This window comes from Pseudorca crassidens, chromosome 5 (genome assembly GCF_039906515.1).
Source record: "Pseudorca crassidens isolate mPseCra1 chromosome 5, mPseCra1.hap1, whole genome shotgun sequence".
Taxonomy (NCBI): Eukaryota; Metazoa; Chordata; class Mammalia; order Artiodactyla; family Delphinidae; genus Pseudorca; species Pseudorca crassidens.
The window spans coordinates 109997042-110069130 of record NC_090300.1 but is presented as its reverse complement, the minus strand read 5'-3'; the positions used below and the strand labels follow the sequence as shown (position 1 = coordinate 110069130).

The 72089-nt window shown below is 35.2% G+C and overlaps 1 long non-coding RNA gene and 1 pseudogene across 1 annotated transcript; one reads left to right on the top strand and one right to left on the bottom strand.

Annotated features, from left to right (window-relative positions):
• Nucleotides 1-40067: 40067 nt before the first annotated feature.
• On the bottom strand, nucleotides 40068-60543 carry LOC137224313 (eukaryotic translation initiation factor 3 subunit E pseudogene; annotated as a pseudogene).
• Nucleotides 60544-67687: 7144 nt separating this feature from the next.
• On the top strand, nucleotides 67688-70212 carry LOC137225315 (uncharacterized). Its single transcript, XR_010943774.1, has 3 exons — nucleotides 67688-67809; nucleotides 68685-68806; nucleotides 70048-70212. It is a non-coding gene; the product is annotated as an uncharacterized lncRNA (long non-coding RNA).
• Nucleotides 70213-72089: the final 1877 nt, after the last annotated feature.

Genomic DNA, 72089 nt, shown 5'->3' with positions numbered 1-72089 from the left:
AAAGAGTCATGTACCACAGTGTTCATTGCAGCTCTATTTACAATAGCCAGGACATGGAAGCAACCTAAGTGTCCATCGACAGATGAGTGGATAGAGAAGATTTGGCACATATATACAGTGGAATATCACTCAGCCATAAAAAGAAATTGAGTTATTTGTAGTGAGGTGGATGGACCTAGTGTCTGTCATATAGAGTGAAGTCAGAAAGAGAAAAACAAATACTATATGCTAATGCATATATATGTAATCTAAAAAAAAAAAAAAAAAGTTGTTCTGAAGAACCTAGGGGTGGAACAGGAAAAAGACACAGACGTAGAAAATGAACTTGAGGACAAGGGGAGAGAGAAGGATACACTGGGACGAAGTGAAAGAGTGGCATGGGCTTATATGTACTACCAAATATAAAATAGATAGCTAGTGGGAAGCAGCTGCATAGCACAGGTGATCAGCTTGGTGCTTTTTGACCACCTAGGGTGGTGGGATAGAGGGGTTGGGAGGGAGATGCAAGAGGGAGGAGATATGGGGATATATGTACATGTATAGCTGATTCACTTTGTTATAAAGCAGAAACTAACGCACAATTTAAAGCAATTATACTCCAATAAAGATGTTAACAAAAAAATAAAAATAAAACTATGTGTTTTATTTTTCTGTGAAGATAAAAAACAAAACCAGAAACAAAACATGACTGTAAAAGAGATGAGGGAGGAGTGACTTGAGTTAATCATGCTAATATATTTCGATAGTGACTTTTATAAAAAGATCTTTGCAGCCTTTTTATTCATCTTAAATCAAAAGTGAGTGTGAGTGTGAATATATATATTTGAAGAGATTCAGTCTAATAGTTGCAGTCCTACAGCTCTCTCCTTTAATACAAATTGCAATTTTGTAGCTCTTTAGCAGTGTAAATATTTTTTTTTCAATACTGCTATTAATATTCTCCAAATATTTAGTAATGTGTTTCTGCAATATTTAAAAAATTGTTATTTGGAGATATATCTATATTTAAACTTTTACTGTGATGAAGTTAATCTACAATATATTGTTTAGTTAGGGCTTACAATGTTAATAGAATGGATAAAATGGAATCTGAAGAAATATAATTGTTAACAAGGAAGCAGAGAATTCTGTAAAATTTTAGATAATTGACAGAATCAAATGGCTGGTTCAAGTAATCTGGCATGCCAAACCATCATTCCTGGAATCTAATCTCAAGTTTAATTATTTCAAGAGTAAGTCTTTATATTTTAAAAATCAATGTGTTTACTCCTCAGCTCTAGGGTCTAGTGGTGTAGAGAAAAGCTTTTATAATTTAGCAAAAATAGGTGTAGACCGGGTTAAGTTAATAAAATATTCCAAAGAGTATGACTGCAAAGTAAAAAATGTTAGTAAGATCTTTTTAGGATCAAATTTATTTTTAATTATTCCAGATATGAATACTAAATCATAGATTTGAGACAGTAAAATGTAAACTCACCAATCTTATTCGCATAGTGTTCTTTGCTAAGTGACAAAAATATGAGTAGCAATTTCTAGATCTTAAAAGACCTAACAGTGAAAAGAAAAAAATCTTCACAGCAGTTTTCCTTTATATTATCTATATCTTAAAAAAAATAGGAATAAAAAAATATTAGGAATTATACATTCAGAGTACAGACCCTAAACTTTGAGTAATGATCACTTCTTGGTAATCTCATCTATGTTTATTTCAGTAAAGCAATCATAAAAGAAAATTTGGTGTTTTTGTGGCAAGCATCTCAAAATCCATCCACATTTTCCTGAAGTCAAGAAGAAAATGTGACTAGGAGAAAACCCACTCTGAGCAAATAAGTTTTCTGAATCTTTAATTTGATGGTAGCTATGTCTGGTGTGTTAGATAATTTATATGCTAACACCAAACATTCCCAAGCTTTCAAGTATTTCAGAATGTTGAAACAATCCACTTTATTTTCTCCTGCAACCCACTCTCCCCCTAATGCTGACTTTAAGATTTTGAAATCCTGTCCTTTCTTCTGAGCATCTGGCATAAATCTCCATCAGACACGAAGAAGGAGGGGCAAATTCTGTGGTCTGCATGAGAACAGCCCGACAGCTGCCAGTTGAATCCCTTGACGTTGCAAAAATTCCTTCAAGGAGGGAATCCCACTTAACATGCAAACAGTAAATCCTGATACATTTGGTTTCTTTCCATTTTAGTGATATTAATTAGAATGAAACAAAACAGTATTCATTTTTAATCTTTTTTTTGAAAAACATTTAAAATTCTAGAAAAGAAATTTTGTTATGTCAGCATCTAGATGACTCAGATTTACATAGTAAGTTTAAAATTATATTGCACATTTACAGAATGTCACCATCTGACATCTTGATAAGTGTGACAATACTATACTGCAATAGTTTGGTAAAAAAAACTTTGAGGACTTGAATGTAGGATAAGGATAGGAAAAAAGAAGAGGTGCCGTGGGTGGACCTAGATAATTTTTATGCTTTTATATTTGTGCTTTTATTTTTTTCTTGAAGTATCCCATAGCTTTCACCAGATAATCCTCACCCCAGGGGGCACTGGTCTGGTCCATCCTTGTGATTCTGGGTAGAACCACATTTACTAGAAACCTTCTAAGCTTTGCTCCCCAAAGTTGTAGCTGTTTGTCCTTCATGACACATTCCCTGACTCCAGTCTTCTTTTGGGAATGCCTTCTCCCAACTCACAAGCCTTGGAGCCAAAGAGATAGTACTAAATGGAGACTTCCAGAGAGAAAGTAAAATACCGTTCCCCATTTATTCTTCTGGCATTCACTCCAAAACCATGGCGGAATTAGTTTACTCCCCTCTGCGGTCAGTACCCCTGGGTACATTGGCCATCATCCAAATTAGAGCTGAGCCTGCTCTGAAATCACTGTCTGTGTCTTAGCTGGGAAAAAAAAACTTAGAAGAATTGACCATTTCTAGCTCCCTCTTTGTGTTTTTAATCTTTAAGGGAAATTGTAATTATGTGTCAATTTAACCCAAGACATCAGAGACAATCTTGGGACAATTAGAATCTCATTAAAATCACTATCGGGTACAACCCTTTATTTACAAGCCTCATTTTTTTAAATTGCTGTATGAGTTTAATTTTATTTTCTCAAGATACATCAAGTGAGTTTAGGAGTGAAGAATAAAATGGATAAATAAATAGGTAGGTAGATATAATATGCTAAATAGAAAATAAAGAGCAAAACACATCATTCATATATGAAAACGTAGAATCAAATTAGCGAACAATGTAACCACATGTAAAGATATTCCTTCGAAAAACAAATTAGTGTTTTCATAAATGTAGATTAGCAAAAGTAATCTGTATGTAATATTTTAAATTAGGTTATTTGGTTGCTTGTTCAATGGAAATAAATGGGTCTGTGTGGGCCTAGAACATATGTAGAAAAACTTAGTGTGAAAAATAAGAGGTTATATATTGCCTAATATCATGAATAATTTTGAAGTCAATTAAAGCATTCCAGTAGGTTTGTTTTTCTTAAAAATGAACACATGAGGAAGTTACCAACAATGCCATAAACTTGTTTGAAGCAGCAACTGAACTGTAGCTACATTCTCCAATAGTTGCCACCAGTTGGAATACAAGCCTCATTCTTACTTTACATTCTTTGCAGCCTGTCTCAGAGTAATAATAGCTAACACACATATTTACCGTCATTGGGTGCTTTTCTAAGTGCTTTACAAATATTAATTCATTGTGTTAAGCACTCTGGACACCTTCTCAGATTTCTCTGATGGCCTCCCTCCCACAAAGTCCTCCCTTTGCTAGGTCTCTTCTCTACTTTCAGAGTCAGATGAACCTCTCCACAGGTTTCCTTGAGAAAATACCAAGGGCTGGATGACAACCTCAAATTGCATGAGAACCAGCTCTACATTGAGGTAAAAACTTTGACTGATGGGAACAACAGATAATGAGTCATGAGGATAACTCCTTTCTCTTTCTCCCTCCTTTCTCTTTCCTGTGGCTGTTCCTCATTATATCTCTTCCAGGTAATTCCCATGTACATAATAAACATGTCTACCAAGAGACCTGCTTTATCTCTAGGTGGCTTGCTGTGAAATAGAACCCAGATTGATAAACATTATATAGCATAATTTTACCTACTTTGTTAACAACTGTTTCCTTTTTCTCTCACTCTTACCACCCTAGGATGGAAACACAAAAATAAAAGGTTATCCTCTTAAATCTTCCCTCCTGCTCCATTATCTAGAAGGCCTAGACTAAGGTGATCATTTAATTTTCATAAAAATCCTGTGAGGTAAGTACTATGAGTTTGCCCATTGTACAGATAAGAAAACTGAAGCATAATGGGATTTTAAGTAACTGATGCAAGTTAGCACATCTAGTAAAGAGCAGGCCAGGATAAAAATACAGGCAGTTTGGGTCCAGAGCGCATGCTCTTAAATCAATGCTGTATGATGTTGTCTGGATCGAGAATGCAGCTTGGAGCCAAATCTGTATGTCAACTTCATCTCCATAAACACAAAGAATTATTAGTAAAATTTAAAAAAAAATTGGAGATAGTTGTCTTGGATCCTGGAAAATGCCACAGAAGAGATGAGAATTGACAATCCTACCGTGTCAGTTAGATCTGCTATCTAATTGAAATATCTTTGCCAAAGGGTGTCTGCTAGCTCACTGCTTCTGTTTATATATAGCAGGGTAGAGGGTTTTTTAGTACTATCAGTTCCAGAATATTCTAGAATTACCAGAAAGCCCCGCCAGTAAGTATACTCTGGATTACCATACTATTCTTTTAAATAAACTTCTGGGAGAAATCCTAAAGTATATCTCTTCCTCTGTATATCCCTCATGTAATAACATTTCTATTTAATCTTAATTAATAAATCCAGCCATAATTTAAGACTAAGCATTTATTAGTGACTGTTCCCATCAACTTTTGGTTATATATCTTTTTATATAGAAACTTCCCTTTTCAAAGTCAAACCTAATGAATCCTCAAATTAATGTAGCAGTTCAGACTTCTACCAGCCAAACCTAAAAAGCAGTTGTAATAAAATTATAAAACAGGACACTCAATACCTGGCTGGGAAAATATAAAATTAATATTTGCTGACTGTGGTTTAGAACTTGAAATGTTAACATAAAAAAGTGGGGAAATCTAAACATTTGTTCCTAGTAAAATTTTTTCACCTATATACAATAATAAATCTGACAGCCTACTTGTTATTGCAGAATGGACTATGGTTTGCTTCAAGTACATACAAACCATTCCATTCATTCCAAAAAATCAATTATAGTTCTTCCAGGAAATTGTGGGGGAGTTTCAAAATCCAGCTGAATTCTTTGGAAGTTCAAACCCCAAACTCCATGTTCTTCATGCCCATAAACTAAATATTATTTTTTGAATCCTTAATCCTATACATCCCACATTCACATCGTCAGATTTTACCATTTCCTCCTTTACCACATTTTCTCAGCTTTAACATTTCTTTTCCACTCTCAGAGCTGGGACACACTCATTTTCAGGTTGTGATTCAACCAGTATGGTCTGGACTCTGTGATTGCTATATTGCATCCCACAGATTTAGGGAGGAGCATTTCCCTAAGTTACTCTGTGAATTGAACCCCCTGCCCCAAGCTGTGATACAGTTCATAGTCCCTCACAATCCCAGTTCTCCATTTGATCGAGAATATCTCTTCACATACAGCTGGATTCAAATTTTTAAGTCACTTCCATGTGTTCTCCTTCCCATGTACAACCATTAACACTATTCTTCTGTTGATCTTCACAACCTGTCACACCAAGCTTTCAATTAAGTGTGAAGTCCATAGACAGAGTGATGTTGAATTCATTTGTATATTTCTCTTTTGGGTATTATGTTGGGTTTTCTCTAGGTATATTTGACTTTTTTTATCCATCCAACCAAATCTCAATAAGCATAATGTAATAGTCATTATTCTCCAAAGTAAGATATATATATACATACACACTCATATATAACCTATTGTATCCTGCGTATGTGTGTGTATATATATATATATATATACACACCATGTGTGTTTATATCCTATGTATGTATATTTATATATGTATGATACATACACACATGCACACACACAAAGAGATTTATTTATTATAAAGAACTGGCTCGATTATGGAGACTGGTGAGTCCAAAAACTGCATTGTAGACTACCCAGAAGAGCCAATGATGCAGATGAAGTTCAAGGCAGTGTGGCAGTTTTCTGGAGAGTTCCCCTTGCTCAGGGAGGTTGTAGTCTTTTTTTTTAAACTCAGACTTTCAGCTGATTAGGTGAGGCCCACCTGCAGTATGGAGAGCAATCTGCTTACCCCAAATTCACCAATGTAAATGTTAATATCATCCAAAAACACCCTCCAAGTTGATACATAAAATTAACAATCCCACACAATAACTGTCCCTATTATTGCACTTATATTTTTTCCCCAGGTCACAATAGCCAGCACCCACGTTCTGTTTAACAGTAGATAGTTTACAACTTAGGTGACAAGCTCACATTATATGTTGCTGATGTCTTAGAAATAAATTAGGCTGGCAAAGATAATTTTGCATGGCATAAATAAAAATATAATGGGTAATAAAAATAGATTTTTATGAGCTTTGTTTTTATGCTATATCCTTAGAAATTATTAGGACTCACAAATAGGTTACAAAAGCAAATTTTAATTTCCAAGCTCTATATCACATTTAAAAAATAACTTTTTGGTAACTTGCAATATAAGGTAGAGACAAAGCTCACACTGAAGTCAGACTGCTTGGGATTTAAATCCTGGTTCTTTCCATTAGAAGCTGTGTTACTTTAGGTAAGGCACTTAATCTCTCTGTTCCTCAATTTACTCACTTATACAATAATATTAATAGAATCTTCTTTATAGTCTGTGCTATTGTCTAAATGTTTATGTCCCCTCAAAATTCATGGTTGAAACCCTAAACCCCAACATCTGATATTTGGAAGTGGGGCATTTGGGAAGTGATTAGGGTAAGATTAGGTCCTGAGGATGAGACCCTCACAATGAGATTAATGTCCTTTCTTGATGAGACAGATCTCTTTCTTGGTTTTCCATGTGAGGAAACCAGGAAGAAGACTTTCACCAGAACTTGACCATATTGACACCCTGGCCTTGGACTCAGCCTCCAGAACTGTGAGAAATAAATATTTGTTATTTAACCTACCCAGGCTATCTTATTGTTATAACAGCCCAAACTAACTAAGATTGGCCACTCAGAAAATTAAATGTAAAATCCTTATAAGGATACTTGGCTCTTATTAAGTGTTATGCATATTTGTTAAACTGAAAAAAAAAGGAAAGAAAATAATTGTCCTGCATTAAGCAGAGGTTTTCTCCCCTGCTATGAATTGACTCTGGAGAAGTACAAAATCAGCATGACTATCTTAGCTAATAAAATCTTCACATTCACTTAAACACTTTATGGAAGTCAAAACAATGATCTTTAAAGTGTTTGCATGAGATATTTTCTTAGGTGTTTAGATTTGTTTGTGTGAGAAGGTTAATACTAGCTCACTCTAGTGGAGAAATAAGTTGTCTGTGTCTTTAAGACACTCTAATCACAAGCAGATGAGCAGACAGTTTAATCTTTTTGGTAAGGAAAGGGCAAGTTTGGTGAAGTAGGCCGGTGAGGTATTTGGCATTGTAGACACTAAATAATTTATTAACCAGTTTTCCTTTTCCAGTTTTCATTCACTGGATGTCATGATACATAAACCCATGTGCATGGAAAATATCCCTGAGAGAGAGGTGGCAGAAAAGTTGGGTAATGTCTTCTTTTGCTGTATTTGTTACAGTATAAATTAGAATATCCAATCTCTAATCTATTAAAGAACATACTTGCCATTTTTTATGCTCTAGGGCAGATAATAAATCATGCCATGATCAAATATTAATACTAATAATTATATCAGGCTGCCCTAAGGACTTTGAGATGTTTCCAAAGTTTGAAAATTTTTTTTCTAGATTTCTAATATCAAATGTAATCTCTAAACAGCTCCTACAGAAAAATCATATCTACTGTGCTGGGTCAAAAGACAAGAGAGCACATATCAACCTCCTTAGACTTAGGTGAGCAAGCACAAGTTGACTGACCGAGGAGATTTATATGGCTTCTGTACCGCAGTTGCATTCAATCTCTGCTTGATCAGCAATAGATGCTGATGTCTGTTTCTAATTGCTGACTGACTCTCCAGCTCTTGTACTATAAAAGATTGGGTCACAATGACCCAGAAGAGTAAAAACCTGACAGTGAGGTAGCTCAGCATTTCCACACAAATGTATCCTCTCATGTTTATGGCAGACTTGGGGTCTGAGTCCATACCAAGTAGAGCATACAGGGGTGTCTCAACACACAGAAATAGGAAAAAAGATCATGAGAGCATAGCATTAACTGTAGTGGGGAAAATATGTAAAGAAGCTATGCTCCCATGCCCACTCGAGTCAAATATAAGAGATTGCTCTAACCCCCAGCATGCTCCTAGCCAAACATCACATGTTCACAGAAACGTGAGGATAGTTCGAGAAACAGAGAACGGAAATGATCCTACTCTTTCCTTACTATTGAGAGAAATTTTCAACACAATTTTCACATTGATTTATAATAGTTTAATATATATTTGATATTACTCTTTTAACCTATGTGTTGCAAGTGTAGGCTTACAGAATTTCTACCTTGTGTTGGGGACATTAAGATGTTAAATGTATTTTCATTTTATGTTTAATTTGTGGTTAAGAGGCTTTCTCTACACCAAGATTGCAGATTATATACCCAGGATTTTGCAGATACATGATTTCATACTGTACATTTAAATCTATTACTTATTTTGTGTAAGTAGTGAAGAAATGTCCATACTTATTTTTAACACCGTTTATGTAATGATCCAATTAGTCTTTACTAATTTTAAATGACATTTATGACACTAAATTTCCATTATACTTGAGTCTAATCTAGTCCATTTAGATCTATGACCTATTGATCTATGTCCATACTATGTTTTAATTTATGAAACATTATAGTACAATTACTGTTAGTAAAGTATGTCTTTATATTTTTCTATTATTTCCCTGTTTCCTTATGTTTATCCCTACAGATGTCCTTTAGAGTCATTTTTTTCATGTTAAAAAAATACATTAAGAATTTGACCAGGATTGATTGCATAGCACTAATAGATTAACTTAGGAAAGTTGACAAATTTCAGTATTTTCCTATTCTAGAACAAAATATATTTTCTCTGTCTAGTAATCTTCTGTTCTATAATAGGTTTCAGAGTTTTAATTGTATTTATTCTATATTGTTCTATCGTGCTTTGTGTTGGAAATATTCCTAGGTTTCCCTTTACCTTTTTTGTAAAATTTTTATTGTGTTTATAGATAGGAAAGCTACTAAATTTATTTCTGGAAACATTTAAGTGAATTTCTTAATAATAAAAAGAATCTTCATAGATTTATTAAAAAAACCTCTGTATACTATAGATACTTTATTTACTCTTTGAATAATGCCTGAGGAGCATATACAAAAAGAGTTCTCAGACTCACTGAGATATTTCCAAATTCCTTCAGCACTTAGAGGTCCATAGGTTTGTGAGCAACTGGATCATATGACTATTTAAATTCATTCTTCCTGGATGAGTCTGTATTTCACATTGACATGAGTCTTTCTTTTTTAATAAAGACCATTAAAACACAATTTATGTCATAGAATTTGAGAGCTATTGAGAGCTACAGACATTATGAAGTCCAATCCATTACATATTTCACATACATCAATATATTGAAGTCTTTAAAAATATTTGTCTTTTTCCATTTTTTTTTAAATGAAATACAATCATCATCATTCCATTGTTCCAATTACTGGGCTTCAGTTGATTGTGTTAAAACATGCTCAGTTGAGCAGGTGGCCAGGGACCAACTAGAGTAGTGGCCCTTATTTTACAGAAACTATAAAACTGATACCAACTGATACTGTTGGTGCCTGCAAGGCAGTTCGTTTCTTCAACAGTAAATCTGAGTCTCTGGGTTCTCTAAGGTTGGGCAGAGCCTGGGAGAACTGTTTATCAATGTCAAGGAAAAGATTACTTGGAGAGGCCTGGATAACAGACTGACCATCCATGATTCAGCAAATTTCCTCTACCAAGCTTCCTAGTAGCAAAAGTCATAAATCCATCTTGTTTAGGAAATATATGGATCATTATTTTTTATATCTGTCAAACCATGAATAGGTCAATCCCTATAGGTTCATAGTCAAGAAACTAGTCAGATACTAAAGATGAGAACTAATCCCTAGGCAACTGGTCAGAAACTAGGAGAGAAGACTCATGTTTTTGATAGACTCCTTAACAGGATATATTATTCAAGTACATTAAAAAAAATAGGCATATATGTCAAAACATCAGCTGAAGAAGACTAAACTTCCTTGCAGAAGTTCCTTTTAACTGACAAAGTTTTATTTTCTCTTGTCAGCTGTTTGAATGGCAAAAGTCTACTAAGGTAGTTTTCTCTTATTCTTGTCTATTCTTGCAGAATAGCTTTCTCTTAAAGACTTGTTTAACCTACAATGAGAATCACCTAGGGTTAAAGTTAACTATGTTTTTCATGTTATTAATGAAGTATGGTGAAGCTACTGTTAGCACCATCTACTCAGTCACTCAAGCTCCCCAGTTCCCCTTAAAAGTGGATTTCTAATCACTTCAGTCATTTTCTGTTGGCCAAAATAATAAAGCAAAAATCTGCATATACTAGGCTCTCCATTATCTGGCGACTGCCTTATTCTAGCCCAACACCTGCCTGAGGTGTGGCAGTTGTGTTGACTGAGTGACAGGGAAAAAAACATGGATATTTCAAGGGACAGAATTAAATCAAGTTCAAAAACTCAGATGAAGTATAAGAAGGCTACAAACTGATTACTTATGAAGGCCATATCAAAGGCTTATTTTACATATACAGGTGAGTGGACGAAACCAAGCATGAAGACAGTGATCAGGAATCTTTGGCTTTATGTCCAACCTTATTTCTAACCATTCCTCCCTACGTACTTCATCATGCTATTTTATGACTTTACGTCTTTGTTGAGGTAGCACCTCCTAGGAAGGCTTTTGCCATCTGGCCAGCACGGTGAACTCCTACTGACCTTTTACAACTGAGCTCTGATTAAGCCTTCACTAACTCTTCCACTACTTCTCTGCCCCCAAAACCTGACAATCACTTTCTTTCTTTTTCTTCCCCCATGACTTATTTATTTTTTAAACATTTTTATTGGAGTATAATTGCTTTACAATATTGTGTTAGTTTCTGCTGTATAACAAAGTGAATCAGCGTATACATATATCCCCATACCTCCTCTCTCTTGCATCTCCCTCCCACCCTTCCTATCCCACCCCTCTAGGTGGTCACAAAGCACCTAGCTGATCTCCCTGTGCTATGCAGCTGCTTCCCATTAGCTATCTATTTTACATTTGGTAGTGTCTATATGTCAATGCTACTCTCTCACTTCATCCCAATTTACCCTTCCCCCTCCCAGAGTCCTCAAGCCCATTCTCTATGTCTGTGTCCTTTTTCCTGTCCTGCCCCTAGGTTGGTTGTGACAATCACTTTCTGCCACCACTTTAGCTGATACTTACAGGCAGGGCATAGAGATTGAGGAATGACTCTAAGAACCTAGAGATCATGAAAATAAGATTTGCCTAAAAGATTTAAACTTCAACATTAATGTGTAATGAATTGCTACAGAAATATATACAGTCACAACAAGGAGTCAGAATAATCTCTGGGCTATGGAAATTCCACATTAATAGAATTGTTGATACTAGTTCAGAGTGAGAATAGTGAGGAATTTGAGTGAAAAGGCATGTGATTCGCTCCCTGCCAAATTTTTCAGTGAATGAGGAGGATTAAACTAGGAATCAGGAAGAGAGTAGACAAAGGAGAGGCAAAAGATAACTGAACATAACACCGTGAATCTTAAGAAAAACATTTTATTTATAAAAGCTTGGTACTAATCATCATGGAACTGCAACCGAGAGAAAAAAATGACAAAATCCTACTTTCTGACCATCAGGAAAGTGAGTTCAAAATTGAAAGATGCAGACAGTGGTATCTTCAAGGAAGAGCTATATTTCAGCTAAGAACAATGTAGGAAAAGTAGCTGGCATATAATTTGTGACTCATGGTTAAATTTAGTCCTAATGGTTTCTTAGACATGACTGAATACTGAGCCAATAAACACCCTGCTTTGGATGGAGTTTGCCAAGCAATAGAGTCCTATGCAAAATATCCTGCTAGAACTACAGCAGCATCTTGTCCACCAGGCTTTGTGGAAAGGGACAAAATATACTCATACAGATGAGGGTCCAACAGCAATAGTCCCTTACTGTGATACTCTGCTCACAAAGCAATATCCTAATAATTTGGCTTTTAATACAGATTGCCTAAAGGGAGAGAATATGCTTGGAAAATAAATATGAATGTCTAATTTTCCTATAATTGTATTTCTTAACATAAATTAATGAATTTATATATATATATGTATATATATTGGTTTTATACATCAGTGTTTTGTGATCATGGTCAGAATAAATTGGAAACCCTATAGGATCATTTCTGGTACACTGAATATATCACTCTTCAGGCATGGCCAGCTTATGAGCTAACTCTAGATTTACTTCTATTACTGAAAATAATTCCATTAACACTAAATAGATCTATACACTAACAGAGGGAATCTATTAGAGAAATACCTCTGTTACCCTGAAAATAAATTATATTTTTTTGTGCGTGTCTTGCCTACCAATCTGTGAGATTTGGAGGACAGAAATCGTGTCTTATTCTCTTTTAAATCCAGAGCATCTAGTGCAGTATCTGGTATGTGTCAGGCAAAAATTTAATAGTTTATGAAAGAAATTAAACAGTGCTCTATAGACTGAATGTGTGTGTCCTCCCAAAATTCATACTTGAAACCTAATCCCCAACGTGATGCTGTTTGGAGGTGGGGCCTTGGGGAAGTGATTAGGTCACTAGGGCAGAGCTCTTATTAGTGAGAGTGCTGTTATAAAAGAGGCCTCAAAGAGATCCCTAACCCCTTATGCCATGTGAGATTACATTGAAAGAATGGCTGTCTAGACACCAGACACCAAAACTGCCAGCACATTATTTTGTACTTTTCAGCCTCCAGAACTGGGAAAATAAATGTGTTGTTTATAAGCTACCTAGTTTATGGTATTTTGTTACAGCAGCCCGTAAAAACTAAAGTAAAGTGTTATTCAACTGGTGGCATTGCAGGAAAAAAATGCCCCTTTCCACTGAACAAGGTTATATAGTATCCATAGAATCTAACAATTGCTTTCTTGAAACTCTATGTAGAAGGTTGTACTGCCTAACAGGTCTCTGTGGCCGATTGAACTAAGTGGCTGACATATGCAAATTGGAACCATGATGCAGATCTATGTGGTTGGTCATTTCATCAGTCCTACGTGGGATGGGCTATTTAGATTTGTGACCACAGGTCAGACAGCTTAACTTCTTGCCCCTACAAACATGTGGTACAGGTGGGCATCATGGAACATCTCCCCAGTTCTTTCAGTGAATGTCAGAAAGTTTTTCATTTTAATTGAATGGCAGATTTAATACAGATGTGGTTTAAACTGTCTACCATAAGTAATATATGTTTAGAACAGAATAATTAACACATGAATGATTTTGATAACTTGAGCTGCAAACACTAAACATTTTCTACAGAGTTTCAGGGACTTTTCACCTGTATTACAGCAAATGAACAGTTTCCAGGACAAGATTTTCTTTCAAATCAAAACATCTTCTCCCACCCTCCCCCCCCCCGACTCTAAGTAGTCTATAGAAAGTAAATGCTGTCGTTGTTGTTTTTTTAATCTACAGGCTTTGAATTTTTCATAATTCTTACTTCCATTGATTATCTTAACAAATACTTTCTTAATAAGATGGAAACAAATGCAAAAGCCTCTGTAAGACAGGAAATTGGGCAGAGGACTAAGATATAAAGGCACAGAAACCAAGGACTGAGGGATCCACTCCGCAAAGCCAATCAACAGAATGGTCAGGAGAAGAGTTGAGTTGATAAATCTAAGGCTGAAAACATGAAGATCCAAATATGAGAAAAATTAACGAGGGGTGTGTGTTGGCAGGGGCGGGGTGACAAGGAAGAAATTGTGAGAAACACACAAAATCAGAGCCTAAGAGAAAAACAAATACCATATGCTAACACATATATATATATGGAATCTAAAGATAAAAAATGGTTCTGAAGAACCTAGGGGCAGGACAGGAATAAAAACACAGATGTAGAGAATGGACTTGAGGACACAGGGAGGGAGAGGGGTAAGCTGGGACAAAGTGACAGAGTGGCATGTACATATATATACTACCAAATGTAAAATAGATAGCTAGTGGGAAACAGCCACATAGCACAGGGAGATCAGCTAGGTGCTTTGTGACCACCGAGAGGGGTGGGATAGGGAGGGTGGGAGGGAGATGCAAGAGGGAGGAGATATGGGGATATATGTATATGCATAGCTGATTCACTTTGTTATACAGCAGAAACTAACACAAATTGTAAAGCAATTATACTCTAATAAAGTTGTTTAAAAAAAAATCAGAGCCTATTGGCCAATCTAACGTCAAAACTCGTCAATCAGGTAAGAATTATGAGTCCCACACACTTTATGCCCAATCTTGAGCTAGTATGAAATGATAAATTTTAGAGAAAAAAAAATATCATTCCTACCTTCAGAAAACATATTTTCTAGTTTGGTTCTCAGCCTAAGTGGTCAAAATTAAGGTTTTATGTGGCCAAAACAGTCACTAATCAGTGAAATAATAAAAGCAATGACCTGATGAGCTCAAAGCAGGGATAAAAATGTGTATGGATTGCAGATCAATGTCTGAAGTCAAGAGGGTACAGACCCCTAAGTATAACTACAAAGGATTAACACAGAAAAAAGCCTGCCAAAGCAAAAGAACTGATCTTTACATCCTGTTTTGCAAGTTAATCTCTTTGCCATCAGCCAACTCATTTGCCCAAAGTTCTCAGAGAAATAATAAACAGTGGAATTGGCGATCTTAACATGAGCAGATTCTGATTTTGCTGAAATTGTTTTGAGGTTTTTTAATATCATCAAATCACCATCAAAAGACGTTTCTGCCCCCTCCCCTTCTGGTGGGACTATCCTGTAGACAGAATCCTAAAAAAGATGAATTACTCCTATTAGATAAATGAAAATTTGTCAGTGATTTATTAAATAAGAATTGCGCTCTCTTGCCTTAAAACATAAATTTTAGTCTTTGTTATCTTTTTGCTTCACTGTAAATTTCTGTATATTTTCCTCTCTGTAATATCCTAAGTTTGATTTATCCAATATCCTCAAAAACTCATATGAAAGACAAATGAGTTGATGCTGGGCATAGCTCATAAAACATGTTTGGAGAATAATTTTTGATATATAGGAAACCTTTCTGGTCAATTTTGCAGCTGGTTTTCAAAGGTCATTTTTTTCCACCAAAATTCAGTTAGTCATATAAAGTGTGAGTTAGTCATGTCTATCCAATTGGCAACATATCCTGATCCAGTAGCATGTGGAACTGGTGATAGGTATGTCAAAAATAGCAAATATACCTTCAGTTTCTTCTTGCCCATTCCACTTCATGAAGTTCAATTAACCAAAGAAGAATTTGGTCTTCTAGACAAAATTTCAGTGACTACTGAAGTAAAATTCAGTAAGGTTTGTTTGGGAGAATAATCAACGTTTATTTGTACCTTAAGATAGAGTTTGCATTGTCCTTTTCATTCGTTTTTTTTTAAATCATAAATGGATGAAAACTCACTGTAAAATTTTTTTTAAATCCCAAAACTCAGAATATATGACTATCTTTTTAGATACTTTTAAAATGCCTTTTAAACAGAGTTGTGTTTGCCAAGGGGTGGGGGGAGGGGAGGGATGGACTGGGATTAGCAGATGCAAACTATTATATTTAGAATGGATAAACAAGGTTCTACTGTACAGCACAGGGAACTATATTGAATACCCTATGATAAACCATAATGGAAAAGAATATAAAAAAGAATATATATATATATCTGAATTACTTTGCTGTACAGCAGAAACTAATACATTGTAAATTGACTATACTTCAATAAAAAATAAAATGGCTTTTAATCATTTTTCTTATATAATAACTTTCACATTTTATACTCAGGCAGATATTCTCAGGAATACTATAAAATCTCTTAAGTGTCATTTATTATTTTCTAACATTTTGAGATCAAAAACATTCAAAAGAGAAAAAGATAAGTAGGCTTGTAAAAATTTTATCTAAAAAATGTTCTTTTTGGTAAAGCTTGACTGATATTGGTATTTTATAATAAAAACAGTGTTTCATGCTACTCACTGAATAGTATTACCCTCCAGTACAGATCTAAAGAAGCTATAACTATAAAAAAAATAGTAAGAAGGTCTTTATGATAGGGAAAATGCAGAGAACTTTTTTTTCTAATAGGTCAAGCTACTTAAGAAAGTAAAAACAAAGACAGTTTCTTGTTCATGGTTCCACTAACAGTTTTACGTAGGCTGAAAACTGGCCTCTCATCCTGTGACTGCGAGTCTGCTTTTGTTTTTTCTGCCCTCCCTGCCCCTATCCTGCTGAAAACAAACATGGCTTGAGAAAATGCCTAGACACAGTGATCTTATTGTGCCAGTCTTACTGCAGTTAGATGATTGAGAAGCACAACATGCTCCACAGATATGGAAACCATGTAATTCTGAGCTTCTTCCAGGAAAGAATGAGCTTTGATAGGCTGGAACTAAAGCTTTTCTAAAGGTGTAAAATAACCATGAATTTCCTATTACTATGGACAACTATTTCAGATATTCACAGCCAATTTAAGCATGGTGTTTAACAGCTGTTCATAGTTTTCCTGGCTTTGAGAACATATACCTTCTAATAAGAGAGAGGGGTACATTCCCCACTCTCTTTTTTTTTTTAAGTTATAACCATGTTATTTTTGCTTAACATCTGGTTCACTAGTTTGCTTGATTTCATGAAGTTTGAAAATGTATATGGCCCATTTACAGAGGACATGTAGAAGTACCACATGATTTTACAAGTTTCAATTTTGCCTCAGAAATGCATTTTATATTTTTAAAATTTCTACGTATTTAACACAAATTTATATTATATGCAAAGTTTGAGAAGCCTTACAATTTTACCTAATTCTAAGGACAATAATTTTAACTATATGAATAACTATGCCCAGAGATGCAACCCATATAAAGTACTCACCCATTTTCATTACATTCATTAATAGAATTTTAGTTCAGAGAGAAAATTGAATACAATGGAAATAGAAAGCATTTTTACATACCCTATTAAACAGTCTATTTTTTCTTTGAATACATAGCAGTTTGAATATTTACCTGGAAGCTTTCTATGTCTTTTGACCGCAAGGGAACTTTTATTTATAATAAGCATACTAAATTCTTGTATTAATTCAGATCTGTGAAATTGGCTTCAATCTGAGAAATGTCAATGTCATAGATAACAAAAGCCTAGTACATAATACTCTATACATATTGCTCAATAATGTAAATAGGAGGTGATGATGATGACGGCATGTGTAGTGAAATTTGGGTGCTAGTTATAAATTTAATGTGAATTTCTGGAAATGTGAATCATGCAGTACTAGCAATTTTTCCCCCCTCAAGAATATTAATCTTTCAAAGTGGAAATGAATTGCCTTGGTTTTGGGGGACAATTTGTACCCATGGCTACTTTATACTGGAAAAATACTTGTGGACTTAAATAGATGACTGAATCTATTTGTGTACCCTGCAAATCATTTTATAATCGGCACTTCAGTTAATCACTCTTTACATTCAATTGAGGGAAAATTAAGAGAATTAAGGCACTGTATGTACTTTAGATAATTTTTTACTTGGGAGGCTTTTTACTAGTTTGCTTTGAGAACTCAAATTGATAAAGTTCAAATGTTATTTCATTTGCTTGGATGATCATATTTCAACATCATAACCAAGGAGTATTATTATTTTATAAAATACACATAATTAAAAACTACATGATGTAACAAAATGTGAAATGCAAAGCTAGATTCACTATATGTACATTTTCAATCCATTTTCAAAAGTTGATTTCTTTTGTTTTTTTAAGGGAAATGCTCTAGTGAATGAAAGATTGTCTTTAAAATATTCTAACAGTGATCGTTGATAGAAAGAATAAAATATTAAGAAATGCTTTGATACTTTAATTTCAAAAATCAATGTTTTTACTAATATTGAAATGTATATTTTACAGAAAAATGTTAACTCATGTCAGCGTTATTAAATCTCCCTTGTACTTCTCCAAAAATAATTTATCTGATACAAAATTTGGCATTGAGGAATCTGAATTTTAACCCACCTTAAATCCAGTGTTGAACCCAATAAATGGAATTCAACCATACTTTTTAGAATTACATATATTTTTAATTGTATTAAGGATTAATATATTTTCTCATTTTGATATGTAAAATTTCTCATAACTCAAATTAAATATAAAATTATAAAACTATTTAAAACTAAGAAAAAGGATGTTTATTTCTTCAAATAATATTTGGATTCATTTATCTTAAAAAGTATCAAATTCATAAATAATAAACTATCCTACACCTTTAATAAATTATTACTAAACCTGAATATACAAGAGTTTTATGTTTTTTTCTCTGATAAATAAAATCACTCCTTTACAAAGCAATAAATCCATAAATCCAAACATGAATCAACAGTGTACAATATTACCTTCCCACATCAATCATAATAATAACTAATATAAATAACAATATTAGTTATTACTTATAATAATAAAATAATGTTAATAATAACTAAGCAAGTCATAGATGATAAAATTTAAATGAAAATACTGTTTTACTGAGATATTTATCCTAAGTAGTCAGCTGGGCTCTTTCTCACTGTTTTAGGTAATTTGTATATGGTTGCATAATATAAAGTCATATATTATCAAAATCGCAAATTGCCGCAGGTTTTGGAAACTTGAAGCAACTTGCTGGTAAAGCCATATAGTAGAGAAACATCTATTTTCATGGCAAAAATGGTCTCTGAAGAGGGATTATTAGCAAAAAAGAAAGAAAAAAACTATGGAAGTGAAAGAACTTTTGTATCTCCTTTTTAAAAAATGCTGTTATTGTGAAAAATTATAATATGTCTTTCACTGTGCTCCGTGGATCATATCACAGGGGAGGAAAAAGGCTTAATAGCATGAAAAGAAAATTTCAAAATCTGCACTTTGACAAGAGCATGCATTTAGAGTAGGCCACAGATTGGCACATAAGACCACTTTTAACAAAATGAGTCAGTTGAGATCACAACATTTATTTGTTGAAATCAGTGTTGTTTTGAAAATCAGTGGTACTTTTACAATCCACTTAGAAAAAAAAATTGGTCTAATTTCTTAGTCCTGTTTTTATCCCTTTTTAAAAAAGCCATACTGTTAATTCCATTTATTAGTCTACTTTAGGAATGTGGACAAATAGAAGATAGCAGTGATAAAGATAGGGCAAAGGAACCCAAAATTCTGTGCCTTGTTCAGCCTTATCTTCAATAAACCCGTATGAGTTATTCTCATTTTCCAGGAATTCCTGACAATCTTAATCTCATTTTACCATCATCCAAATTGGCCACATAGGCAAAAATGGCCCAATCCTCGTTCCAGTGAGTCTAGTGAAGACATGGCAAAAGTTGTAAGAAAGCTTAATTGATTCTTACTTTGACAATCATTGATAAATTCAAAATTTAAAAAGGCGATCACTCCAATAAAACAAAAATGAAATTCTACAAGGATACATCTATTTACAAACTGATAAAACAGCTTGGCCAATGGAGATGATTAAAAAGCAAACAAAAATTTAAAACAACATCTACAAAAAAGTGGTCCTTTGAAAGGTTTATCTGGCAAGTGAGTTGACCAATGACAGACAATTGATCAATTTAGGATAAATCGCAATGTGGTGGGAAAAACTTAGCCTTTGAATCAGACATGGTTTAAAACTTGGATTCTAAACTTGTCATCATTTTAGTTCCTCTGAGTAAGATAACCTTTATTTCAGCCTTGGAATCTTCATAAATAAATAAATGATACATCTTTCATAGGACTATTGTAATAATTAAACAATATAGGGATTGGCATAATGGGGGACAGTGTCTAGAGAACCTTGTGAAATTTGTACACAAGTGTTACGGGCTGAACTGTGTCCCCCCAAATTCATATGTTGAAGTTCTAACTCGCAGTTCCTTAGCATAGGACTGCGTTTGCAGATAGGGCCTCTAAAGAGGAGATAAAGTTAAAATGGGGCTTTTAGGGTGGGTCCTAATCCAATATGAATTGTGTCCTTATAGGAAGAGGCAATTTGGACACTCAAAAGAGATGCCAGGGATGTCTGCACACAGAGGAAAGAGCATGTGAGGACACGGCCAGATGGTGGCCACCTGAAGCCAAGGAGAAAAGCCTCAGGAGAAGCTGACACCTCAGTATTAGACTTCCAGCCGCAGAACTGTGGGAAAATAAATTTCTGTTGTCTGGTATTTTGTTGTGACAGTCCTGGCAAACCAATACAATACACATACAGAGAAAAAGAAATGTAGCCCAATGTAGGTATATGTCCATTGCTGTATGTCATAGTTTCTAGGAACATGACTCAGGAAATGTTCCAAAAACTTTATGTATGTTCTTTTATTTAATCCTCAAAATAGCAATAATGAGTTAAGTGCTATTTTAATGTCTATTTTACAAAGAGGAGACTGAGTCACAGCTTTCAATAATCTAAGGTCACAGAGTTTGCCTAAAACCAGAGCCTAACCTCATAACCACTATGCTCATAACAAACATTCAGTTCTATGGGTGTGTATACAAATTGTACATCATTATTCATTAAAGAACATGAAGCCCTGAGCCCTTGTTAAGAAAGAAGGAAAAGTCATATAGACTTTAATCCGTATTTGGACATGTATGAGTACTTGTTATCAGTTCTATTTTCATAAGAACTTTTCAGTGATCGTTTTCATGAAGAATGTAGATGACACATGTGGTTTTTAAAACACAAAGAGTTCTTTTTAGCATAGCCTAGACTATAATATTAGAGTCCTTTAGCCCCATCAGCTCCAAGTATCCACTGGATAATTCCATGAGCACAAATAAAAAGTAGATACAACTCAGAAGGAAATAAAAGCTGACTATATTGTCTGACCCTTAGTTAAAATGCTTAGATTTTTAACTTGAAAAAAATGTATTTCATTTTGCAATAGTAATTTGGTGGAAGGATTTGAATAGATCAAATATCTGAATTATATATCAATTTAACAGAAACTTAGTTTGATCATTTGAATTATTGTTAATCAACTATTGGTATGGAGAGGCCCTAGGGGATATAAAATAAGAAATTGATACAAATGTTGAGCATCAATTACTCATAAAAAAATTCACCTAATAAAATTAAAATAGCATTTTAAGTTATGAAAAATACTTATTACAGGTGCCAGACACTTTCTTAGATCTGACATAGCAATTAAAAAGGCAGAATTCCAGGCTTCCCTGGTGGCGCAGTGGTTGAGAATCTGCCTGCCAATGCAGGGGACACAGGTTCGAGCCCTGGTCTGGGAAAATCCCACATGCCATGGAGCAACTAGCCCCGTGAGCCACAATTACTAAGCCTGCATGTCTGGAGCCTGTGCTCTGCAACAAGAGAGGCCGCGATAGTGAGAGGCCCCTGCACCACGATGAAGAGTGGCCCCCACTTGCCGCAACTAGAGAAAGCCCTCGCACAGAAACGAAGAGCCAACACAGCCATAAATAAATAAATAAATAAATAAAATTTAAAAATAAAAAGGCAAAATTCCTTTTCTCTATTTTTCATGAATATGAGAAAATGTTCACTAAAATTTATTTAATATCATTACTTTTCATTGAAATGCCTTTTTTCTTTTTAGTAGAGCAAAAAGAAACTTTACTTGATGACCCTATAAACATAATCATAAATTCCAATTATTTAGTTCTGCTAAAGCAGTATTTTCATTAATTTACTTATCAAGTCTTTTTGTTTATGTGTCTTAAAATCTAGAATGGTTGTACTTTCAATATTTTCTCTAGCGATAAGAGTTGAACATAACCATTATGGAAAATTTAAATAAATAAAACAAATAATCGTATTTGTAATCCCTCCACCACTATAGGTCACTACTATTCAGATATTGATGTATTACATTTTTCATTTGTTATTTGTTTATATGTGTTTGTGCCTGAAAATTTGATTCATGTATGCATTTATTCTTTAATTTAGCAAATATGTATTGAACAACCACTCTGTGCCAGAGCAACAGAATATACCATCCATGACTCTGTATTCTGAAATGGAAAGTTTGTTGATGGAGAGAAGGCTGAGAATCCAGATCTGGACATGCTAAGTTTGAGATGTGCATTAAACACTCAAATGGAAAAGTTGACCAGGCAGTTGGATGTAGAGTTGTGCAGTTCAAAAGACAAGTCTGGTCCAGATATATAACATTTGGGAGTAGAAGGCATTTAAAACCATAAGGCCAGATAAAGCAACAAACACATTATAACGGGTAGAGAAGAGACCAAGGACAGATCCCTGAAGCATTTAAGAGGGTGAGGAGAAAAGAAGAACCAGGAAATGTGACAGAGAAGGTGCAACCAGTGAGGGAGGAGGGAGAGCAAGGGAATGAGGTGTCTAGAAGCCAAATAAAAGAAGTTTAATAGGGGCTTCCCTGGTGGCGCAGTGGTTGGTAGTCCGCCTGCTGATGCAGGGGACACATGCCGCGGAGCGGCTGGGCCCGTGAGCCATGGCCGCTGAGCCTGCGCGTCCGGAGCCTGTGCTCCGCAACGGGAGAGGCCACCAAAAAAAAAAAAAAAAGTTTAATATAGTAGGAGAGAGTTTTGGCTCTGATAGTGCTCCTAGGGCAAGTATGAGAATAAGTAAGAAGTGACTGTTGGATTTAAGGTGAGGAGGACATAGGTGATCTTGATGAGAACAGTTTCCATGGAGTATTATGGAGGAAAACGTGGCCCCAGTGGAATGAAGGGAGAATGTGAGAAGAATTAGAGTGAGTGTGTATAGGGCACTCTTTCCTGGAGTTCTGCTGAAAGGAGAGTTAAAAAAAGAAGAAGAAAAAAAAAAGTGAGTGGTACTCCAGGAGAAGGTGGGAAAGGGTTCAAAATAAGTTTTTCTTTTAAAATGAGAAAAATAATATATGGTTTGAATAGTAATTGAAGTTAGCTAAAGGGAAGCAAAAATGTGGTGTAAGAAAGAGGGGGGAATTGTGATGCTCATGAGAAAGAAAGGAAATGGGACATCCTTTAGTCAGATCTATGAAAAAATGAGTTCTGGAAATAGGCAGAAGGGCAGAATATGTGAGGGCAGGTGAGGTTAGTCATGATTAGTGACAGTCTGCAATGATCCCTTTTGACGACTGAGGAAATGGAGTAGGGATGGGAGGGGATAGGTCTGGAAGGATCAAGGCTAATGTTCATGAATTTCAGGTGAGAACAATCAGGGTGGTTATTTTCTCTGCTCATGTTCATCTGATTGGGCACAGGAAAAGAGTAGGAGAAATTGTGGATTTAGGTGGTTATTGGCTAGACCATGAAGTGGCAAAGAAAGCAAAAAAAAAAAAAAAAAAGATTTTTATCCGATTGTTCTCATTTTACATTAAGTCATAAGCCTTTTCTGTGTTATCAAATATCATTGTAAACGTTTTAATGTCTGTAAATTGTTGGGCTGCACCCCACAGACCTGTAAGCCCATCCTCGAGATGGGAGACAGCGACAGAGACATCAACGGTTTATTGGGTAGGGAATCCTACCTGTCTGAAGCAAAAGGTCCTACAGCAACAGCCCATCATGTATGGCAGGCAGGCAGGACGGCAGGACGGCAGGACGGCAGGACGGCAGGACGGCAGGACGGCAGGCAGGACACGATAGCAAGCTTACTCGGGGGAGAAAGAGGCTACCATTTATAGAGGGAATTGACCTCAGGTTGAGCTCATCAGTTACCTGAGAAACCAGTGGCTGGGGCAGGGGGCAAGCATGTTGGCAGTTACTGATTAAGGCCAATGATTAAGAGGATTGGATAGTCATGTGAGTAGGGTGTAAGTGAAGCAGGGTCTGGTGGAGCAGAAGATGTACAGAGAGCAAGAGAACAGCCATCTTGAGTGGCCTGACCATCCATAAATAAATACATGAACAATAGGTTTAAATATTTCCCTATTGTTGGAGTGTTTTAAATGTTTTGACTTATTATGTATACTATTTCAATAATTATTGAATTTGAGGATCAAAATTGAGAACCAATTGAAAGAAGAAAGGTATCTAAAATCACAAAAGAAATTGCAAAGGAATTGCAAAGGAATAAATTATTTTAGTGAAGAAGCTATTGCTATAAAGCAATTCATTCCACAAAATTCAGTGGCTTCAAAAACAGCAGCTAATTTTTCACTCATACGTCTGCAATTCAGGTAGAGCTTGATGGGAATATCTTTTCCTGCTTCAACATCCATCATACAAAGCAACTTTGACTGGAAAAATTACTTCCAAAGTGGTACCATTTACTTGGCTTTTGCTGCTGACTGTTGGCTAGCGGCAGAGCTGAAGATATTTGAAAGATTATAATATATCTTAGAAATCAATATTTCATGATGGATATAAATTCAGATTTGACTGGAAGAGTTTTCGTATATTCCATTTGTCCAAAAAAAGCCTTTTAAAAACTTAATTCTACTTTTCTTGGACAATTATTTTTTTGCCTCAGTTGTGTTGGAATTTCTTTCCTATCTCTTTTTAGTATACTTTGCTCTTCTTTGTATGACCTATTAATATGAATACTTATTTATTTTCATTCTCTATTTATAAATATGAAAATTTTCAAAACTATGCTTGTACCTCTGAATAGAGTTTTGGACATATACAGCTTACCATATTGTTGGCTGCTAAATAATCAGTCATCATAATTTGCTATTTTATACAGTACTTTCTAGCAGAGATTTGCTTTGCTTTGTTCCTTTTCTGTGTTTATTTTCAACTTGAGGTGTTTTTTTTTAACATCTAACTTTGATGATTTAATTAAAAATGGAAACTAAAACTTCTTCTTTGAGAAATACACTGACATTTTATTTGTGATGTGATCAAAGTTCACATTTTTTGAAGAATTTTTCATGAACCCTTTATATGAAGGTGTATTCTCAATTTTTAGTTGCTAGGTTTAATGTTTCCCCTTCAATTTAACCTAGTGATTACTCAAATATTTTCTTTTATTCTAAGTGTATTACACCAATTACTTCATTGGCTAAAGTTTTTAATATGTAACAAAATCTTTACAACAGACTGATGGTTGAGAACTGATATATAACAACAACTCTTGTAGAAATGCAATATTTTCATTCCAATTAATAATCTGTTACTGGGCTTCCCTGGAGGCACAGTGGTTGAGAGTCCGCCTGCCGTTGCAGGGGACACGGGTTCGTGCCCCGATCCGGGAAGATCCCACATGCCGCGGAGCGGCTGGGCCCGTGAGCCATGGCTGCTGAGCCTGCGCATCTGGAGCCTGTGCTCCGCAATGGGAGAGGCCACAACAGTGAGAGGACCGCGTACCACAAAAAACAAAACAGTACCACACACACAAAAAAATAATAATCTGTTACTATACAATTAGTATTTGGGAAAATATAATTCGAAAAATCCATTCACTGTAAAGCCGTACAAACAACTTAAAAGACCATTTTATGATTTCTTTATTATTGTGGAATAGAAAAGATATCAATCTCTTACACCTAGAATCACTCTATGCCCTAATCCTAAATTATATATTGCTTCTGGGTGTTAGAAAATTTTATATATGAATTTGATTTATCTCTCCCTGTTAAAAATACTTAGGAAATACTCTTTGAATGTATGAAGACCTAAAATGACAGTTCTTTTATTCACAGGATGCCTCTTCCTACACATGCAGCATCTAACGTTTAATGGTATCTCTTTTGATAAAGCACACTTTCAATATTCATGATTTTATGATTTCATCAATTGTACAAATCATTTTATCCACCTGGATATAAAGTATAAAAACACTATATTAATCATGTCATTAATAGCACTGCAGTCTGAACATGTTTTTTGAAATCACATATCCTGTCTTTTGACTCTCATTTTGCAGAATAGACCTCAGGATATATTTTTACACTGTTATTGTAATTTTCATTAGAAGAGTATTATTTAGTTCTGTTAATACTTTAGCACAGGAACTATTAATTAAGTAATCATGTTTCCTAAGTTTCTTATTGATAAGTTAAAAAAATTAAATGACATATCTGTATGAATTATTACCAAAGTCACAACTATTTGACCTTCATCATTTGGAAACTAAGGAAATGACTCAGGCTATTTCTCTGGATCACGAGAATGCTTTCTCTGTGAACTTCATTAACATAGGTATTTTTCTGTCTTCTGGTTTGGAATTACACTTGTCACAACTCATTTTCAGTGTGAATTAAATGTTTCCTAGGTAATATAAATAGATATATTCTTGCAGGCAGGGCTCACTAATAGCTAACTATTCTTACCGACCGGCCTCCGTGGTAGAATTCGTGAGGTTTGTAGGTATATTTTAATGTCATTTCAACAAATGAACCTCTGTGACCAAGAATAAGCCTAGATTGTAGAAGTGGTTTACTGGGCTGCCAGAACTATTGGAAAAGTGAAATAGATCTTTTTTGTTTGTTTGTTTGTTTTTTAACAAATCATGTTTATATTTTAAGTTTACTATTATTATTTGTAACTTCATTTTTTTCTTTTTATTATAGCTCTAAATATTATTTTCATCTTCAGTCTTCAGCAGGTTACTTTTTCCCCTCAAATGTAACTATGTACTATATCAGAGAGTGAATCATTTTTATTGCCATAAAGCACTATATTTAATTCCCCCAAGTAAAGTCATATAGTAAAGACGAGTTTTATTACATTCTCTATTCTACAATTTAAAATACTAGTACTTTGTTAATAGTACTGCTGTAGTATTTGTCAGTTTTTAAAGACCCAATGTCCATGTGGGAAACTTTAATGTTAACCTTATATTCCTTCCAAAGAAATCTACATATCTTGACAATTACACAAACACACACATGATATCTCTGCAACTGAAAATGTAATCTAAATATGTGTCAGCACGTACTGTTATGAGTTAGATCTGTGACAGCAGATTCTTGACTAGAATCCTGTGTTCTCCATTTAGTACCTGTTTATCCTTTTGTAAGCTACTAAATTTTTCCAATTTTTGAAATTCTTACCTGTTCAATGGGGTTTTTACCCAGGAACACTGTGAAGATTTAGGGACATAACATACAAAAAGGATGAGGTCCTAGTACTATGTAAGCAATTGCTTTATATTAACTATTTATTGTGGTATTTTTTCATATCAATGTACTTTTAAACGGAAGATAAGGATATATGCATATATATGTCTTTGTAAAAAAAAAAAAAAGTTACCACAATTTAAGCAGTATCATGATGAATATCACAAGGAAATCTAAACAGGCTCTAGGTATTTCAAGAAGAGAAGATCATTTTTAAGTGACGCTTTCTGAAAGGACTCCATGAATGAATAACATCCTTCCCAGTCACTGAAACAGATTCACAAGTTTATTTTGTTATTAAAATAAAATATATGGATAACTGATTGGCTGACCAAAGTGTACTTTCAATAACACTAGAATTAGTACATATTTTTGAATTAAGAATGGATTTAATTCAATGTATATAAGCTTTATAATTTAATTCTCTATTATCTCTGAGTCCTTCAGGTGTGTTTGAGATGCAAAGTACAATTTTTTTTAAAGTCACAGGTTAAAAAGTATGTGAAATACTTTAGGAAACATTTCAATTGGTTGCTGCACAGATAATAACCTTCAGCATGTGGTCGTGAATTAAATGCAAAATAACATCAGGAGCCCTGCTTCAAGAAATAATTAGGCCTTCTGCAGAGCCATTCAGTAAAATTACATTATTGTGTTCAACTGAGAGGAGCTGTGTAGAATCGTTTTTGTAAAATATAATTGCAGGGACAGCTGGCCTGAAAAAGGACGAATCTTAATAATACACGTTGCTGAGGTTGTTGGTTGTTTATTGCCCATTATGAGAGTGGTTGATGAGAAGAACAGTCATCTGTTGCATGGGAAAGAGAGATGAATTCAGGAAAATGATGATGTAGCTTCTCATGCAGTTTAACTGAATTTTAAAGTGAAATGTATTGTTAGCCATGCAAGCAACATGCTTGGAGGATTTGTGCTCCTTGCTCCCACTCCTGAAGCTTCAAATCTTCTCTGTGGCCTTTCTCAGTTGGCTTCTTCTTTTATTTTCTTAACTTTCCTCTTGTAATGTAAACATGGGAAAGAGAAAGTGGTGGAAGAACAAAGGAAAAGCATACAAAATAGCTCCACCCCTTCTGCATAAAGCTTTAATAGGGAAATGGTACCACACTGAGATTTTTTGAATAGATTGATAATAGCATGTTCATTTAAACCAAATGGGGAGCCACTGTATGTTTTGCCATTTTAAAGTCAATTTCACTTTTACTTAAAGGCCTTCTAGACTTTTTTTCCACCCTTTGTCAAATAGGATGATTGATTTTATCAACATAGTGTTTCAATGCCATTATAAACTTACATGTGCTAAAATAAATGTCTTGACACCCTCAGGATCATGAATTATACAGATTATCACATGAAGTGTGGAGGCTAGTATTTCACATACAATTTACTGTCATGTGAATTAAATCAAGGGAAGAAAAAGAAAAAATTTGGGTTGATTATCAACTCCACAGAGAGCTATAAGATTTAATATGACATTCAAAAGCAAGTTAATTTTTAAATGGCTTTTGATTATACAAGTGAATATTAAGTAAATATTTGAGGTAATTATCCCTTAAAACCAAAACATTAATAAATGCATTTTATTAGTCTTTATTGAGAACTGAATATTTCTATATTGAAATGAATATGTCTATATTAGACAATGTCATAATACCTTTCTCTTTTAAAATATTGGGGTGACATAGTTTTATTTCTAAAAACAAAGTTCGTAATTTTCAGGTAAAATATCTAAAGACAAAGTTTTAATTCTTCAGCGAATATTTATTGAGGCACTGTGTGAGAGTCACTGTTCTATGCAGTAAACAAAACACAGTACACTCAGGGAAGTGATATGCAAAAGTGAAGGTGGACATTTGTAATGTCAGCAGTGATAAATGTAACAAGAAAATTAAGCAGAGTAAGGAGATTAGTAAAGCATGTACACACAGGTTGGTCAGGGAAGTCCTCTCTGAAGAGGTGACATTTAAGCAGGGCCCCATCTTTGATTCTGGTGGGGTTTTTTTTTGCAGAATTATTTAATATTTTTATTATTCTGAAATTGAGGGGAAGCCAAAGCTGCCAGAAAATTGTAAGATATACACGGAGGAATTCTGTTCTATCACAGGAAACCAAGTCAGATGACTTGGATATATGTATAGATGAGATTCACAGAATGTTTTTATTAACTTCACTTATACAGAAACTATGATTTAAATGAAGCAGTGGGAGATATTAGGAACCGGTTTTTGAGTTATTATATCTTATGATCTTATGGATCAAGAATTCAGGAAGAGCTCAGCTGGGCTATTCTGTCCTGTGTGGTTTCGACTAAGGCCACCTTGGTGTTCAGCAGAAGACAGGCTCATCTGGAAAGTCTAAGGTGTCTTCATTCACACATCTGGAGCCTTGGTATGGATGACTAAAAGGCTGAGGTTGGCCAGGGGCTGCCAAGGAGGGTGACTATACGTGCCAGTTAGCATGGCAGGCTCAGGGTGGTCGGGATTCTTGTGTGGTGGCTCAGGGTTACTCAAGAGAATGTTCCACGAAACAGTAGGTAGATGTTTCTAGCCTCCTAAGATCTAGACCCAGCACCTGCCCACAGCATCATTGTGGCTGTATGTTATCGATCAAAGTGGTCACAGTACACACACAGATTCCTAGGCTCCAATTCTTCATGGAAGCAGAGTCAAAGAGTTTGTGGCTACCTTTAATCTGCCATAATATCCGTTTTAAAAATGACAAAATTTACTCAAAAACAGTGATAATAAGCAAACGAACCTAAAGTGATTGGATAGCTCTATAGATTTGTTGCATTTGGTGTGGGTGTATGTTTGTGTGTAGAGTATTTGAACCAAACCTAAAATGATATTGGTGTCATAAGAATATGGCATTTTCCCAGTTGTATACTCTAGAACCCATAAATTAAAATCCGGTCAGAGAAACATTATTTAATTATATATTGAGTATAGTGTCATGAATCTATGAAATACAGCAAAAATTAATACACTATTGGTGTTTGTCTTATAAAAGGGGATTTATAGATGGTTTATTTTCACCTCAATGCTGATTTTAGGATCTTTCAACTCTTATATAAAAGATACAATGACCACTCATTGTGACATACTGATCTTTATTTTTAAATTCCCACTGAAAAAAATTGTAAGTATGATGCCCATATTTGACTTAAAGGCTGTGTCGTATCTGCTTGAGAATTAATTTGCAAACCATTGTTTTGGTAGCCCTGAGCTGTCAATCCAGTTAGTATGGTCTCTGCTTCTGATGTCTTCTTTGATAGATAATTCTAAGTTCCAAGCAAATCACTCAACCAATTTTACCTACAGTAGCAATAAAATCATCCTAGTATTTTCCCTAACTGTGGTACATTTTTTTATTCACGTTCGTTCACTAGGTCTACTTTAATAGGACAGATAAGGTCACTTAGAATATCTGCTATAGCCATGGAAGTACTTAATTTAGGGATTAAGGATTTATAATAATTGGGACCTAATGGTAGTTATGAGTTAATATTTTTAAATTAATATTTTCTATGTAAAAATGCTTTATCTAAGATATTTAAATAGCCAAACTTTTACTGTGATATTGTTATATCTTTGTTAAATTAACATTTGTTAAGTGGAGCACAGGGTACTGAATGGTGAGTTATGGTTCAACTACAGACCACAAGAAAGTTGAACTAGAGAAGATTATTACTCACAGGTCCTGGGGGAAGTACATGGCACTCTCCAGAAGTTACATGGATTTCTCCAGATATATACCCAGGAGTAGGATTGCAGGATTATATGCTATTGCAGCACTATTTACAACAGCCAAGACATGGAAGCAACCTAAATGTCCATTGGCAGCTGAATGAATAAACATGTGGTATATATACAAAATGGAATACTACTCAGCCATAAAAAAGGATGAAATAATACCATTTGCAGTAATATGGATGGACCTAGAGATTATCATACTAAGTGAAGTAAGTTAGAGAGAGAAAGACAAATATATGATGCAGCTTATATGTAAAATCTAAAAAAAATGATACAAATGAACTTATATACAAAACAGAAATAGACCAACAGACATAGAAAACAAATTTATGCTTAGAAAGGGGAAAGTAGAGGGTGGGAAGGATAAATTAGGAGCTTGAGATGAACATGAACACACTACTATATATAAAATAGGTAAACAGTGACCTACTGTATAGCACAGGGAACTATACGCAATATCTTGTAATAATGTATAAGGGAAAAGAATCTGAAAAATAATATATATATATGTGTGTGTGTATATATATATATATATATATATATATATATATATAACTGAATCAGTTTGCTGTACATCGGAAACTAACACACCATTGTAAATCAACTATACTTCCATTTAAAAAAATTAAATTAAAAAAAGTTACATAGAGAGATCAAGACAGAGTGCAGGCAGAGAAAGAGGCAGGCTCTGGAGCACATGCTTTTATTAGGGTTCCTGGGAGAAGTGCTTTGGTGTTCCCAGGCTAAGGCAAGATTAGTTAATTCAATTCAAAAGCGTGGGGTTTTGGTAAGCTCTACAGGGGTCTTATCTAAAGGGAGCATACGGAGAAGGCAGTGAGAGGTGGGAAAGATTGTTGATCAAAAGAGCTGTTGGGGAAGTATTATCAGAAACTTAATTTGCTTGTGACTCTGCGGACTGCTATTTGGGGCACTTTCATGAGGGGCTAGTGTCAGTTTAATACCCCCATAGTCTACTTAACAAAACAAAATGGATGCAGAGGCAACAATACCATGGGGTAGCTTAGCTAAACTCTCAACATATATATTAAATAACAAAATGTAAAATTCTAGAACAGTGTTGGCTCCACTATAACAGTTTTCTGAATTATCTAAATTCTGGTCTGTTTGGACAGAAAGATTTATATTTTTCCTGAAATCACTTGAGGTTTAGCAGGGATTCCTATTTCTTTATATTTAGGAAAATCTGAAGATAGCTACGTGTGCTATTCTGAATGCAACACACTTGCTTTTGACATTTTCTTTCATTTTTTTCCATGTGAAGTCCCTCTGACACTAGGTGTGACTAGAGCCTATATTAATAGGATCTTTTAAGACAACTTCTCATAACTTATTTTTAAGGTAAAGAACCTGGAAGACATGTCTGCATGAGTTGGAAAACAAAAGTTCCACTTGCATTTTTGCTCATTAAACATACAAAAATTATTCAGAAACTGACCCAAGACTCATGCCAGTTGGAATAAATTAAAAAGGAAATGACTTTCTTTCTCCTTGTGCTGGCCTTATGGAACAGTCTCATTTACTCTTCAAAACATGTTATAAAGTTTGATCTTGACCGGGAAGTTGAGAGAACGTAATCACAGTCTGTTCTCTTTGAACTGGCTGGGTCTGCCAGCCAACTTCTCTTCTGGCATTCCCAGACTCAAATTAGTCTTGTGATTAATTAATAACCACTTTAATTCCTTTCTTGAAAGCATGATAAAAAATATCATATCCCAACATTTAAATGCTTGGCATTTAATGTCATATAATCACCTGAAGGTGAAAATAATATCTGCCTGGCTTGATTTCACAGTTACAGGAATATCTGGGTCTAGATATTTGGGAATATTTGAAAGCCTAATGAAATTTTTGGGTTTTATTTTTTTTCAAAGTTATTCTCTTTTTTTCTGGGCTTTGGCATTAGGTAAGTCTATCTAGAGATGATTTGATAAGTGATTTTTATAGGAAGCACTCATAGCTTTGAGCAATTTATAGGAAACATTCATAGCACTGAGTGTTCTTTTAGATTTACCCATTTTATTTTCTAGAACCCAAAGGTAATTTTTTATAGTGGTGGATCCATGAGCATTAAAAAATAAGTGTTAATTCTTATTGAGTTGTTACTCTAAGTGCTTCTTTGTGTATTAACTCATTTAATCTTCATGATACCCCTATGAGGAAGATACTTTTTTGAAGGGGAATAAGGAGTCATCCCCAAATATAGATGGGGATTCTGACCCAGAGAAGGTCACAAAGCCAGTAAATGGTAGAATCAGGATTTGAAGTCAGCCTGTTCAGCTTGCCTGGTCCTTATCTGCAATATTGTTCTTCCTCTCTATATTAGATTTAGGAAGAACTATCTGTAAAGATTCAGTGGCCTTAGGATAACTCATAATAGAACCAACATATTCAAAATTGCTTGATATGAGTCATTATGTAATTTTCAAGTTTTCAGGTCTATGAACTTTGTTTATGCTAAACTCAATACCTTAGAGCATGTAGGAATATATAATCATAACCTCTTTTGGCAATGGACACTCCTATTCATAATTTCCCATGTACAATATATGAGAATCATTTGGACAGAAATATATGTATATATATGCATATAATAGGAAAATGTTATTATGATTATTATATTTTAAAATATAATTTTCCTTTTAAGTTTACCTTGTTTGGAGGAGTTTCTAGAAGGAAAAAAGAAAATGAGTCAAATTACATTTTAGAATTTCTTTTTCCTAAATTAATGTTTTACCCTCAGTGACCTCATGAAGATATTCCAGAAAGGCTGGGGTCGGGGGACATCTTTAAAAGTTAGAAATATTTCATGTATTTTGGTGTTCAACACCATGGACTTTCAAGTGACTGAAGCATTGCTAAGAAAAAGTAAAAATCTGATGTCAAAACAGTAATTGCTTTTTTTTTTTTTTTTTTTGCGATACGCGGGCCTCTCACCGCCGCGGCTTCTCCCGCCACGGAGCACAGGCTCCGGACGCGCAGGCCCAGCGGCCACGGCCCACGGGCCCAGCCGCTCCGCGGCACGCGGGATCCTCCCGGACCGGGGCACGAACCCGCGTCCCCCCAATTGGCAGGCGGACCCCCAACCACTGCGCCACCAGGGAAGCCCTGCTTTTTCTATATTTGCAACTGATAATAGAACTTAAGAGAATTTTGATCTTATGGATATGTCAAACACATAGTATTAGATATATAGCCAAATTTACTTCAGGAGATTTTCAAGATGATTTTAAAATCATCTTAAAATTAGTTTTTATATTATAGACCATGGAAATATTTCTTAAATATAACGACAGAAATAGCAAGATAACATTTTTCAAATTGGCTGTTTCTTAAAATTTGTTAAACAAAGACTTTCTTGTGGAATTAAAAAAAAAAATTAACACATCAGCAAAATATGCTAGCTAACTTTTAGCATGTGTGAGATGACTAGCACATTTTACTTAAATTGCTATTACACAGTGTGGTGTTTCTGCTCTGACTACCTAAGGTTTGGACTTATTAAAGTATAAATTCAAGAAATTTTTATTTGAAAGAATAATAACTAGGTCCCCAAATAGGTCCTCCTTATGATCTCCTCAGAAGTGAACAGTTTTTTTCTTTTTTTCCAGGTTGTTTAGCTTTAGCATGTGGTCAGTGAATCAATAAATATAGAAGTTATAACTTCTATGGCTATTGTAAAACATTCGATGCTTGGTGTGGATATAAAAGAGCAGGAGATTTTGAGACTTTATCTTGCCAATGTTTTGTGAGAACATCAGAATGTCCCTGAGGCGGGGACCATATGTTTTTCATCTTGAGTCTAGCACATTTTCTGACACATAGTAGGCAGTTGAAAGTATTTGTTGAATGGAAAAATGACTGAATGGCTGAATGTACTAAACTGTTCCTGCTTAACATTTACAGGTTATTTTTAAAACTGTTAGAGTGAGGAATATACTCATTGAAAACAGCAGAAAATATTTTCTTTTCACAAATCTCCAAGGATTTTTAATAGGTATGTTAGTTCCCCAGTGTGCCAAAAGTTTTAGTCACTGTTCTCTTTTTAATACAAGCATCAAGGAAGTCTTTGGTTAAATCTCAAAAAACTTAAATTTGTTTTTCCAATTGTTCTCTTTGCAGAAATGTTAATTTACATGTTGAATTTTCCATTGTTTACATATCATTAACAGCTTTTATGCATGATGACTGACAGTTACAAGCAATTTTTCTTAAAACAGTTCTACCTATTGAATATCATGTAACCATTATTTTATTTTACATAAACTTCTCAACAACTCTAAGATGTAGGTATTATAATTATCATTCCTATTAACTTAGGCCTAGAGTTATTAAAGAATCTGACCTAGTTTGTTCCACTATTAACGGGGCCAAACTTGTCAGATTTGAAATTGTTACTATGGTCTTTGACAAGGCTATTTTTGCTGGCATTGTAGTATGTGTATGTATGTACCATATTCATTGCTTTAATGTATTTTTTTAAATAATTGGTTCCTAAGTTATGTATAATCAATTTAGAGCCCTTGCTTTAGCAAATTCATTCCTTTACCTTTAAGTCTAGAATCAAAAGTACATGGCTGGAAATGTTAATTTTTCAGAGTATTTTATACAAATAACATAACTTATTTTTTATATTTGAAAATCTATCATATTTTCTTTTAGGTTTCCACATTCTTAAGCATATATGTCCAGAGATATAAAAGTTTGAGGAATAAAAACAAATTTTACTTTGAAGCATCAGATTTGTTTTTCATATGTTAGTCTTTGATTTGTTTTGTTTTCCTGATTCCCCAAAATGCTTACATAGTCCTGCCTGGATACAGACAGTTGTTTATGATATTCTAGTATTTTTCAGGCAAAGAAAAGTTTCTTTTTTTTTTTTTTCATACTTTTCTTTTACTAATGTAAGTCAATATACCACTAAAAACTGTACAAGAAATACTGAATTAAGGAACAAATCGAAACCATTATTGTTTAGAGATGAGTAGAAAACACGTGTATTTAAATCACCAAAAAAAGTGCTCATATTACTTCTTCAATTGGGACAATTCAGATATGACTAGTGATGGAGCAGACTCTCTGAGAGCCGTAATTTTATTCCCATTATGTCATTTGGATGCTCTTAGCTGCTTATGTAGCAGAGAGCCACATCATGACCATAGAACAGACTGTTTCTTATCAAAAGCAGCAGCACTATAACGTATTCTCCATAAAAAGAGAGGCAAAGTACTGCCATGTTTGCATTCTCATTATTTTTATAGCTGCTTCTATTTTCAAAGTTGAATATTCATCAGGGTGATTATTATATCCAATGCAACAGAAATAACTGTACAAATCAAAAGTTATTTTTATTGTTGTAGAAATGTAACAACTGATTTAGGAGCTTAATATAAAACTCCAATTCTATTATAGTACTCTTATATCCATATTTTTGCTTTAGACTGTCTAGATGGACAAATAAATTGACCACTTTAATCAATATGTCACATTTATAAGTCAATAAAATTCACAAATTTATATGGATGGATTTCCCTGATTGTTTATGCAGATAATCAATCCTTTAGTCTATCTACATATTTATGAAGTAAATTAGAGAATAAATGAATGAACTAAGCCTACTTCAGCTGTTTGTGAGAAAAGCCAAATCAATGAGGCAGTGAGACCATAGTGAGAGACCATGGATGCCCATTTGAATATTATAGGTCCTAAGAGAGAAAATCTTTTCCTTATTTTAATTATTGATGTTCATTGGCATAATTTGAAAATTATTGGTTTAGGAGTCAGAGGCCTGATTGCTGGTTGGGTCTGCCATACAATACTGTGTGACCTGTTGTCATTTATTTAACCACATTAGATCCCAATTTCATCATGGAGACCATCACAACTTTATTTGACTCATAACTTTGTGGTGACTATCAAAAGATATAAGATACTCTGCAAAAAATAAAAACATTGTAAAAACTGCAAAGAGCCTTAATAATAGATTTTTCTTATTAACATAAAATCAAAAATTATCTGGAATTTGCCTCATTTAGATGGAACCCTAAACCCCAGTAGCCTGTTTCTTTTTAAACCTTCGTAATTTTCCATGTCTACCCCAAGAATAGCAAATAGGAATTTTCCTTGAGGAGTTTACAGATCATAGTGATTAACAAGGCAAGTGAGCATCTGTCATTAGATCAGATGACTAAACTAAAACCATTATTTCAGATTGCCTTAAGTCTCATGTACTCAAACCAGCAGCAGTAGTCTTGTGTGTATGTGTGTTATGTGCACGAGCTTCTTTGGGCTTGTGTGAATTTTTGCCTTTATAATAAATATATATTATCCTTTCAACAAAATATATAAAATTTCAACTTCTGAATAATCCACTACATGTTGGAACTATTCTTAGCCAGTACTCTACGTCTTAGAGGAAACCTCTCACACAAAGAAAATAGATTTATGTTTCCCACAGGACAGCAGAGCTGGAAGACATTATACAGAAGAAACAACTAGTTTGTTCAAAAGGACCAGTATTGAAAAGACACACATTTTATGTTATCATGTAGAAATGATGAATGATACTTCTTGTAGATGGTATCAGATAACGATAAGAGGAAGTATATCTGACAGCTACAATATTGAGCCCAATTAGACAAATGGGACAGCAGTACCTAATGGACAGCACACATCTGTTGTTACAATGTGAAGTACTCCATGGAATTTGAGAATTACCCAAGAAAGTGTAGGGAAATTTCACACAATCTGACTTTGTCTCTAGTTGATATTTCAGTTGCAGGGACACCATAAACCTGTTTTGATGCTGGAGTAACAACACTCCACCAAAAAAATCTAAGTATCATAAAACGAATGTTGTGATTACTAGAAAGAAAGAAAATGTTGTATATTCAAGACAGAAATAACTTTGTTTTCCAAGTAGTTAACGAAAAGAATATATACTATTTCTTTTGTTGCAAAAGTAGATTCAGTCTTGAAATATAAAAATAAAATTCATCGATACAAATGGCAAGGAACTAATTTATGATGACCTCATAGATATGTACTCTTTATTAAGAAACTAAAAAATGACAGTGTTTAAGTTGTGCTGGGCTTCAGCAGCTGTGATTGTATTATTATAATCAGCTATCTAATTATGTTGGAATGGTGCAAATTTTTTTATGTTTAATAGCTCAGTGGTCAAGATACCCAAAACTAGCACAATTAGAGATTTGAAAATGAAAGTAACTTAGTCTAAAACTTTTTAGAACAATATACATATATTTTTGTAAACTAATGTAAAACTGATTTTAGTATTAATCTGTTGTTCAGTTTCAACTACACCTATTTGGAGAGTTGTGACTACTTTCCTATTTGGAGAATTGTGACTAAATTAATTACCCTTTCTTTAATCAGCACGTTTAACCCAAGAAACTTCATTTACAGTGTCTAGTTTTAAAATAAACCACAATGCAATGAACAAATACGATAACTGAGTACTGAACCTATATTCTAAAACCTCTGATGTATTTTTTTCTCTGATGTTAGGAACAATGAAGTAAAACTTAAGAAATATATGTAAGAAATATACAAGAAGATTTTGCAGTATTTTCTTCTATAAAATTGGCAAACAGTGTTTACTGTGAAGCCAATAAGGGCATTTGGTATGATCTCCATCATACCACTTTTTTTTCCAGCATGCTTTCAAGTTTCCCTAAGTTACACATGCTATTTGGGAAAGAGAAACATAGGCAAATTTAGTAGCATAATTGGAAATGAATGGGTCATCACGTGTGGTTGTAATATAAAATATTTTAGGAGTAAAGCAAGTAAAGCATAATGGTTTAGATCTGTTGCTCTCAAACTTTAGTGCACATCAGAATCACTCAGTAGTGACTCCTGAGTGGGCCCAAGGATTTTTATTTCTAACAAGTGACAAGGTGATGTTAATACTTTTGAATCAGGGAGCATACTTTGAGAACTACTAGTTTAGAGGTCCATGAGTTGCTAATTTTACTTCTGAATTAAAGTTAGTTACAGAATGTAAAAAATTTTATTGCTTATAATTAGTAGAACAAGATGTTCAATTTTAGCCTAATGTTAAAATCCTATGAGTGAAAGGATAATTGAATATAAACTTAAAGGGTATATTGAGAACAGATTTATTACAATGGAGTCTGCAGTTCATATGACTGTATAACAGAGTGCCTGCTCAGAGCCCTAAAGATGAAAGCACTGTTGATATTGGCATAAGACCAAGACACTCCTAAGAGCAATAACTAAAGCAACAATCAGTGCTTGTTGATATGTTATAGTAACATATCAACAATACACCCCAAATGGAGACTAGAGGAGCAAAGCAACACCATGTGACAAAGTTAAAGGAGATGCTGTGTAAGAAGAGACAAAAGAAAGGTTTTTGAAGTCTCTATTTGAAGAGTGACTACAAATGGTCATGAATTGGTACATAGATCAAGGGTATCCAGCTGAAGTGGATAGGGGGAGTTAAAAGTCCACCTCCAATCCTTGCACCCAGATACCTGACATTGAGGTAGGGGTGCAGTTTTAACTGCACAAAATCATCATTTGTCCAAATGGTACATCTTTTTCTATTTCATCTCCCTACTTCAAGAGTCTATGTTTTATTTTATTATTTTTTATTTTATTTTTTAATGAAGCACAGCCAATTTTATTCAAAGTCTCCAAAATTTATATTTAACATGTTAATTGTTTCTATAATGTTTCATCTTTGTAAAATGGTTTTATTTCACCTTTCTTTTATAGATTTTTCATTTTTTCTGTACAGTTCTTCAGTAGAAGCCAGAGTCCTGAGTTATACAGTTAGGAACCTCTGACCTACTATTCTGGTTTTCTTCTCAATATTCATGGCCAACACCTGGCTTTTAAATGAAAAGCTTTTGGTCTTTTCAATCACTTGCTGAAAGGGTGAGACTGCATTGTTACCCATAAGCACATGACATAATTTAGAATCAATCTTGGCATCCAGTCTTGTATTTCTAATCAAATTTACAACCCACCTTTCAGCTTCTTCTGGAGACATGTTCAGTTTATCTGCCAACATGTTAATGCTGATACACTGATGGATGGACAAAAAGTCTTAAATATGAAGAGACAGACATTTTTAATGAAGTCCTCAAGACAAGCCACCAAGAAAAAATCATTCACTAGCACTGATTCACATTCCCTCAGCTTTTTCTGAGCCCCATCAAAGTGAAAGTTAACATATAAGCATTCAACAAACTCTGTAATTGGATCTTTACATGTGTAAGACTCCTGTTGAATAACTTGGACCAGATATTTTAGCACCTGTGGCGTTTTCAAACATCTTTCTTTGTTATGACTGTTGTGGTCAAACAGTGGAGAATATGTGGACACATCGTCTGAATTGCATTAAGATACTGAGGATGATAAAGGAAGAGATCGATAACATTATCACGCCCTTGGGGTTATTGAAGAAAACAAACAGAGACTAATGAATGAGCCGTGTTCGCTGCTGAAGAGACTGAAGTGGAGAACTCACAGAATTGTATCTATGGTCTCTTTTAGCCATGTAAGGTCTTCCATGGCTGCATCCCAATTCTGCATTAAGATTTCAGAAACCAGTTTTCCCCAGAATGAACTCAAAGCATTTCTATCCGTTGCTGGAACCAACACTCTAAAGAAGTAAAGATATTCAGCAGCTCAAGAGTAATTTCCACATTTATATAGGAATTTTGCATACGAAGAGTGTCTCTAAACATTCCTGCCTAAAACCATGCTTGTCTGCCGGGTAGTCAAATCGCATCTGACCATCCCTGTCTGACTGCATTTGCTTTGTAGTTTCTGGATCTTCAAACATCTTCACAATTGGTTCTGTTTCTGCCTGAAGCTGTTTCAGTTGTACAGCAACAGTGGTTCTTTTTTCTCTCAAAGCATGAGGAATATCATCAGAACAAAGGTTTTGGTATACATACATAGCAAAGGCTACCGTGTTGTTATCACTAAGAAGATCCAATTTCCCTTGTAATGATTGTTTTTCATTATATATCTCCTTTACAGAAAGAAACTCAAGCAATGAAAAGACTAGATGCCGATCCAAAAAGTGTGCAATGTGAATAGTCAAGTCCTACTCCACCTTCTTGCCAAGGAAAAGTAAAGTGTAGGAGTCTATGTTTTAAATTTAAACCCAGTAAGCCAAGGAATTTAGGACAATTTGTTAGTTCCTGAAATATGGAAAGAAAGCAACCACAATTAATGCTGGTGCTGTAGTATTGGGTTGGCCAAAAAGTTCCTTCAGATTTTAAGTTAAAAATAAGACACATTTTTCATTTTCACTAAGAACTTTATTGAACAACTTATTCACCCTTTTGTTCCACTACCTTCTGCTATTTTCCAGGCAACTTCATAATTCCATCTCCCCAAAACTTTTTATTTTTTTGAGCAAAGAACTGTTCCAGGTGCCTTTTATAGTCATCCAGGGAATTGAATTTTTTTCCATTAAGAGAATTTTGTAAAGACCGAAATCAATGGAAATCTGAAAGTGCAATATCTGGTGAATACAGCAGATGAATCAGAACTTCCCAGCCAAACTGTAACAGTTTTTGCCTGGTCTTCAAAGAAACATGTAGTCCTGTGCTATCCTGATGGAAGATTATGCATTTTCTTTTGACTACTTCCGGACGTGTTTTGTCGAGTGCTGCTTTCAGTCAGTCTAACTGGGAGCAGTACTTGCTGGAATTAATCGTTTGGTTTTCCAGAAGGAGCTCATAATAGAGGACTCCCTTCCAACCCCACCATATACACAACATCACTTTCTTTGGATGAAGACGGCCTTTGGTGTGGTTGGTGGTGGTTCACTTCATTGCCCCACAATCTCTTCCGTTCCACATTATTGTGCACTATCCACTTCTCATCACCCATCACAATTTGTTTTAAAAACAGAATGTTTTCCTTACGTGTAAGTGGAGAATTGTATGCGGAAATATAGTCAAGAGTTTTTTTGCTTAACTTATGTGGAACCCAAACATCAAAGTGATTAACATAATCAAGCTGGTGCAAATGATTTTCAGCTCTTGATTTGGATATTTTGAGTATGTCGGCTATCTCCCACGTGTATAAGGTTGATTGCTCTCAGTTATTGTCTCGATTTGATCACTATCAAACTTCAACTGGTCTACCCGACCGTGGAGCATCATCCAGTGAGATATCTCCAGCACAAAACTTCACAAACCACTTTTGACATGTTCAATCAGTCACAGCACCTTCACCATACACTGCATAAATCTTTTTTTTGCGTTTCAGTTGCATTCTTACCTTTCTTGAAATAATAAAGCATAATATTCTGAAAATGTTGCTTTTTTCTTCCATCTTCAATATTAAAATGGCTACACAAAAATTCACCAATTTTGATAAGTTTTTTTTTAATGCACGCTGATATGATAGCTGTCACAATACAATCTAACAAAATTGTTTCTAATGAAGTTAGACAACTAAGCACTACTAGAGCCATCTTATGGAAAAAACAAATGAACTTTATGCCCAACCCAATAACTTTATGGTTACATGAACTTAACTAAGTGGTCTAACTCCTCTAGGCTACAGTTCCCTAAAACATGAATTGAAGTTGTTGGAATGAGTAATCTCAAATGCTCTTTCATCTCTGAAGTCTAATAATCCTATGTTTAAAATAAAGTAAGAGAGCATATGAATAAAAAAGATCATGAGCATTGACACCAGGCAGATCTGGGTTCAAACCCACATTCAGAAAACTTCCTTGCTGAATGGCTTTGGATGCATCATTTAATCTCTCTGAGATTCAGTTGACTTATCTGCAAAATAGGGAAAACAATTCTTGCTTCATAAGAACAAGTAAAACTAAAGAATAATGAGTTCCAATATAAATATTCAATATTTTCTTAAAATCATTGAAGAAAAAAATTCTCCCATTATATTTCTGTCCTTGGTAAGATGAAAAATCACATAGAATGAAAAATCACACCTACCCCCATATCAAATCTCCCCTCTCCCAATACTGCAAGGTTTAAATACAATAGTTATTTAAAAAAAAAAAAAAAGATTGGAAAGAAGGAAGGAAGAGGTAGAAAGACATGGAGAAAAGAAAAGAGAAAGGGCTGTGGGGAAAAAAAGAAATATATTTTTTAATTCCAGAAGAGAACTCTTTCTCCTTAACCCAAAATGATTAAGTTAAATCATGACAGTACAGAGATATATAGAACATATGGAAAGTTACATACTACAAAAATTAAATTGTCAACAGCTATATATAAAAGGTATGACTACAAAAGGAATAAACATAAGCACTATAAGAAATATTTAACAGGTAAATACTACTTAAAATAGTTTTGGAAGTCCTAGCCAGAGCAAGTAGGCAAGAAAAATAAAGGCATCTAAATTGGAAAGGAAGAAGTAAAACTGTCACTCTTTGCATATGACATAATATTATATGTAGAAAACCCTAAAGTCTCTACAAAAAAACTGTTAAAACTAATAAATGAATTCAGTAAAGTTGGAGGATACAAAATCAATATAAAAAATCTACTGTATTTCTATGCACTAACAACAAACTCTCAGAAAGAGAAATTAAGAAAATCATTCCCTTTATAATTGCATCAAAAAGAATAAAATAAAAAAATATAAAAAAATAAAAAGAATAAAATACTCAGGGATAAATTTAACCAAGGTGAAAAACCTGTATTCTGAAAACTATAAGACACAGATTAAAGAAATTAAAGAAGGCACAAATAAATGGAAATATATTCCATGCTCATGTATTGGAAGAATTAATATTGTTAAAATGTGCATACTACACAAAGCAATATACAGACTCAGTGAAATCCCTATCAAAATTCCAATGGCATTTTTTCCACAGAAATAAAAGATCCTAAAATCTGTGTGGAACCACGAAAGACCCCAAGTAGACAAAGCAATCTTGAGAAAGAAGAACAAAGCTGGAGGCATCATACTCCCTGACTTCAAACTATATCATCACACACTCCCTGACTTCAAACTATATTGCAAAGCTATAGTCATCGAAACAATATGGAACTGGCCTAAAAAAAGAGACATAGATCAATAGAACAAATAGGTAGTTCTCAAATAAACTCAATGTATATGGTCAATTAATTTATGACAAAGGAGCCAAGAATATACAATGAGGAAAGGACAGGCTCATCAATAAATTGTGTTGGAAAAACTGGACAGCAACATGCAACAGAATGAAACTGGACCACTGTGTTACACCATACACAAAAATTAACTCAAATGGATTAAAGACTTGAATATGAGACCTGAAACCAGAAAAGTCCTAGAAGAAAACATAGGAGGTAATTTCCTTGGCATAGTTTTTGTGATTTTTTTTTTTTTTTTTTTGGATTTGAAACCAAAAGCAAGGGCAACAAAAACAATAACAAAAGTGGGACTACATTAAACTAAAAAACTTCTATACTGCAAAGGAAATCATCAACAAAATGAAAAGACAACCTACTAAATGGGAGAAAATATTTTCAAATCATATATCTAATGAGGGGTTAATATCCAAAATATACGAAGAACTCATACAACTCATTAGCAAAAACAATTCAATTTAAAACTGGGCACAGGGCCTGAATAGACATTTGTCCAAAGAAGACATACAGATGGCCTACATGTACATGAAAATGTGCTCAGTGTCATTAATCATCAGGAAATGCAAATTGAAACCACAATATCACCTCACACCTGTTAGAATAGTATTATCAAAACGACAAAAGGTAAAAAATGCTAGCGAGGATGTGGAGAAAAAGGAACACTTATATACTGTTTGTGCGAATGTAAATTGGTGCAGCCACTATAGAGTATGTAAGTCCCTCAAAAAATTAAAAATACAACTAACATATGATCCCGCAATTCCACTTCTGGGTATTTACCTAAAGAAAGCAGAAACACTAACTCAAAAAGATATATGCACCCTCATGTTCATTGCAGCATTAGGTACAATAACCAAGATACAGAAACAACCTAATTGTCCATCAATGAATGAAAGGATAAAGAAGATGTGGTGCATATTTGTATACACTGGACTATTATTCAGCAAAAAAAAAAAAGAATAAAATCTTTCCATTTGTGACAATATAGGTTCACCCTGAGCATATTATACTAAGTGAAATAAGTCAGACAAAAAATGACAAATACTGTATGGTCTCACTTATATGTGGAATCGAAAATAAAAAATAAAAAGAAGCTCATGGATACAGAGAACAGCAGATTGGTGGTTGCAAATGGATGAAAGGAGTCAAAAGGTACAAACTTCCACTTATGAAATAAATAAGCCATAGGGATGTAATGCACAGCATGGTGACTATAGTTAATAATACTATCTTGCATATTTGAAAGTTAAGAGAGTAGATCTTAAAAGTTCTCATCACAAGAAAAAAAATTATGAAGCTGTGTATGATAACAGATCCTTCCTAGATTTACTGTAGTGATTATTTCTCAATATGTACAAATATCAAATCATTATGCTATGTGCCTGAAACTAATATCATGTTGTATATCAATTATCTCTTTATAAAATAAATTGTCAACAGCTGTATATGAAAAATATGACCACAAAAAATGTATGGAAGCACTATGAGAAATATTTAACAAGTACCTATAAAAGAGAAGATCAGTTATTAAGATGGAAAATTCTCAAGAGTGTTTTTAAAGGATGGTAAGTGGTATACTATTTTCTAGAAATGCTGGAAACATTGTTGCCATAGAGGCTCCAACCAAATTTTGTTTGAATCTTGATTCCAACACTGTGCTCCAGTAATGTGACTTTGGGCCACAGCCTTGATACCAACACCTATCAAATGTAGATTATACTACCTACTTGTCTAATGAATCTGTTGCTTACTAGCCTGGTGGTCACATAACAAAATCAATTTAAATGCTCCCAGTCAGTTTCTGATCTATTTCTAAGTTTTATCTCTTCTGCGAATTAAATGAGATAATGCATTTAAAGTACTTGCACATAGTAGTCATTCAATAAATAATTAATATAAAGATTAGCATAAAAGTTCCAGTAACATGCAGTTAAAGATATATACATGTGGATACCATCGTTTCAATTATTTTAACACCCTAGGATTTTTAGCTCTGTCAAATGAATCTAAAATATTTATGGTTTCTTCAAAAACTGATAAAGGTTAAATGAAGATGAATTAATTTTCTAAAGATTCTATTACTTTTCATGGGACAAAGGAAAAACATGGCTACCTTAAGTTTCACATTTTCCATGGAAGTCAAGTCATAGCACTACCATATCTGAATGTTGGTCAATGTATCCAAATATCTAAACATAATAACACAAGCAGTACTTGCCTAAAACACAAATAAGTCCACTATTTATGTGTAGGCTCTGAACATTGGTTTTTAGAAATCTCAAGAATATGATAATATCTCAAAAAATATCCTTTTATCTTCTTAGTATCTGAAATTCCAAAATTTAGTGCTTCTTTAAGTTTAAAGCTATGATCCCTCTTATATTCAAATACTCCTGAGAAACATCCTTTTTAATGTAATTATTGGTCCTTCATACTTATTCTCATCTATAATCATGATTTTTGACCAATTGCTTCCCCTGACACAGCCAGCCTCATAGTCTAGGTGACTTTTCCACTCCTCTTTGGCTGTGTACTTACAGTCCAACATAAGCCCATTTGAAATGATTAAACAGCAGTGATACTGCTCACGCTTCGAACTAAATGTCTTTATTTTTATGTTTTATTATATTTTATAAGTAAATACGTAGGTATATTTTACAGATCTTAAAAAATGCAAGTCAAAGAAAATCAGTATCATATTTCACTCAGAGATATCCTATGCAAATAGCATCAAAGAACTCATACCCTGCTGTTTTCATATATCAGAAGTATTTTCCCTGATGATTAAGTATTTTTATAAGTAACTGTTCTAATGAATGTATAATATGCATTCACACACTTGTGCTATAATTGTTTTCAACAACCCTGATTGCTAATGCTAATTTTTCTGCATGACAATAAATATATTTATAAATAAACACGTGAGAACCTACGTATTACTTTAGCTTCCTAAGAGGGGAATTCCTGATCCAAAGTTAATAAATCATCTACTTTTGCTAAGTACTTTATTTGCTTTCCTGAAAGATCATAGAAGTTAACTTTAAATAAGATCACTGTCTAAATCCTTCCAGTAACACTTAATTTTAGTTTAATGGAAAAATAACAAATTCATGTTCATTGCAGAAAATTTAGAAGATACAGGGAAAAATAAAAAGTTCTGAGAAATTTTACCATTTACAATGAATAGTTGTTCTTGTTTTCACCAGAGCTTTTCCGTGCATATTACACACATATTTTTTAAAGGACAATACAGAATATACAGTTCTGAGCTCTACTTTCTTTTTCTCTTTACATGGTATCATAAGCATTTTCTAATGTTCAATTATCTTGTTTTCTTCTTTATCCCAGTAGTCACCACTGTCTACACTGTTACCTTAATCAGAAACTCAGAGCAATCACTCCAGACACAACTTTCTCTCCTTTTCCAACATCAACAGCTTAAGCCCTCACATATCCTCTCCTAGAATAACTCATGTGAGCTTCAACTTCCCTCCAACCATATTTCACTGTTTCTCTCACTTGTGCTATTGCAGGTACCCCTTACCAGGTCTTTCTACCTCCAACCCAGCCATCTTGTATCCCATAATCCATGATGCTAGAGAATCTTCTTTCTAATATTGAGACAAAATCCTGTTATCCCAATGATTACAATGATTCGTTTAAGATAAAACCCTGGTTTTTCAGTGTAACATCGTTCTCATTCACTTCTTTAGCTTCCTTCATCTCTTGACATTGTCCCAGTTATAACTTGCCCTCAGGAAATGCCAACCCACTTGTTCTTCCTTGATTGTGTGTTGCTCTCCATGAGTATGTAAATTCCCTATTAAAAGTCTCCTGTAGAGACTATGGAGGCCCACAATACCTATATTTAAGTCCTGGCTGTGCCTGCTGTTGACCTGCTGTTGACCTTGGGCAATTCACTTAACTTGTAGTTACTTCAGTTTTCTCACTTGTAAAATTAGGTTAGTAACAGTGCTTACCCATGGGATAGTGATGAGGATTGAATGAGTTCATATTTGTAAGGAGCTTGGAACAGTAACCCACACAAGTAAGTGATGTAAATGTCTCTTAAATTGAGGCTTTCACGTTGCCTGTTATAATGCTTAGCTTATACACCCTGCTTAACTTTGAGATCGCTCCAAAAGCATTTTTATGAAACTAGACTGAGATGCCTGCCTCTACTCTTTGACCTTTGTCCTATCACTCTGCACACAGTGTTGAAATCGTGACTCCCAAAATGGTCAGTTGTCTGAGAGAAGAGGTTGTCTTTCCTCTCTTCATTGCCAAAATCTAGCACAAAGCTTAAGAAAGGCCCTGTTGGTTGTGGGCCATCAGTATCTGTTTTGCAAATGAACTGGCAATTTTGATTAAGGTCTTGTTCACTACTTGTTCTTTTCATGTGCACTGTGTTTTCAAGACCCTAGTTTAAATTTAAGAAAATAGTTAAAGGACCAATCCTTACAATAGATTACAAGCATGCAATCTAATTTTAAAAAGAGACCAAGTCAGAATCCACTTTTATCTGGCATTTTACTATATTATTTTCATGCAGAAAGCAAGTAGCACATGCCACATAATACTTTAAAGATTAGCAACCCACCAGTCATATTTACTAAGATTAAAATTTGTAGCAATCAGAACTAAGCATGATAAGAAGACATGAAATAGACCCTACTTTTAAAGGTGCTTGGGGTGCTCTTGAGTTTCAGAGTATACATCCACAAGATTATTTAAGAATACTTAAAGACCTGTGACAGGCTATAATTCAGAGGATAAGCAAACTAGAACAATGTATTATCCATAAGTATAAAGAATACATAAATGGAACCAGTAGGACAGAATCATTCAGCTCAACAATGAAATGACTTTTAATTCAGATTATAAAGTCAGACAATTGTACAAGGATTTGAAGAGAGGTTAAAAATAGCTATGAGAGATGAATAGCACACTTAGTCATGAAAGTAGAAATAAAACAGATGAACTGAAAATAAGATTTTTGGAGGATGTAAAGCAGTTGGCAAATTCTCTCTGTCTGACATTCTATGAGGAAATGAAATAGGTGAGTATGCTACAAAGCCTGGAATTCTCTTTCCATACAAGTCTTTAAGGAAAGATGAGTAAGATAAAACCACTTTGTAAATGAAGATGTTGCAAATATATAGATATTCTTGTAACACCACTAATGTTATTATGAAGTTTATAACAACAATACTAATAGTAATAATAACATAGTAATAGTATAACAAAGGATATAATGGTGAAAATTACCATTATATTAATAGAATAGGGAAAGCAGTATATAAGGACAAATATAAATATTCTAGATTATGTTATTTACATACTTGAAAAACTGAATACCTGAGTATCTAACATGAACTATACCAAAGAACATGCTATTACTTTCCTAATAAAAAGAAAGAGCTTCAAAGGCAAACAAATAATTTTCCAAAGTCTTTTGGTCTCCAAGTCACTCTTACACAAGAGGAATTTGATGAGTTAAGTGTAAATGAATAAGAAACATGTGGATTACATTTTCTTTAAAAATACACAAGGGTTTAAAAATAAAGGAGAAAAAGTGTTTGGCACAATGCATTTTCCGTAAAGCCAAACCAAAAACATTTGAGACAACTTTAGATTGTAGTATGACCTTCAGCATTGTTGTGTTTGTCTATTAACCTAAAAATAAACACTATTTTTCAGTAGGAGAACTGAAGCCATAAAATATACACCAAGGTATGGATATGAATGAATAACTTCTTAAGGATTTTATTGATTTTTTTTTTAATAATCTCCCATCCAGAGATGTTGAAGCAAATGCCCACCACATGTGTCATACTCTGTGTCTATTCCATTATTTCTTCATAATGTTTCTGGTTCATGTATTAGAGGAGACAACATCTGAATATGTGTAAAAAAAAAAATGTCAACCTTCCCCTAGTGGTAAGATTGACTTAACCTCAACTTATACTCTTCAAATAGTTCCTGTGTATTCTCAATTTGCATCATTTTTAATACTTTGGTCCATGCTTTACTCCAATTACTGCCTATGTATTTGTTGGAAACACATTGTCTATGATGACACTCTTTTCCTGTAAATAGGCAAGAATTGTACTGAAACTTGAAGAGCTGGGTTATTTTGAGATTTACTGGTGGGTAAGTCAAGACTGTGGAACACACCATTATGCCAGGCAATGTCCAACTTCACAGCCTGCAACAAATGGAGAGAACAATTAAGCAAGAACACCAAAAAAAGTTGGTGTTTTTATTTTTGTTGTTTGCTGCAGTCTCACCTGGTGTTTCTATTCAAGCATGCATGGCACTTCAGTGATTTGGGATCGCTGCTTTGTTCTTCTTGAATTATTGATATGGTAATGATCATTTTGTTATTCCTCAAATTCCCCCAATCATCATGCAATACTTCATCAACTTTATTCCTTTTATGCCAAGCACAAAGTTTTGTCAGTTATTAATTTGTACCTTTCCTCAAAGTCATCCTTCCTTTTTTCTTTCCATGGCCAGCTTCCCAAAGGAGACACTTATCTCTCTACCTCTAACCTGCAGTTACAAAAAAGAAGAAATCATCAGTCTCCCTTCCACTTCAAGTATGAACCCATAGCCTGATGACAGGAACTTGGGGTTTGGGCACTTATTCTGCATTTCTGGGCTGCTTTGCTGATACTGGTTATTCTATCACTTTTCTACTTAATAATCTTTGAAAACACCCCATTGCTCAAAAGCTAAACTCCTAGCCCAGAATACTAGAGAGCAGTATTTACTCAGTAAATATTTGTTGAAAGAATGAAAGTATTCCTCTCATTTATAGCTGTCTAAAATCTATCCCCAAACCACCTCTTACTACATTTTGAAGCACAAAACTCTGTGGTAGGCAGAATGGCTCTCCAAAGATATCCATCCCCTAATCATTGGAACCTATGGATATGTTATGCTACATAGTAAAAGAAGGTTTGTAGATATAAATTAAGGTTACAGACTTTAAAATAGGGAGTATAATATGGATTATCCAGGCATGTTCAATATAATCACGTGAGCACTTAAAGGTAGAGAATCTTTTGTGACTGGAGGCAGAAAAAAATGTGGCAGAAGGGAAAGCAAGATATATGTGACAGAAGGGAAAATCAGAGAGATTCCAAGCAGGAGCCCATTTGATGTGCCCTTCCTGACTCTGAGATGCAGGGACCCACAGGGAAGGACCTAAGAGCCACTAGATGCTAATGACAGCCCCCAGCAGACAGCCAGCAAGAAAATGTGGACCTCAGTCCTAGAATCACAAAGAACTGGATTCTTCCAAAAACTTGAATGAGTTTGGAAGAAAATTCTTCCAGGGCCTCTTGATAAAAGCCCAATTGAACAACATCTTTATTCCAGAGCAGAGAAGAGAAACAGAGCAGAGTAAATAGCCAAGCAAACAGAACTGTAGGATAATAAATTTGTGTTATTTTAAGCTAAGTTTTTGTAATTGGTTACAGAAGCTATAGAAAACTAATACACTCTCAAATAAGTCGTCCTTGAGTTATACCCACGTGTGTCATTGCCTTCACCTCTGATTGGCACACTACTTATGACAGTAACACTCCTTTTATATCAATTCCCAACCCAACTCTAACTCACAGAAACTTCTTTAAAAAAATTGCACTGAGTCCCTCCCAGCAAAATATTTTAATTAGTTAAAGGTTTATAAAAGAAAATACTTAGGAGAATTTCTTTGGTTTAATTAAAAGAACAGTATACCTTTTGGATTACTTGATACTATATATGACTTTCTCTTTTGATTTATAACTATAGGCATTTAAGAAAAAAAATTTAAGCCAGTGCTTAGCAAACCTAAATATGCATGTATAATATCTAGAGATTCTATTAAAATGCAGATTCAGTACGTCTGGGGTAGGACTGGAGATTCTTCATTTCTTGTGAGCTTTAATTATATTCTGTCACTTATTTTTTTGTGTGACCTTGGGTAAATTATTTCAGAATCTGAACCTAAATTTTCTCATCTGTAAAATGGATATAATAAGTAAAAATGTGATCACGAATATAAGGGAAATGCTGCTTCTTGTGCCCTATGACACAACCCCTTAGCCTACTGTAATCTAAGCTGCATTTTTCATAGACAGAGCTCATCACACTTATCACATCCCATATGAAACTATAGCCATATTTTTCCACTTTTCTGTTATAGCAACTCAGGAAGTATCAGCAAAGCAGCCCAGAAATTCAGAGAGTGAATGCCCTTGGATGAATCCATCCATCAGTGGAGCTAGGGATTAGTAATCAAGGTCCCAGGCTCTGCTTCTTCATTCAACAAGTACATTCAACACAGTTCTTTAGAGAGAATGAAGCCCACAGTGGGATTAAGTGCCAGTTGTTAACAGTGAGAACAAATAGCTTCCTTTCCTGTGTCACTTTCCTCATCTCTTCATTTCTGTTTCTGGGTATCACCTTCTAAATAAGCTACATTTTAATAAGTCCTTGTCTTAAGTTCTGCTTTTAGCACGGCGATCACTCATACTTTCACCTGTTTTAGAATGGGATGACCAGCAGCAGAGAGAGAGAAAACATTGGCTTATGGTGTAGCTTCAATATTGAACTATGTGGGGACAATGGCAATTTTAAAGACCATGGAATAAGCCGAATTTTCAATTTGTTTGTGTGTTTGTTTGTTTTTTTGTTTATATTGGAAACCTTGCAGAAAGAGAATGACAGTCTGAAGTTATCCACCTATGAATTCAGGGAATGCTGGGAAAGCCAAAGGGCCTTCATGGAAAATTTTCAAAACTTTTGTTTCCTACAACTAGCGGTAACCTTTCCTGAAATTCAAGCACAGGATTTAATAGTAAATGTAGAAAAACTGCAAAGGAGACAATATTTGGCCTCAGTGTCTTCTAGGCTAAAGTTATGGTGAAGATACAGAGTAAGCAGGAGCCTGAGATCTGGAATGGTGATAGCTGTTGTACCCAAGAAGGCATGCATTAGTGAGAAGAACACTAGTATCTTTGAGAAGTTCATTGTGGCTGTCCTCTGTAAGACAGAATTAGCAGGAGGATATGATGCCATGAGAGATAGGGCCCTCGTGTCAATGAAGATGACACGGTTCCCGAATAGCAAAGACCAGATGGTGGCACATAGCCATCAGGAGCAAAGTCAGTATAATTACTATAAAGCACAGCAATACTAATATGAAAAACAAGGGGCCCTTAAATTACGGGGTTCTTTGACAATTATAAGACACTGTGATATGTCTAGGAGTGAAATAAATGAGCAGCAAGCAAGGGTGATGCTGGATATGAATAAAAAACCTCAAGAGAAAATAAACCAAGGCTTCTATTAGCTTCTGCAATGAAAAATCACTATTCCTTGCCCAGTTTCCAGATCTGAGCTAACCTCACACACAGGGCCTGGTGACCCAAAGGGAGATAAATTCTCTTGAGGAAAGACTCTGTCATGCCACCAAAAGCATGTATAATAAATGTTTCGCCAATCTCTCCTTGAAAGAACCTATGGCCTTAAAGTAACTGCATATTGAGGAGGAAGAATACCCACGATCTATCGTCAGGTGTTGAAAACTGAGCCTTACTTGATACTGAAATTAAAGTGACCGTAATCCCTAATATTATTGCAAGGCAGTAAATGGATTTCTGGCCTAAACCTATCTTGCAATGGATCCAATCATTTCATGGACTTGCCCTATGTCATTTTGGTTCCGGTCCTGACTGTGACCAAATTAATGCATTTTTCCATCTCTCAGTTTACCCCCCCTGCAATGGGATGATAATAGGAGTAGCTAATGACAGGGCTATTGGAGAACTGAGTGACTTAATACATAGGAGATCTTAAAACAATTTGTTACACGCTAACAACACAATAAGTTTTATTTTTTTTTTGTTTTGTTTTCCTTCATTCAGCAACTGTTTGTTGAGCACCTGCTATATGCAGTCACTGACCAGGTACTAGAACTATAAAGATGACTGTCATGGTCTCTGCCTTCAAGACGCTGAGAAACTGGGAAGAAATGAATACAAGATGGAAAAGAGAGTACAACAGGATAAATGAATATATTTCCCTGGAGCAGTCTTTTCAGATGAGATGATATTTTAACTAGCTCTTGAAGGTTAAGTAAGAGCATTCTGGGAAGTTGTTGCTGCTGCTACTGCTGATAATGATGATAATAAATAGTAATTAATAATACAATCTTTAGTTAGTGGGTAACATTTACTTGACCCTCAAGATAGGCCAATTTGTAATATCAATATGTATTATTTTGCTTAATCTTTATGAGTTTGGTTTCATTTTTTGTTTGTTTCTTTATTGAGGTATAGTTGATTTACAATGTTGTGTTAGTTTCAGGTATACAGCAAAGTGATTCAGTATATATATATATATATATATATATATATATATATATATATATATTCTTTTTCCACTATACATTATTACAAGGTATAGAATAGAGTTTCCTGTACTGTAGAGTAAGACCTTGTTGTTTATCTATTTTTTATGTTGTAGTGTGTATCTGTTAGCCCTAAGCTCTTCATTTACCCTCCCCCTTCCCCTTTGATAACCATAAATTTGTTTTCTATGACGGACCTAGAGATTACCATACTAAGTATAGTAAGTCAGACAGAGAAAGACAAATATCACATGATATCACATGATCACTTATATGTAGAATCTTAAAAAATGAAACAAATGAAATTATATACAAAACAGAAACAGCTTCATTTTTATCTTTAGCCTTGAATTTAGGAATCTGAGGCAGAGAAAGATTCTGACATTTTCCCAAGGTCACTGGGAGAGTTAATGGCAGAGCTGCAGAGCAAGCTGGGGCAGAAAGGCATTTTAAGCAGTGAGATAAACAGTGGAGAGCACGCTTAATTATGAAAAAGCAAGGCTTGATGTTGAAGGAGAAAAAATTCAGAGTGGCTTGAGTACTCAGTGTTCAAGGTGTTAAAGATGGTGGAAAATGGTGAAGAATCCTGAATATTTTGCTAAAAGCTTGAGCGTAACACAGAAGGACCCAGTAGGAAAGGAGAAGCTTGTGGAAGTTTATGAGGAGAAAAACAAGAGTAATGCTACACTTTACAAAGAAATTTACATCCATCATACATCATCTCACTTAATTCTTTCAACAACCTGTGATCTATGTAACAATATTTTTGTTTGGAAAAAAAAAAAAGGAAGCATACATTTAGAGACTTCAGTTATTTTCCTAAGGATTTAAGGATGACAACTCTGGAAGCGGTATACTTGAGTCACATCTTAATTGGAGGGAAGGGTTAGAGGGAGGATATGGTAAAGTCAAATGTGACTGTGGTTTCTGGAGTAGGGCACTGAGTTAGAAATGACACCATTAAATGAGATTTACAAGAGCGTGTGAGGGTTACAGGAGGACATAAGGAATTCAGGTTTTGCAAAAAGACTTCGTACAGATTATCAGACTTCCTGGTAACAGAAGCTTTTAGATGAGCCGTTGAAATATACATCTAAGTTCTAAAGAGACGATAGATAAAAATGGCAAAAAAAGGTAATTATTTGAAAAGTATTAATGAACTTTATGCCTTTACTTTTCTGCATATATAACCATCATGCCTACTGACCCGAGGTCCAGGGCTATAGGCATCAGTCACTGGGGGAATGAGAAAATTAAAGTCTGTTTCAGAAGCAATGTAAAGAGAAAAAGAGATGATGACAGAGTACCAATAATATTTTACAATAAGACAGTGATTTTAAATCCCAACACTGTAGAGAAAAATAAAGATTAGCTTGATTTCTTTAGTTTCTATTAATATATGAAGGGCTAAACTAGGTGTTTTCCAGTAGAGAAAGCAGCCACATTCCCCTGAAGGCAAGATGGAAAGAAAGGTGACAATGTGATAAGTGAAATAATACTTCACCCTGACCTTGAAGAAACGTCAGGAAATGGAGGTGGGGGAGAGAAGGAGATTGCCTTGTGACTCAATATTCCCTCTCTGTGGTTGATCTGGAGGTGAGGAAAGTCTATTAGACAATTTGAGGAGAGTACCAAATTCAGGGACTTGTGACTCACTCCCTCCTTTGAGATCATTTGGGTGGACACAGGACACTCTGCAAACTGTGTTAACGTGAGGTACCCTAGTCTGATCAAGAAGGTGGAGCAAGGACTTCCCTGGTGGCACAGTGGTTAAGAATCCGCCTGCCAATGCAGGGGACACAGTTTCAATCCCTGGTTTGCAAAGATCCCACATGCCGCGGAGCAGCTAACCCCATGCGCCACAACTACTGAGCCTGTGCTCTAGAGCCCACGAGCCACAACTACTGAGCCCACATGCCTAGAGCCCATGCTCCACAACAAGAGAAGCCACTGCAATGAGAAGCACTTGCACCACAACGGAGAGTAGCCCCCACTCGCTGCAACTAGAGAAAGCCAGCACGCAACAACAAAGACCCAGCACAGCCAAAAATAAATAAATGAAATAAATTAATTTAAAAAAAAAGGAAGGTGGAGCAGCATGGTAAGAGACATGGTTGACACTCTCTTGGTCCTGCCATAGTTCTATAGAGGAGGGACCACGTTGGAAGTCACCAGGTCTGTGAGTAACCCTACTGTAGTGGGATGAGTTAACTTGGGTCAAGACCAGACAGATGCATGGAGGAGAATTGCATGTCTCTGCCAAATGAAACTGAGGGTCAGCTGAATTAACCAGGTGGGAAATGCCTATGCTCCTGGAAGGACAGTCACAACTCTAAGTTCAAAATCGCAAACTTTAGTTTCAGGGGCATGTAGGAGGCCTAACTACAAAGTAGATAAGACTGATGGCAAAGATATCAGTTAGTGCATGTGCAGTAAACAGAGGGAGGCTGAACCAAAATAAGACAAAACTAAGAGCCACCATGAAGATATATGAATGACATGCCCCTTCCTCTATCCTGAAAATTCAACTTCTTAGCAAGTGAAGTAAGAGAAGGCGAAAAATAGCTGAACCCAGTTTCTATCTGTTGTCATTGCTCTTTGTGCCTATTTTTATCTTCTACATTTTTGTGTGTGCCTTTTGTGGTTTTAATTGAGATTTTATATGACTCCATTTTGTCTCCTTTCTTTGCATATCAGTGATACTTCCAAGACCACTTTCTTACTTTGTTTTCAATTTTGCATTTTTAAATTGAAATATAGTTGATTTACAATATGAGTTTCTGCTGTACAGCATAGTGATCTCATATTTTTATAGATTATACTCCATTTAAAGTCATTATAAAATGTTGGGTATATTTCCTGTGTTGTAAACTACATCCAAGTCCACTTTCAATTAATGCTTCATGGGTAGTGTGAGTACTTTAAAATAACAAAATAATCCTAATTCCTTCCCCTTATCCTTTGTATTACTATCATCGTTCATTTCACTTATATATAAGCATACATAACAAATATACATAAGATACATACATAAGCACAATTAAAACTTTTTTCTATTTTTAATTTGAAAAAAAAATTGTTAGAACAATGAAGACTAAGAAAAAAATATTTTACCTTCACTTATTCCCTTTCTTTATATAAATCTGAGTATCTACATTATTTTCCTTTTCTTAAAAGAGGTTGTGTTTTTTTAATATTTGTTGTGAAGCAGGTCTAGTGGCAAGAAATTTCCTCAATTATTGCTTGTCTAAGAAAGTTTCTATTTCTCTTTCACTTTTGAAGGATAATGTTACAGCATACAGAATTCTCACATGTTTTTTTTTTTTTCCTCTCAATACTTGAAATATGTTGTTCCACTCTCTTCTTACTTGAATGCTTTCTAAGGAGAAGTTGGATGTAATTTTTATCTTTATTCCTCTGTAGATATGGTGTTTTTCCCCCTCTGGCTTCTTCCAGGATTTTTCCTTTCTCTTCGATTTTCTGTATTTTAAAAACATTACCCCAAGGTGTACTTTGTTTGTTTGTTTTTGTTTTTATCCTGCTTGTTGTTTTCTGAGCTTCTTGGAACTGTGGTTTGGTGTTTGACATTACTCTGGGGAAATTCTCAGTCATTATTGTTTCAGATATTTCTTCTGTTCCTTTCTCTCTTTTCCACCTTCTGGGGTTTACTATATGTGTATGTCACACCCTTTTGTTTTCTTACAGTCCTTGGATATTCTTTTCTGTTTTTCTTGGTCTTTGTTCTCTTTCCTTTTTAGTTTTTGAGGATTCTATTGATGTATCCTTCAGGTTCGTTCATATTACAGCATTTTTTATCTCTAGCATTTCTTTTTTATTCTTTCTTAGGATTTCCATCTCTGCTTACATTGCTTGTCTGTTCTTGCAGGCTGTCTACTTTATCCATTAGAGCCCTTGGCATATCAACCACAGATTTTTTAATTCCTAGTCTGATAATTCCAACATCCCTGCCATGCCTGGTTCTGATACCTGTTCTGTTGCTTCAAATTGTGTCTTTTCCTTTAGTGTGCCTAGAAATTTTTCTTGAGAGCTGAACAATGGCAATACTGAGTAAAAGGAGCTGTTGTAAATAAGCCTTTATTGATGTGGTGGTGAAGTAAAGAGGGAGGGAAACTTTTTATAGTCCTATGATTAGATCTCAGTCTTTCAGTGACCCTATGCCTCTGGACTGTACTTCACAGGTTATTTCTCCCCACTTAGTTGAGAAAAGATGCTAAAGTGGGCTTGAGTTAACTACAGTCATACCTTGGTATCTGTGGGGGTTGGTTCCAGGACCTGCCGCAGATACCAAAATTCCAGGACGCTCAAGTCCAATAGTCAGCCCTTAGTATCCATGGCTCTTAATCTGCAGATTCAACCAGCCAGGGATCATGTAGTATTTATTCAAAAAACTTCATCTATAAGTGAACCCAGGCAGTTCAGACCCATGTTGTTCAAGGGTCAATTGTATTTCCCTTCTGCCACATGGAAGGCTAGAGTAGGCTAGAGTTGGGTATTTCCTTTCCTCATGTCATTTAGCCTCTGATAAAACCCCAGAAGTCTAGGGTCTGGTTAACTAGTTTCTCCTGATGACAAGCCTTGTTAAAAGAAACAGAGTAAGTTTGGGATTGACATGTACACACTGATATATTTAAAATAGACAACAAACAGGGACCTAGTGTATAGCACAGGGAACGCTGTTCAACATTCTATAATAACTAAATGGGGAAAGAATTTGAAAAAGAATAGATACATGTATATGTATAACAGAATCACTTTGCTGTACACCTGAAACTAACACATTATTAATCCACTATGCTCCAATATAAAATAAAAATTAAAATTAAAAAAAGAGTATAGTTATCCCCTGCTTTTTGGAAGTCTGCTTTACACCACTTCACTTTTATGAAAGACCTACCTTAGTACCTGCTTTCACTAACCAAAAGAAATCTGAAGAGTATCTTGGCATTTATGAAAAAATGTAAAAAACAAAATTAGCATTGCATGTTTGTTCTGCAGTGAGTCATTATAGAGGCAGCGTGCACCCAGAGCAATAAGGGTGGCCCCACCAAGCTCCTTCCCCAGGAATTACACTCAGCATCAAGCCACCAAGGCTTTGAACTGTGCCTGTGAGCATCTGTGCTTTAGCTCGATTTACTTTATGCATCCACTGGCAAAATGTATCCTAAGGTAATTGCTTCTTCGCTTTACACCATTTCAGTTTATGAAAGATTTCATGAACTCCCTTACTTTGAAAAAGTGAGGGAAACCTGTACTCTTGGGTATTTCATAATAGTTCCTTTTCCACCTCCCCCTGTGGGAAGCCTGAGGGGATTTTTCTCACACATTTACTGTGAGAATCTGGTCAAGCTCCTGGAAGTAAATCTCACAATAATGTGGAGGGACCCCTATGACTGAGTCCCTCTAGAATTTTTAACTCTCAGATTTGTCCACGCAAAGCCTCCAGAAATGTATCAAGTACAGTTTAGGTTTCTCTACCCCAGCACTGGTTCCTGCAGCAGTTTCTGCTGGTGAGTCTCTGCTCCTATAAGCCAAGACTCCCTGTATTTTCCTGACTGTCTCTCCAGTCTTGGGGGCAGCAGTTTGCCCTGTGGGCATTCCTCTCTCAGGATGAGTTGTTGAGTTTTTCATCCTGTCCAGCTTTTTACTTGTTGTTAGAACTGAATGATGACTTCCAATCTTCTTCCACACAGAACTGGAAACCAGAAGTCCACCCATGTTCTTTTTCAGTGTGCTAGTAGGCCTCAGAGAAAGAGGCATCACTGTATTTGTGCATGCATGCTGGTGGATGATAGAAAAAAGAACATCAGAACAACAAAGCATTCTTCAGGCTCTCCAAAATGAGAAGGTAATTTGAATGTATTATAGCAAGAGAGCCTTCTTGCTGGGAATTGGAATCCCTCCCCTAGCTGCAAGAGATCTCTGGCCATCCATGAGCATAAAGAGAAAGAAACCCTGGGGCAGTAGCCCCAGAGACTTGCAGTAGAGTCAGTGCTGTCCTCCTTGGCCATTCATAAGCTTTCACAGACTCAGCACCAAACTGAAGTGCTGAGGGTAGAGAATAAGGGATCTCAGGATTTGTTTGGAGAGAAATGTCTATTTGAAATACATATACTAATAACATCTGATAGAAATGTGATCAAAAAAATCTGATATGGTTATGACTCAAACCACTTTAAATATACCTTCTATGGAAGAAGTATGTTGCAAAAAATCTATATTGGGCCTTTAAGATGGAGGAAATGCCAAAAGAATGTGTATATTTCTTAGGGGGTCAGATAATGGGGGACTACAAACAGCTAAACAAGGTTAGACTGAAGAATTATTGGTTAGTGGTAATTCAGTTTCCTTCATTGTGTTCTTAAAAATATTTCTAGGAATTGCAAATAATGTTGAAACCTTTAAAAGTCTCAACTGAAAGCCGGATGTCTATAAAAATGGTTGGACCATTTCAAATGCTACAGATTTTGCAACTATACTGTCAGGCATCCCAGGATGTTCTTTCAAACTCCCTGGGCAATAAGTAGAGGAAGTAGGTGTAAAAAAGAACAAGTTTGTGAAACAGTTTAAGATTTTCCTCCCTGTTCCCTAAACAAGCATTTATTTAACTACCGTAAGGAAAAGAAATACTCTTACTTGAAAATGTGAAAAATCTCATCAGTGCTTGCTATTGAAATTTAGACTTTGGCTATAGGTAGACACCTAGAAAAGGAGCTGCTTCTAAAGAGACTCTAAAGAGAACCTTAACCCTAAATTACAGTGAGGACGTCCTTATAAATTGTGAGAATCCAAGATTTTATGGAGGCTGGGAAATAGTAAAAGAGTTCAAATTTACACTTCCAAGGGTAGAATAGGAAGGCAAAAACCATATAATATTGATAAATGCCTACATTATGATAGAGGCTTTTACATGGTATCTTGAAGTAATTCTTTAACCTATGTATGAATTGAAATTTATTGTCCAGCTTTGAGATGATAAAAACAAAACTCAGTAAGGACAGTAGCATAATCAATATTCACTAGAAATCAGAGCCTGGGTTCAAAGCTACCTCTGCCTTGCAGAAGATTTTTCAACTAATCTATGCTTCCTGATGTGACAAAACCCATAACTTTTTAAATGAATTCTTCAAATATATAGGAGGATAAAAGTTCAAGTAACAAAGAAATACTGAAAACTGATATAATTGTGAGGGTGTAGTGTACTTTTTACAAGATTTTATGTTTTGATTTGCATTTACCTTGTCTCCAAGACCACCCAGCTTTCTCATTACATCATTGGTCCCAGTATATTCATTTTCTTCTCACACAAGTTTTTCTCAAAACTCATTGACTTCCTATTTTAATTTCTTTTTGCTTGGTTTCAACACTGCTACTTACCTGTTATCCAGAAATTTCTATTCTTTAGTTTCCTGAATCTGGTATGTGGGTTCTTAAATTCCTTACTTTCCTTTTTCCCAGATTCAGGCTTTATTTTGCCAGAGTACACTTTTATATATTTCTTTAAGGAAGAATTTACACGTAGTAAACTATCTGAGTTTTTACATTTCCAAAATGCTTTGTTTCTCACCTTGATTAATAGTCTTCTTGTGGCTAGATATCAATTTTTAAAACCATTTATTCTAGACATCTATTTGAAGGAATGTTCCATCATCTTCTATCCAATGATTCTTGTGAAAAATATTTATGATGCCCATCTTAAAACCGATCCTTTGTTTATGGCTGTTTAGTTTAGTATTGCTTTAACTTTCATTTTAAGTCCTCCTGCCAACAACTTTTAAGATCTTCTCTTGTTCTAAATTTTGTGATATGTCTAGTTGTGGTGTTTTTTTGTTTTTTTCCACTGAATGTTGTTTTGAACTAGAGGGGTTCATTCAATCTTTTTTTTTTTTTTTTTTTTTTTTTTTTTTTTGCGTTACGCGGGTCTCTCACTGCTGTGGCCTCTCCCGTTGCAAAGCACAGGCTCCGGATGCGCAGGCTTATCGGCCATGGCTCACGGGCCTAGCCGCTCCATGGCATGTGGGATCTTTCCGGACCGGGGCACGAACCTGTGTCCCCTGCATCAGCAGGTGGACTCTCAACCACTGCGCCACCAGGGAAGCCTTCATTCAATCTTGAATGCACTGTTCTTTTTTATGCCCTCAGAAAATTCCACTTTATTTTTCCTTTGATTATTTCATTCTCTCTCTCTTAGTTTCCCACTGCTTCTGTAACAAATTAGCACAAACTTAGTGGCTTAAAACAACACAAAGTTGGTTTTTTTTTTTTGCGGTACGTGGGCCTCTCACTGTTGTGGCCTCTCCCATTGCAGAGCACAGGCTCCGGACGCGCAGGCTCAGCGGCCATGGCTCACGGGCCCAGCCACTCCGCGGCATGTGGGATCTTCCCGGACCGGGGCACGAACCCGCGTCCCCTGCATCGGCAGGCGGACTCTCAACCACTGCGCCACCAGGGAAGCCCAACACAAAGTTTTTATCTGTAGTTCTGGAGATCAGAAGTCCCAAAATCAAGGTGTCATCAGAGGCATTTGTCCTGGATGCTCTAAAATAGAATCCATTTCCTTTTCTTTTCCAGCTTCTAAAGGCTACATGTCTTCCTTGGCTCACGGCTCCTTCCTTAAATCATTCAGACTTCCACTGTCATCACTTTCTCTGACTCTGACCTTCCTATCTTCCTCTTATAAAGACCCCTGTGACTACATTGGGCCTCCCTGAATAATTCAGGATACTTTTCCCACTTTAAGATCCTTAATTTAATCCCATTTGCAAATTCTCTTTAGCTATGTAATGTAACATATTCACAGTTTTGGGAATTAAGACATAGACATCTTTCAGAACCACTGTTTTATCTACCACACCCTCCATTTTCTTCATTCGGCATTTCTGGAATTCCTATTTCATAAATGATGTCCTTCCCAGAATAACTATCTATATCTCTAATACTGATTTCTTACTTTTTCATCTCTTTCTCTTTTTGTGTATATTCTGGTAATTTCTTAGATTTTTTTCTTCAAGTCTATTTTTAACATTTTATATTGGTGATTGTTTTTCTCTTTTTATATATAGCAGTTTACTTTTATTTTATAATTTCTTCTTTATTGGCTTTAAACTTAGGTACCCTTCATCTGACTTATCTTTCAAATAAGTCCATCTGAATTTTATTATTCAGAAGTTAACTAAATATTTGTTCTGATGATAGCTTCACTTTACTCAGCTCTGTTTTTGTCATTTGTGTTGTAATTTCACTGAATTTTCAGAAAGAAAGTGAAATAAATATACGTGCTGTCTGTTACAACTTGAACTGGAAGTTCTATAAGCCTTTATTTTAGTTTAATATTGCTTTACAAATAGTAAAAGATCTTCTGTGATTGATGTAGGAAATGATAAGGAAACCTAAAGAAAAGTATCTCTAGGAAGAGAAATAGTGGCAACTGAAAAGGCAGATGAATGTCAGTAATAGTCAATAAAATGTTTTTAAAAAAAAATTAAAAAGCTGTGAGAGAGACATCCTAGTAGTCAATGGACCAAACTCTGAAATATTTGAAAGAAAATAATTACACTTCAGACGAAAGTTAAATTGACCTCCTATACAAGAATGGTAGAATGAGAAAGAAACACAAGGCAACAAATTAAGTGTTGGGCTTCACTCCGCCAGCCTGCAAGGCCTGTGCTTGCCCAGCTTCAAGACTGAAGAAAGAGCCTGGAGTCAGCAACAGAGACATCATTCCTTTAATGGATGGGGGAGCTTACACATCAGTAGCAAGGTCCTGGAGCTACACCCTACCATGTACAGTGCACGGCAGGCGGGCTCATTAGTTACCAGGAAACCAGCAGAAAGCCCTCAGAGGGGCACGTCCCTCACTGCTTCTGATAAGACCAATCACTAGCTGGGGCCTGGGGCAAGGATGTAGGAAGCTCAGTCACGTGAGTGGGATAAAGGTGAGGCAGGCAGTGGTTGGGCAGGGGATGTACAGAGAGCAAGAGAACAACCTTCACTTAATGAGTGGCCTGACCATACGTTAAGCAATAGAGATTCTCTTAATCTAACTGCCGAATGAGAAAATAAATTTAGAACATGAGAGTAATGGGAGTTGCAGTGGTCAATATTTAGGTTTTTAATATTTTCAAGTGTTGAAAAATATTTAAGGAGATAAATTTTAATCCAAATAAATTGGCTTGAGTTATGTAATAGTTCAGGTTCTGTATTAAACATTCAACAAAATACCAAGATGTGATGCATGAACATAGTGGGTATTTTCACCATCCGATAGGCATAAGAAATGTGGTGTTTCTACAAACACTGTGGGTATGAAATTTGTTAGACTGGGGGTGTGACTCAACCTTCACTCAGTGCTCTATTCTACTCTGTGAGTCAACCAAGTGGCACTAACTGCAGACAAACTCCAGGGCATCTTTACTGACAACACATAGCAACTCCGACTTGAAGAAGGAACCACACTATAGGACAGAACCTCCTATCAGCACCAGAATCACAGTTGTGCTAAAGCCAGGGATGTGGAGAAAACTATGGCTTCCTGGCTTGTTCTTGGGCAAGCACAACTGCCAGCACCCAGCTTGCTGATAGCCAAGGACCTGACATATTATCAAGCAAGGACTCTAAGGATGTATTAAAATGTGTTCATGCAGAAGTACCCTCATTCAGGACCAGAAAGAAACCATTGAATAACCAATGTACTAGTTGCCTGCCTTCATCAACTGCTCTCAAATTCCAAATGTTCTATTCGGATTACCAACTGTAAACTTAGAATCTGTCCCATCCTTGTCCAATTCTTGGCACAAAGCTACTTGAAATATCCAATGACATGTGAGGTAGTTTAGTGCGGTGGTTATGGACCTTCCCCTTGGATCCAGACTCTCTGGGTTTGAATCCCATTTCTTCCACTCACCAGCCATGTATGAGCTTGAACCTGTTGCTTAAACTCTCTATGCCTCTGTTTTTCCTTCTGAACAACCAGGGAAATAACAGCACACACCTCTTAAGGTTACCGTAAGAATTAAGAGAGTCAATATACACAAAGCCCTCAAAAGAGTGCCAAGACAATAGGCACTAAAAGAATGCAAATTTGATTATCTGCCATTCCCTGTTTCCCTTCCTTCCAGGAATACATGAAAGGCTAACACATCAGTGTGTCAATATATTGATATGAACAACTCTCACATTAATAATTACTTTTTCAAAGTTTTAGTAGTCATGAGGCTGACTGACACTTGAAGTACTTCCACGATAGTCTTGGACATCCAACAACATTGCAAACTCATTCTCAACTCAAATGACCCCATGGAGAAAGTCCGACCATACTTAGCCCCTCTGCTATAGCTTCTTTAGTACAGAAGTTGATCTGGACTATCAGTATATTTGAGGCCAACCACATGTGTTCTTCCTCCAACCTCTTTCTTTCATCTTTGGGTTCCAATCTTCTTTCTGACTACATTTCCAGTAATGACCCTTGTCTTGAGTTTCAAAGTTGTAAGGGTTATATTACTCTCTCATTCTCGCTCTGAGAATAGCATTGCATTCCACCCTCTTTCTGGAAAAGTGTTCTGCCCTTGAATAAAAGGCAAACTTGAATACTATTGAGTCATGATAAATGGTGAAACTTAAGCCCACAAGACTTTATCTTTGAACATATTTTTACCCTGACATCTTGAAAGTATTACATGATGCAATTATCTCCACAAGTTTTTTTTAAACTATTTTTCCATCCCAAACGTACCATTCCAAATGAGACCTCAATTTATTACCATCATCATCATCATCCTTTCGTAAGCTCATATTGAGTAAGGTGCTTCAAAGATATTGTTAACACTGAAAAGTGTAACACGGATCTTGGTCACGGAGAGGTTAAGAGTCTATATGGGGAAACTGTACAAGTGCCAAAAGATTATGAACCCAGGTAAAATTTACTGTGTGGCTTATAATTGCAACAGGTAATAAATGCTACATGCAGAATAAAGAATGGGTTTGAAGAGTCTTAAAAAATGAGTAAGATTGAGACAAGAAAAGTGAGTGTATCAGAGCATCCTCAAAAGGATATACGTAATGAGCACACATTGCGGAATCTGGAAGGCACATGACACGTCTGAGAAATAAGAGTAGGATGATTTGGTCACTGTGAGAAATTTTAATATGGAATCACTTTTCCATCTAGTAAAAACTACAGAGTTCATAAGAGAAGAGGAAAAGAACCCAAACATCAACAAAAAACACGGTACGGATGATGGCTATTAGGCAAATATTCTTGCTGTAAACTAGTATTCCTTTTGTATGTTTTTCTTCTTTCCCTTTCCTTTTTAATGGGGACCTAATGTTCCGAGAATCCATTTGACTTTGGCAAGCTGTATGAGACACCAAGCAAGAGCATGTTTATTATGCTTACATGAAACAAATAAATAGAAAGTGAAAAACAAACATGCAACAAGCTAGAATGATTGTCACCTGAAGAATCCAGAAACTGAGAAGAGCCTGGCTGGTGTACCCTATGTGAAATGGGTGTCAGTGTCTCCAGAAGACCCCTGCTCCTGCTGCACAGGCTAGCTTTGTTCTATCTCATGAAATAGCCAAGCTCTGTGGTATACTCATTCTTTTTCTTTTTCTCTTCAAAAGTTAAAACAAACAGGAGAGATCAGATGAGGATCATAACAGGAAGAATGTGGGTGTGGGAGTTGTGAGAAATAAGTGCCTGGGGCCTGAGTTGGTTCTCCCTTGGATGACTGGAAATCACACTGTGGCTGGATGACCAGAAAGTACACCAAAGACTTTGAGTAAAATCTACAGGCCAGGCCCATAGAAACAGTATTCTGCAAAGATGAGTCCAATCATCACTTACTCATATTTGCCAAAACAGTCAGCCAGGAGAAGAACGTCCCTCTCCCCTGAGGCCCTGCTTCTTTCTCCCAGGATGTAGCATTGCCTATTAGGACCATTGGGATTGCCGCAGACATATCCTGACAGCTGCAGAAGATTTTGGTAACAGCCCTAATTTCCACTTTCCCTTCCATCTGTCTGCAGATGGTTTAAATTTGACCCCTCAGGAAAAAAAAGAAAAAAGTATCCTACCAAGAGGTAATTACTATGCTTGTAGATTTCACATCAAAAAAAAAAAAAAGACAGGATTGTGATTTGCAGGAGTCTTCTAATTGTAGATTATGTTGGGAGTTTGACACTCATTCTGAGTGTGGAGGTTTTGACACTATTTGGATTTAGATTGCTAATATTTCGTGTAGATTTATTCAAACTGTCAATCATAACAACATAGAAAATAATCAGAAATGTCAGCCAGAATGCTGAAGGAAGTCAGTCCTTTCAAAACTATTAGAATTGCTTTTATTTTTCAAAATATCTTTCAACTACAACAGGATGATACAACACCAGAATGTTTCTGTTTATTATATGCCATCTGGATTTCCTTTATTAATTATAGAATTCTTCTTTCTACAAGATTTTTTTCTAAAAATTGCAAAACTATTTAAAGGTATTATTTTAAATTTTTTTAAAATTTTTTGAAGGAGATTATCTTGGTGTGAAAAACATCACTGAGATAATTTAGGAGAAATAAAAATGTAAATAAAGTCCTAGAATATTTCAAAGAATTATAGACTCTTAGAATCTCTATGACCTTAAAGTTCTCTGGTCCAAGCCTCTCCTTTGCTAAGTGGAGAACTCAGGGGCAGGGAGAGTTGACATGCCCTAAGCCACTCATTTTGCTTACCACTGAGCCAGAAGGAGATGCCACCTCTCCTGATGCCAAGTTCTGTACTCCTTCCACCAAATTTCTCCTGAGATGTCCCTTTGACACATAAGTCACACATAAGTCATTCTTTTAAAATAAGTCAATTTTTCAGATGAACAGATAAAGGAGATGTGATACATATATACAATGGAATACTACTGGGCCATACAAAAGAATGAAATAATGCCATTTGCAGCAACATGGATGCGACTAGAGATTATCATACCAAGTGAAGTAAGTCAGAAAGAGTAAGACAAATACCATATGATATCACTTATATGTAGAATCTAAAATATGGCACAAATGAACTTATCTACAAAACAGAAACTGACTCATAGACATAGAGAACAGACTTGTGGTTGCCAAGGGGGAGCTGGGGAGGGAGAGGGATGGACTGGGAGTTTAGGGTTGGTAGATGCAAACTATTACATTAAAATGGATAAACAACAAGTTCCTGATGTATAGCACAGAGAACTACTTTCAATATCCTATGACAAACCATAATGGAAAAGAGTATTAAAAAAGAATGCACATATGTGTATAACTGAGTCACTTTGCTGTACAGCAGAGTGGCACAACATTGTAAATCAACTATACTTCAATAAAAAAATAAAAATAAGTCAATTTTTTGTAATTATTTCATTAATCTTCAAATAAAAATCTCTGAAATAGAAGGAATTTCATTTTTAACATATTAAAGCCATATTTTAGGGTACTGGCTTTGTGAACAGTGTTGTAGAGCCTACAAAGAAAAGACATGGTTCCTTATGTCAAGAAGCATGTCATTCTTTGGGGAAATCATTTTGGGAAATCAAGGTCTAGGCATGTGAAACTCTAAGTCTGTATATGAGGGAAAATGAATGGCACAGAAGATACAGAAGAAAATAAGGCTTTTCCTTGGCTTTCAACAGGTGCTCTGTGAATACTTGCTGGGTTGCACTGAGTGTTTTCACTTGGAGAACAGCTTCTCTCTGGGAAGAGGAGGGGTTAAGACAACATTGTCAATAAAAATTCTGTAGACTTGGGTTTAATTATGCATATTTTAAAAACATATTTAAATGTAAAATGAGTCTGGAAAGACATTTGAGTGTTATGTATTTATTCTAAAAACATTATGTTAAAAGTACAGATTACATTAATATGTGAGAAAAAATAATTTAAAATATTATTTCCTTTAAATAATTTTCTAAGTATTTTATCAGTAGCTTTCTGATCTGTGATGATGATTTTATGTGTCAATTTGAATAGGCCATGATACTCAGATATTTGGTCAAACACTAGTCTAGACATTGCTGTGAAGGTAGTTTTTAGGTAAGTTTAACATTCAAATCAGTAGACCGTGAGTAAAGCAGATTAGCCTAATATGGGTAGGTCTCATGCAATCAGTTGAAATAAATGTTTCTTGCATTAAGCAACTGAGGTTGGATGATTGTAATCACAGCCTAATTTTCCTCTCCTTTCTAAAATAAAAATAGGTATTACAAGAAAAAAGTATGACATCCCCCAAAGAAGAGAAAATTCTGCCTGCCGTCCACAACATTAGCTCTTCCCTGGGGTCTCCTACCTGCCAGGCTACTCTGCTGATTTTGGACTTGCACAATGAATGAATGAACTAATTAAAATACACACACATACATATCTTATTGTTTCTGTTTCTCTGGTGAACGATGACTAATAGTACACCATCAACTTACCCATCTAATAAAGTATCATAAAAATTGACTGCTCAAAGGAAGATACATCTCAATGCTTTGACAGAAAGCATAAAAGTGACATGGAGATCAACAGAGAACTATCACTGTGAACATATGATTATTGCCTTGGATTGTGGTGGTTGGAATATTCTTTTGCAGAGGAAAAACTGCTAAGTTCTACCATAAAGGCAGGTAGTCTGGGCTCTAGACTCAGAGATGAATTGTGCCTTGTCTCAGTATTTATTGGCTGTATGTGTTTAGTAAGGCATATAAGCTCTCTGAATCACAGGTTCATCATTTTAAAATTGTAATTTATTTTAAAAATTACATATAATAATAAGTAACTATGTTCCTATCCATAGGAAAAATACTCTATAGTATTTTCATTAATTTTTACTGTATATTTTCTTTCTTCCAAATGTGAAAGGATACTTCATTTGTGGAATCCTTTGGAGAAGTTGTATCATTTCAACTGGATGACTATTATTGAAGAAATATTTCCATGGTTGGCTTATAGGCTTCCTAGGGCCAAATGAGAATTAATATCTTAATATGTGTTCAGCTTTTTGCTCAGTGATTAACATAAGTAAAAGTAATCAATAAATATTTGTTACTGTTCATAGCTGTGGTAGAGAAAATGTTCACCAAACATTTCTTCCCCACATTTCTCTGTGTTCTCGCAGCTTGATAGGACCATGTGAATAGTTTGAGCCAATTAGATATAAACAGAAGGAACATGTTTAATTTCCAAAATGAATCCATTTTAAAAAAAAGTAAAAGCTGAAAAGACTAAGTGTTCCAGACATTGCAGCTTCAAGATGTAAAGAAAGCCTTCCTTATTCTGGGTTCTAGAGTAGCTAGGTGGAGTAGAGGTCCCTTGTCAACCTCTACAGTGAGTGTGAAATAGAAGTTTCTTGCATGAAGCCTCTGAGATTTGATGATTGTAATCTCAGCCTCACTTTCCTATTCTGTTTAAAATGATGATGCACCATGCTTAGCCTTCAATAAGAATAATCAGTGACATTCCCACATAACCAGAGACTCCAAACCACCATTATATTAAGTAAAATATATTGAATTATCTACATAATTTGTACTAAGACAACCTGATGAGGTGATTCAGATTGAAAAGAGTGTTTTAACATTTTGTTTGTTTATACATTTGTTTTTAAAGTTTGACTTTCAGTGAATTTATATACTTTAATTTCCTTTTCTTTTCTACTTCATGTAGACCTTTTAACATTTCTTGTAAAGCCAGTTCAGTGTGATGAACTCCTTTAGTTTTTGCCTGTCTGGGAAACTATTTTCCTTCAGTTCTGAATAATAACCTTGCTAGGTACAGTATTACTGGTTGTTATTTTTTTTTTTTTCATTTAGGACTTTAATTATAGCATGCCACTCCCTCTGGCCTGCAAATATTTTGCTGAAATATCAGCTGATAGGCTTATGTGGATTCCCTTGCATGTGACTAATTGTTTTTCTCTAGCTGTCTTTAAATTATCTCTTTATGTTTAATTTTGACATTTTAATTATAATTTGTCTTGGTGTGGATCTCTTTAGGTTCATTGTGTTTGGGGGGTCTCTGTGCTCCCTAGACCTGGATATTTGCTTTCTTCTCCAGGTTAGGAAGTTTTTCAGCCATTATTTCTTCAAATAATTTTTCTACCCCTTTCTTTCTCTCTCTTGTCCTTCTGGGATCCATATAATGCAAATTTGTCCCATAGGTCCTTTAAAAAATCCTTATTTTAAAAGAAATTTGTTTTCTATTTTGATTGGGTAATTCCCACTATTCTGTCTGCCAGATCACTGATCCATTCTTCTGT